Here is a 69655-nt window from a genome sequence, read left to right on the forward strand (position 1 = left end):
TCCAAAGAGCAAACTTTCAGACTTCCCATGACAAGACGTGTTTCAACTCTAGGTCTTTGGTGTAAATGAACAAAAGCCATTTTTAGAGGTTCACATTCCAAAAGAAGCCAAATGATTCCCAACCCGATTTTGCAAGGCATCATGGAAAATTATTTATTTATTTGGAGCTTTCCAGGTGGCACTAGTGGTAAAGAACCTGCCTGCCAATGCAGGAGATTAAGAGATGAGGATTTGATCCTTGGGTGGGGAAGATCCCCAAGAGAAGGAAATGGCAACCCACTCCAGTATTCTTGCCTGGAGTATCCCATGGACAGAGGAGCCAGTCCATAGAGTTGGAAAGAGTCAGACATGACTGAAGAAACTTAGCAAACAGTTGTTTGTTTATTTAGCTGCACCTAATGGCTTTTGGGATCTTCGACCTGTCAGTAGTGAAAGTGCCAAGTCTTAACCACTGAACGGCCAGGGAATTCTGGAAAATTATTTTTAAAATGATTTTTTCCTGGGAAGAGAGAAGCATTCCTGATAAAATACTTAAGCGAATTTTAAATAAACTTTAATTAGATAATATGTTGTTCTGGAACCAGGCACCCACCCAACAGCCCCTCAGGACACTAATGACATTGAACCAAACATTTTTTTTTTCTTCTAAAAATGAGTGTCTAACCGCCTGGTTTTCCTATAAAATGGCCCCAGAGCTATGAGTGTATTGGGGTCTCTTATTGGATCTCTACTTCTCCAGAGAAAGAAGTCTGTGCTTCTCCCAGTGTATTTCCCTTGACCTTTGAGTATCTCCCTGTGTTTTGTTTTTCTGATTTTTTAAAAAATTAAATTTAATTTTTATTTTATATTGGAGTATAGTTGATTTACAATGTTGTGTTAGTGGCAGGTGCACAGCAAAGTGATTCATTTATACGTATATACACATCCATTCTTTTCAGATTCTTCTCTTATATAGGTTATTACAGAATATTGAATAGAGTTCCCTGTGCTATACAGTAGGACCTTGTTGTTTATCTCTTTTATATGTTTATATGTAGTAGTGTGTGTATGTTAATCCCTAATTTATCCCTCCCCTCAACCTTTCCCCTTTGGTAAGCATACATTTGTTTTCAAAGTCTGTGAGTCTGTTTCTGTTTTGTAAATAAGTTCATTTGTATCATTTTTTAAGTCTGTATTGAATTTGTTACAATATTGCTTCTGTTGTTTCATGTTCTGTTCTTTCCGCCATGAGGCATGTGGGATCTTAGCTACCTAAGCAGGGATCCAACTCGCACCCACTGCATTGGAAGGTCAAGTCTTAACCACTGGACCAGCAGGGAAGTCCCCATTTGTATCATTTTTAAAGATTCCACATATAAGTGATAGCACGTGATATTTGTCTTTCTCTCTGACTTCATGTAGTACGATAATCTCTAGGTCTATTCATGTTGCTGCAAACTGCATTATTTCATTTTTTATGGTTGAGTTATATTCCATTTTATTTATGTACCACATTTTCTTTATCCATTCCCCCAGCTGATGGACGTTTAGATTACTTCCTGTCTTGGTTGTTGTAAATAGTGCTGCAGTGTACATCGGAGTGCATATATCTTTTCAAATTGTGGTTTTCTCTGGATATATGCCCCCGGAGGGGGACTGCTGGATCATATGGCGGTTCTATTTTTGTTTATTTATTTTTTTGAAGTGAAGAAGTGAAGTGAAGTCGCTCAGTCGTGTCCGACTCTTTGTGACCCCATGGACTGTAGCCTACCAGGCTCCTCGGTCCACGGGATTTTCCATGCAAGAGTACTGGAGTGGGTTGCCATTTCCTTCTCCAGGGGATCTTCCCAACCCAGGGATCGAATCCAGGTCTCCCGCACTGTAGGCAGACTTTTTTTTTTTTAAGGAACCTTTATCCTGTTCTCCACATAGTGGTTCTAACTCTTCCAACAGTGTAGGAGGGTTCCCTTTTCTCCCCACCTTCTCTATCATTTATTGTTCATAGACTTTTTGATGATGGCCATTAAGGCCAATGTGAGGTGACTGTTCTTTGTTTCTCTGGGTCTTACTGTCTCCTGTTTTCAGTCTTTCCAAACTCGCCAGCCTCGCTCTGCTCAGCCCCGCCCCCGGTCCCGGGCAGTCGCGGCTCCTTTAAGGCGGGCCCCGCCCCCGCCCTGCCCCTCCGGGGTCAGCCAGCGGAGCACCGGGCTTCCGCGGGCATTCGTCCTCCGCTCTGTCCCCATTCTGCCTCGGGCACGATGGCGGGGTCTGCACTGAGGGTCGCCGGCCGGCGGCTCAGTCAACACACAGGGTCTGGAGCCCCCGTGCTCCTACGGCAGGTTCGCTGTGGCTGGACCCGGGAGCGAGATTACTGGGTCCTGAGCGGGTGCAAGGGCGGAACTCCTGGGTCCTTTAAATCCGGAGAGATACCCTGGCCCTAATCCTGGATCTTTGAGGAAACGGTGTGGGGCTAGACTCTTGCGTCCTTTAAAGGGGGTGGGGGTGGGGGTCAATGGTGGTTCTGGAATCCCCCGGGGTTGGGGCCGGAATCCTGCTTCCATTTCAGAATGGGTGATGGGGACCCAGATTTGGGGACTGATGGATGTTGGGATTCATTGGTTTAGACAGAGTAACGTGCAGGGGTCCCAGACTCCTGACTCCTGGAGTAAAACGAGTCTGGAGTTTCTGGGCCGGGATCTTAGAAAGACAATCGAGTTGAGGCCTGGACTCCTGGGTCTGCAATGAGTGGAAGTCCGGTTCTGCACTCTCAGCTGTACCCGCCCCCGCTTCCCAGATGTTTGAGCCTAAGAGCTGCACCTACACGTATCTTCTGGGGGACCGAGAGTCCCGAGAGGCGGTTCTGATCGACCCGGTTCTGGAGACAGCGCAACGAGATGCCCAGTTGGTCAAGGAGCTGGGGCTGCGGCTGCTGTATGCGGGTCAGTGTGGAGCTCCTGGGGCCTGAGGGCGCGGGGCCGTAGCTTGGAGCTGGAAGCCGGAAACCCGGACTCCTGGGTCTCAGGGCGGGCGGGGACGGGGTAGGAGGCTGGGGGCTGGGGCTCCCGGGTCCTCTCTGTGCCCTCCCGGACCTGGCCCTCCTCTCTCTCCCAGTGAATACCCACTGCCATGCGGACCACATTACCGGCTCCGGGCTCCTCCGGTCCCTGCTTCCCGGCTGCCAGTCTGTCATCTCCCGCCTTAGCGGGGCCCAGGCTGACTGGCACATTGAGGATGGAGACTCCATCCAGTTCGGGCGCTTCGTGAGTTGGATGCTGGGTCTAAGAGGGAGGTGGCCTGGACTTCTTGGGCTAAAGGGAAGGGGAGGATGGAGGCCTGGGCTTCTGAGACCTGGGGTAGGAGGGGCCGCCAGGCCTGAGTTCCTGATCCCTGAGTTTCTGTCTCTGGGAGGAGGGCACCATAAACCCAAGTGGAAAAGTGGGCCAGGAGTCTCTGGCAGGTGTGTCTCTGACTGAGCCCCTTAAGTCAACAACACTTAATGAGTTTCCTGTAACCTTGAGGCAACTCCTTTGGCCTTCAGTTCAGTTCAGTCACTCAGTCGTGTCCAACTCTCTGCGACGCCATGGACTGCAGTACGCCAGGCCTCCCTATCCATCGCCAACTCCCAGAGTTTGGCCTTGGAGTTTCATAATATTTGACGGGGAGCTGGAATTTCAAGGTCACCGTTAAGGGAGAGACCCAGCCCTGTCTTCCTAGAATCACTGATGGAAGAAAGTGCATCCAGTAGCCCAGAGCAAGGACTAAGTAGGTTGAGGCAAGAGAGGTGCCTCCGGTGCAACACTTAAGGAGGCGCTTACTCTCACGGTTGTGCAACGACAGGGCTGGCACCTACGAGTGGGTGCCTCCTTAAATGTTGTGCCCCATAGGAGCCTGCTTGCCTCACCCTAACTCCAGCCCCACTATTGCCTCACACAACAGTGATCTGAAGGTTCCTACCTCCTTTCTTTGCTACCTGCAAAATCAGCAGGGTTCTGGCCAGAATTTTAACCCAGGGCAATATGGTGGGTGAGGGGGGTACTAGGGGGAGTTGCCCTCAGGGGGAAGGGGAAACAGCTGGCAGAACTCTTTTCTGATCAGAGTTGCTAAAGACTGAAGAGTTTGGCTGGCTTTGTAGACAGACTGTTAGGTGACAGAGTGAGGACTTTGCCTCCAGGTTTTGCTAAATGAGATCAGTTTATCTGAGTCAGAGCACTTTGAGGAAATGAGGTTTGTGTGTGGGATCGGAGGGTTTATTATTACTTTTTAAATTTAATTTTTATTTTATATTGGCGTTTAGTTGATTTACAGTGTTGTGTTAGTTTCAGGTGTACAGCAAAGTGAGATTCAGTTACCCATTCTTATTCAGATTCTTTTCCCTTATCGAGTTATGACAAAATATTGAGTAGGGTTCCCTGCGCTATACAGTAGGTCTTGGTTGGTAATCTATTTTCTATATAGTAGTTAATCCAAGACTCCTAATCTGGGATCAGAGGGTTTAGCTCCACTGGTTACAGCCTCTTTATTTCAAGTCTTTTCCTGGAAGGAAGTAAAAAGAAAATGCATTGGACATTTATGTACACTGTATTTAATAGGCAGGTGCTAACAAGCATTAGAGGTGTTAGAAACAGTTGGAGTTATGTGTCAAGGTGAGCCCTTTGCTATATTGGATGAGTGATGTTTTCAGTGACTCAGTGTGGAAGGGTTTAGCTATGGAAGATAGCTTTAGTGCTTTTCTTTTTTTGGTTGTGTGGACTAGCTTGCAAGATCTTAGTTCCCTGATCAGGGATTAAACCGGGGCCACAGCGCTGGGCTTGACTTGTGGCTCAGCTGGTACAGAACCTGCCTGAAATGCAGGAGACCTGGGTTCAATCCCTGAGTTGGGAAGATTCCCAGGAGAAGGGAAAGGCTACCCACTCCAGTATTCTGACCTGGAGAATTCCATGGGACTGTATAGTCCCATGGGGTCACAAAGAATCGGACATGACTGAGTCGCTTTCACTTTCCCTTTTCACAGCAGTGGAAGCGTGGAGTCCAAACCACTGGGCCACCAGGGAACGCTCAGTGCTTGGTTTTTTTAAACAGCTTTATTGATACAGTTCACATACCATCCAGTTCACCCATTTAAAATACATATTCAGTGACTTAGAATATTCGGAGTTGCACATCCTTCACCACAATTCATTTTAGAATATTTTCATCACTCCAGAAAGAAGATCCTACACCCCTTAGCTGTCACCTCAGTGTGACCTTCTTTCACTCCCACGCTGTAGGCAACCCCTAATCTGCTTTCCATCTCTATAGATTTGCTTATTCTGGATATTTCATAGAAATGGTATCATAAAATATGTGGTCTTTGTGACTGTAACACTTACCATAATTTTTCAAGGTTCATCCATGTTGTAACATGTGTACAGTGTTTCATTTCTTTTTGTTACTGAATAATATACCATTGTATGGATATATCGCATTTTATTTATTCGTCAGTCGATGGACAGTTAAACCGCTTCCACTTTGAGGGTATTATGAATAATGCTGCTATGAATATTCATGTACAAGTTTTGTGTGTGTGTATGTTTTCATCTCTGTTGGGTGTATACATGGGATGGAATTGCTGGATCATATGCTAACTCTGTTTAACAGTTTGAGAAATTGTTATAAGAAACTGTTACTCAGAGCTTCCCTGGTGGTCCACTGGCTAAGACTCTGCATTCCCAATGCAGAGGGCACAGTTTCGATCCCTAGTCAGGGGTCTAAATCCCACGTGCTGTAACTAAGAGTTCACATGCCTCAACCAAAATCCAGTGCAGCCAAAAAAAAAAACTGTTACCCAAAGTGTCTACACAATTTTACTTTTTTCAAATTTATCTTTTAAAAAAATGTGTGTGTGTGTTAGTTGCTCAGTCATGTCCAACTCTGCGACCCCATGGACTGCGTAGCCCACCCAGCTCCTCTGGCCATGGAATTCTTCAGGCAAGAATACTAGAGTGGGTTGCCATTCCCTTCTCCAGGGGATCTTCCCAACCCAGGGACTGAACCTGGGTCTCCTGCGTTGCAGGCAGATTCTTTGCCATCTGGGCTACCAGATGGCTGTGTTGGATCTTAGTTGAGGCATGTGGGATCTTTCATTATGGCCCCCATGCTTCTGTCTAGGTGTGGCGTGTGTGCTCTGGAGCTCGCAGGCTCGGTTGTGGTGGCACACGAGCGTAGCTGCCCTGAGGCCTATGGGAGCTTAGTTCCCTGACCAGGGATCAAACCCACATGCTCAGCATTGGCAGGCAGATTCTTAACCACTGGACCACCAGGGGAGTCCTGGCTGCACCATCTTATGTGGCCATCACCTGTGTGAAGGTTGCAGTTCCTCCACGTCCTCGCCAATACTTTTTATTATCTGTCTTTATGATTATTCAGCATTTTTATTTGGTTTTCATCTGAGTTCTTTATAAACCTTTGGAGATTGGCACTTTTCCTCCCCTCCCTCTTCCCTCCCCTTCACTTTAAAACTTTTAATTGTAGCATGCATATTATAGTAGCAAGGGCTCATATTATACACGTGCAGCCTAGTAATTTTTTACATATGTCTATACTGGAGTATCCACCGCCCAGATCCAAATTATGCCCACTGGCCCAAAAGTCTTCCATGTCCCCCTTCCTGGCCATTGACAGTCACATGAAGGGACCATTCTGACTTATTTAATCAGACTAGTTCTGTCTGTTCTGGACTTGATAAACAGGGATCCGTGTGTACCCTTTTGTATCTGTTTCCTTCACTCTACATATCCTTCGATATAACTGTAGTTCTTTCCTTTTGTGTTGTATAACAGTAGCTGGCACACTTTTTCTGCCCAAAACCAGATAGTAAAACTTTTTGGTTTTGCAGGGCACATGATCCCTGTTGTAACTACTTAATTCTCCTGCTGCCGTGAAAGCAGTCATAGACAGTGCAGGCATGAATGAATAGGCACAGCCGGGCTCCACTAAAACCTTATTTATGGCCCCTGAAAATTTGATTTCAATAAGTTCCAAGTGTCATGAAAAGCCATTCTTATTTTGATTTCTTTTTTTTCAACTATGAAAAAGAAAAATGATTCTTAGTTCCCAGGGCTTATAAAAGCAGGTGGCAGGCCAAACATGGTGCATAGTTTGCCAGCCCCTGCTGTAGAGCATTTTATCACGTGAACTGATGACAGTTTATATCTATTATCCTTTTGATGGTTGATTTCAGTTTTGGCCTATTATGTATAATACTGCTTTGAAGATTCTTGAATATCACCCTCAATAGTAATGGTGGGCATTACCCTCAATTCCAGGGAATGGACTTGCTGGGTCTTAGAACTGACACATATTTAACTTTGGTAGAAACCACCAGTTTTTTGAATTGGCTGTAGATTTTATATTCACAGTGGGCCCCATTTGGATGGTTTCATTGTAGAATGGACTTTCTGTTTTATTAAGCAATGACTGAGACTTAAACCTTCCAGCAGCTCCCATGAGGGGAGGCAGATTCCGAAAGTTAGTCTTTCCTGTTACATATATTGATGTAGCTTCCTTGATAGCTCAGTTGGTAAAGAGTCCGCCTGCAATGCAGGAGACCCCGGTCTGATTCCTGGGTCAGGAAGATCTGCTGGAGAAGGGGTAGGCTACCCACTCCAGTATTCTTAGGCTTTCCTGGTGGCTCAGCTGGTAAAGAATCTGCCTGCAATGTGGGAGACCTGGGTTCAATCCCTGAGTTGGGAAGATTCCCTGGAGAAGGGAAAGGCTACCCACTCCAGTATTCTGGCCTGAAGAAGTCCATGGGGTCAAAAAGAGTCAGACACGCCTGAGCGACTTTCACATATTGATGCAAAGGGTGCTGCTCAAGATACTAATCCTCAGGTCCCCACTTAAGAGGTTCTGATTAAATTGTTTGAGGCAGACACCAGAAACCAGTATATTTTAAAACCTCACAGGTGATTCTCATTTGGCCCACCTGAGGATTTCAGTGGTTCTTCCTATTTGGAATGAAATATTGTAGAACAAGTCTGTGTGCTGTGCTGTGCTGAGGATTTCAGTGGTTCTTCCTATTTGGAATGAAATATTGTAGAACAAGTCTGTGTGCTGTGCTGTGCTTAGTTGCTTAGTCGGGTCCGACTCTGCGATCTCATGGACTGTACCCCGCCAGGCTCCTCTGTCCATGGAATTCTCCAGGTAAGAATACTTCAGTGGGTTGCCATGCCCTCCTCCAGGGGAACTTCCCAACCCAGGGATCAAACCCAGGCCTCCCTCATTGCAGGCAGGTTCTTTACCATCTGAGCCATCAGGGAAGCCCAGTACTGGAGTGGGTATTCTCCAGGGGATTCTCCAGGGGATCTTCCCAACTCAGGTATCCAACCGGGGTCTCCTGTATTGCAGGTAGGTTCTTTACCGGCTGAGGTACCAGGAAGCCTCAGAACAAGTCTAACCCCCCCCCCACCAACATTTTTATGAAAAACTTGCAGCATACACAAAAGTTGGAAAAACATTTACAGCATACACCTCTATCTATCCATCACTTCATCTTATTTTTTAAAATTGAAGTATAGTTGGTTTACAGTATCTTGTTAGTTTCATGTGTACAACACAGGGTCCATCTTATTTTTTGATGCATTTTTAAGTACCTGGTCCCCTAAGCAGAACAAATAAACTTAATTTTTTTCGCAAAAGAAAGAAAGTTTAGCTGATGAAACTTCAGAGTACTTAGCTACAATGGAGAATGACACTTTAGATCTTCAAGTTTAGCAGGTATAGAATCAGCAGTTGGTTATACCATGACCAAGTGCTTTTTAAATAACGGAGCAGAGAAATGAACTTGGGAACCAAGGGGAAAAAGGCTAGCGCTTACCTGCCACCAGGGGGCAGTGCAGGCCATGGGAACTGCCAGGCGAAGGCGCCTCGTGCTTGCGTGCATCTCTTGTGTTGAGTTTCGCTGATGGGAGCAGGTTTTGTAAGCCACCACATCTGCAGGAAAGGCTTCCCAGGTGTGATCCTGCCTGACTTCAGAGGCTAGGTCATAACAGGCAGTTGGTGGCACAATGGTAAAGAACCTGCCTGCCAGTGCTGGAGGCATAAGAGATGTGTGTTCGATCCCTGGGTGGAGAAGGGCATGGCAACCCACTCCAGTTTTCTTGCCTGGAGAATCCCATGGACAGAGGAGCCTGGCAGCTGCAGTCCATAGGGTTGCAAAGAGTCAGACTTGACTGTAGCCAATTTAGCACGCACACTTCTGCAGGAAATAGGCGAAAGGGCAGCTGTGGAGCTGTATTACACCCTTGATGCATCATGAACGGGAAGAATAAATTTTTGAAAAGAATGTGGGGTTAGGCAGGTCCCACAGAATCCCTGCAGAGGATTACTCAGGTTTCAGGAACAGGCGAGGCTGGGCTAGGTCACCATGTTAGCTGCCCCCACCCACAACTTTTTATTTTTAGTATTTTCAAAACTGTAGTAAATCAAAAGAATAGTACAGTTAATAGTCTCATACCTTTTCTCTGATGTTTACCGGTTGCTGACATTTTTACTATGTTTGCTTTATTTCTCTCTCTTGTGTATATATTAATACTTTTTTCCTCCTTTTGTAGTCAAAAGCTAAGTTGCAGACTTTCCCCTGCCTAAAGACTTCTAAGATTGTTTTCTTATATCAGCGGTTCTCAAATTCAAACGTTTTGATCTGAGGATTCCTTAACCCTCTTAAAAGTTATAAAGGGCCTCCCTGGTGGCTCACATGGTAAAAAATCTGCCTGCATTGTGGGAGATAGGGGTTTTATCCCTAGGTTGGGAAGATCCCCTGGAGAAGGGAATGGCTACACACTCCAGTATTCTTCCCTGGGAAATCTCTCATGGACAGAGGAGACTGGTGGGCTACAGTTCATGGGGTTTATGGAGGGCCCTAAAAAGCTCGTGTTTACCTGGATCCTGTCTGTTAATATTTACTGTATTGGTTATATGTCAATCATATCTCAGTTTTAAAAAGAAAACATAAGTATTCTGATGTGCAAAAAGCATTTACTATATCAGAAGTTGAAACTGAGCCTTTTTTAAAAATACAAGAATATACAAGCACCCAGCTGTCAGAGTGATGACATCATCACAAGTCATGTAGCTTCTGGAAAACTCCACTGAACTCTCATGGGAGTGAAAAAGGACAGAAGACCTCTTCACACCATTATGAAAGTAGTTTAATAGTTTTGATCTTGCAGACCCTGAGGATTCCCTCTACGACACCACCTTAAGAACCATTCTTTTTAAAAAAACCTTTGTCATGTCTAACAACATAGACAATAATTCTTAAATAGTTCTGAAATCTAGCCCATGTTCAAATTTCCCCAGTTTCTCAGGAATTGTTTTTATCAGTTCAGTTCAGTCGTTCAGTCATGTCTGACTCTTTGCAACCCCATGAACTGCAGCACGCCAGGCCTCCCTGTCCATCACCAACTCCCAGAGTCCACCCAAACCCATGTCCATTGAGTCGGTGATGCCATCCAACTATCCCGCCCTCTGTTGTCCCCTTCTCCTCCTGCCCTCAATCTTTGCCAGCATCAGGGGCTTTTCAAATGAGTCAGCTCTTTGCAGCAGGTGGCCAAAGTATTGGAGTTTCAGCTTCAACATCAGTCCTTCCCATGAACACCCAGGACCGATCTCGTTTAGGATGGACTGGTTGGATCTCCTTGCAGTCCAAGGGACTCTCAAGAGTCTTCTCTAACACCACAGTTCAAAAGCATCATTTTTATAGCTATTCTTTTATTAAATAGGACCCAATTGAAGTTCATACATGGCATTTGGCTGATATGTGTATTTAGTCTCTTTTAGTCTAGAACTCAATGTACATGAGTTTGAGAAAACTCGATGAGATAGTGAAGGACAGGGAAGCCTGGTGTGCTGCAGTCCGTGGGGTCTCAAAGAGTTGGACACGACTAAGTGACTGAACAAGCCTAGAACAGTTTAATACCCTTTCTGTCCCATGACATTGACTTTTAAAAAAAAATTGATTAATTAGTTTTGGCTGCAATGGGTCTTCCTTGCTGGGCGTGGACTTTCTCTAGTTGCAGTGAGCAGGGGCTACTGTCTAGTTGTGAATCTTGGGCTTTAGAGTTTGGGCTCAGTAATTGTGGTTCACAGGCTTAACTAGCCCTCGGTATGTGGAATCTCCTCAGGGCAGGGATCGAACCTGTATCCCCTGCATTGACAGGTGAGTTCTTAACCACTAGACCACCAGAGAAGCCCAGGACATTGACTCTTGGAGCTCCCAGCCTGTTGTCTTGCAGAATATCCACTTTCTGGGTGTGTCCGGTTGTTTCTTCCTGGTGTCATTTAACTTGTTCTTCAACAACTTCCCCTTGCTATTAATTGAAGTAAAATGCAGATTATTTCTGTATTGGATGATATGAAGTGAAGTGAAAGTCGCTCAGTCGTGTTGGACTCTTTGCGACCCCATGGACTATACAGTCCATGGAATTCTCCAGGCCAGAATACTGGAGTGGGTAGCCTTTCCCTTCTCCAGGGGGTCTTCCCAACCCAGGGATCAAACCCAGGTCTCCCACATTGCAGGCAGATTCTTTACCAGCTGAGCCATCAAGGAAGTCCTATTGGATGATAATAATAATGAATAACTTAAAAACAGTTAATAAAGATCGAGTGTTTCTCACTTAGCATTGTGCTAAGTACATTTTCTCAGTGTGTAGCTCACAAGACTTTCAGAATCATATATTAACTTCCTGAAAGCAGGGAGAGGTGGGGCCATGGCCAGTGTTGGGGTGTGTGCTCTGTTTATGGAGAACACCCACTACATAATCAAGTTGATTATTCATGCTTCAGGCTGTGGTCTGTCTACTGTCAAGGCTTCTTTTTTAAAAAGTTGATTTATTTTTGGCTGTGCTGGGTCTTCGTTGCTGCATGGGCCACTATCTAGTTTCAGTGCTCGGGCTTCCCATTGCAGTGGCTTCTCTTGTTTGCAGCGCATGGGCTCTAGACGTGAGGGTTTCAGTAGTCGCTGCACATAGGCTCAATAGTTGCGACTCCCAGGCTCTGAGCGACTGATAGGCTCAGTAGTTGTGGCACAAGGGCTCCATGGCATGTGGGATCTTCCTGGATGAAGAATCGAACTCATGTCTCCTGCATTGGCAGGAGGATTCTTCAACACCGAGCCACCAGGGAAGCCCTTCTCCCAGTCTTTTTTTTTTAAATTAGAAGCTACCAATGTACATTTTTGAGAAATCCTCCAAATGATAAGGGTCAACAGCAAATTCAGAATTTTAATAACTACTGAGCAGTCCAGACAAAGCATTACTGTGGCTGAACCTGGTTCTTGACCCTCCGCTGTGTCTTTTCTGACAGATAAATCTCATTAAACCTTCTTAACCACATAGTAGGGATTCCCTGATGGCTCAGGGATAAAGAAGCCGCCTGCAATGCAGGAGACACAAGTTAGATCCCTGGGTCGGGAAGATCCCCTTGGAGCAGGAAATGGCAACCCACTTCAGTATTCTTGCCTGGGAAATCCCATGGACAGAGGAGCCTGGTGGGCTACAGTCCATGGGGTCACAAAGAGACGGACACGACTTTGTGACTAAACAACAACATCCGTGTAGTGAGATCAGAAGTATTTTCCCATTTTACAGAGAAGGGAGTACAGAGAGGAAAAGTGACTTGCCCAAAATTTATACTGAGAAAGTTGGCTGAGCCAGGATTTGAATCCAGGAGGCTTGGTGGTTCCACTAGATCAGTATTTTAGAATTTTAAAACATTATTATTATTTATAATATAGAAAGCATTGTATGTTGGGCATTTTTATTTTTTGGCTGTACCACTTGGCTTGTGGGATATTAGTTCCCTGACCAGGGATCAAACACCGGCCCTCGGCAGTGAGGGTGTGGAGTCCTAACCACCGGACTGTCAGGGAATTTCCTGAGCATTTTTAAAATGCTTTACACACGTGAAATAATTTAATCTTTATAATAGCCCTATGAAGTGGGGACAATTATTATCCCCATTTTACAAATGAGCAGAGAAGCCCAGAGAGGTGAAATAGCTTGCCCAAGGTCACACAGCTAGTAATAGCAGAGCCAAATTTAGAGCCCATGTCATCTGGCTCCAGGGATTGCTCTTAACCACTAATCCATGCACTTTCACTGAGAGAGAAGTTATTTTATATCTGGGGTCAGCACTGAAACCTCAGCTTCATGAAATACCACTTACCTTCCTGTTGTACCAGGCACTCTGAGATTTCCCACTGTATCCCACCCCTCTCCACTTCACTCTTTATGTCTTTTGTTTTTGCTCATGGTTATGTCTGTGAGATTCATCCATATCGTCATGTGTAGTTTGTTCATTCTCATCCCGTGCCTCAGTTTCCTCATCTGTAGAGTGGGGACAGGAATGATACTTACCTTGTGAGGTCTGAATGAATTCAGTCATGTCAAGCCCTTAGAAGAGAGCCTTGACAAAGGAAAAGGAGTCAATCAGGCTCGTAAAGAGTAGGTAGACCAGACTGATGGGAGAAGAGGGGATGGCAGGGGCAAAAAAGTGTGGCGAAGCCTGGTGTTTTCTGGAAATGACTCTGGGGTTCAAAGTAGCCGGGGAAAGGAGGATGTCATAGGATACGGGACTGGAAACGTGAGCAGGCACCAGAGCAGGAGCTCAAGCGCTGGAACTCTGTCCTGGGGCCACTGGGAGCCTGGGAAAGGTTTTTTGTTTTTTAATTGTTGAATTGAAAAACAATTATTTATTTTTAATTGGAGGATAATTGCTTTAACATATGGTATTGGTTTCTGCCATATATCAACATGAATCAGCCATAGGAATATATGTGTCCCCTCCCTCTTGAACCCCCCTCCCCCAGGAAGGGTTTTGAGCGGAGAGGAACAAAATTGGGTCTGGGTGGCAGAAAATCTCCCTCAAGTCATGTAGGAGATAGATTGGAGGCTGGTAGGCCAGGGAGGAGGCTGGTGGTTGGCCCAAGCAGGTGAGGCCTAGGATGGGCAGGATTATGGGGGTTGATAGAGATGGTAAATTCTAGATATTCCAGAGAAGGGAAAGATGAATAGGAAGGCTGACCATTAGCAAAGCCACCTGTGACACAAACTTGGTCATTAAGGGCCTAGGAGATTTTGATCCCTGTGGCAAGCAGGATTGTGTTCAATGTATATTAAAATTTTGTTTAATTTATACACATCACATAATTAATATGCCATATACTGTTGACCCTTGAACAAGTCAGGGAGTTAGGGGCACTGACCCTCCCCACAGTCAAAAATCAGGGTATATCTTAATATAGTCGGTCCTTCTGTCTGTGTTTTCTCCACATCCATGGATTCACTAAGCCAGATTGGGTAGTACCAACGTATTTACTACTGAAAAAAAATCCTCCTATATATGGACTTGCACAGTTCAAATCTGAGTTATTCAAGGGTCAACCGTATATGCTCTAACTGTGGTTTAGTTGCTCTGATTCTTTTGCAACCCTGTGGACCCAGCCAGGCTCCTCTGTCCATGGGGTTTCCCAGGCAAGAGTACTGGAGTGGGTTGCCATTTCCTTCTCCAGGGAATCTTCCCGACCCAGGGATTGAACCCAAGTCTCCTGCATTGCAGGCAGATTCGTTATGGCTGAGGCACCAGGGAAGCCCCTATATATTCTAATTACTGGTTGTTTACAACCGATGCCCTTCTGATTGGCCAATACCCATGTTATTTGTTGTTGTTGTTGTTCAGTTGCCAAGTTATGTCCAACTCTTCGTGGCCCCATGGATTGCAGCATGCCAGGCTTCCCTGTCCCTCACCATCTTCCAGAGTTTACCCAAGTTCATGTCCATTGAATCAGTGACACCATCTGACTATCTCATCCTCTGTTGCTCTCATCTCCTTCTGCCTTCAGTCTTTCCCAGCATCAGGGTCTTTTCAAATGAGTCAGCTGTTTGCATCAGGTGGACAAAGTATTGGAACTTCAGCTTCAGCATCAGACCTTCCAAAGAGCATTCAGGGTTGATTTCCTTTAAGATTGACTGGTTTGATCTCCTTGCTTTCCAAGGGACTCTCAAGAGTCTTCTCCAACACCACAGCTCAAAAACATCAATTCTTTGGTGCTCTTCCTTCTTTATTGTTCAGCTCCCACATCTGTACATGATTAATGGAAACACCATAGCCTTGACCATGTGGACCTTTGTCAGCAGAATGATGTCTTTGCTTTTTAAGACACTGTCTAGGTTTGTCATAGCTTTGTTATAACCAAAGTTAAATATTTTGAACATTTCTCCTGAATACCCATCCCCTTTTTTAGTTCAAAAGACTTCCATGCTTTTTGTTTAAAAAATTCAGAGAGTATGGAAACATACAAAATAAAAAGTGAAAGATTATCCCTCCACTACCAAAAAGCAATATTAATTTGAGGAACCAGAGGATGTGATTTTTCCCACAAGATTTTGAAAGATTTGTGATTTCAATTTGCACTTGTTTTGCATTCCCCATATACCCTAGTGCAGATGAGCTAAGAAGGTGTTTGGCAGATAGTAACTGAAAAACCCATACAGTGGCTTGAACAAACAGTTTCACTATTTCCTACAACAGGAAATTTTGAAGAAGGTAGTTACTCTTTGATTTGGCAGCACCATCATTTGTGGGATTGATTATCTTGGCTTTTTTTCCTTCGTGGTTGCAAGATAGCTGCTGCAACTCCAGCCATCACATCTTGTGTTCAGAGCCAGATGAAGTGGAAAGGGCAAGTACCAGTTCCTTTTTATCAGGAAGGGAAAAGCTTTCCTGGAATTGGTCAGGATACTTGCTGAGATCTTACTGGCCAGAGAACTGTGCCAGAGGCCACCCAAGCTGTCAGAGAGACTGGGAAAGTACTTCTGCTGGGCACACTGATGCCCCAAACCAAACTGGAGATCTGTGAGTGGGGAAGGTTAGAACAGATATCGGGTGTGGATATAGAGTCTGAACATAGTGTCCTTTGATAATTAGCAGATGACTGTCCTGGACAATGATGCTAACTGGTGGGAGGAGCCTCTATTAAGAGAGGAGGAGTGATATGTGAGTGGAAACTAATCTTATAAGTGATTGTTAGATCACTGGGGTAATAATTTGTTTTTTTTTTTCTGACAGTTGCTTTGCTGAACTGAGTGTGGGAATTTAGATAATCAGGGCTCCCTGGGTGGTGGTTTTGTGCTCATGTGTCGGTTGTTCTTAACAGTAGAGCCTTAGTAGTGGCTTTGAGAGGTCAGAAAATATGTGCATTTGAGATGTTGCTAGATGCTGCTTAGCTGCTGTCTGAAATGGCTATTCTGAGTTGTACTCACAACCCAGAGGATGAAAGGGTTTGTCTCAAACACCCTGAGCAACTCTAACAGTTGCCAATCTGATAAATGAAAAATAAAGGTTTTAAAATTTGGATCTCTCTCTCCCTGCCCTTTTTTAAAGGGAGATCAAACATGTTTTCAGATATTTTTTGACTGTTTGTTCCCTCTTCCCTGAACTGCCTGTTCTTTTATTTAGCCACTTTTCTTTGGGGGTTCTTATTGATGCTTAGGAGCTGTTCAGATATTCTGGTTTTATAACACTTTCTTGTATATACTGCTAATATTGTCTCTGAGTTTTTTTGTTTTGTCACTATGATTTTGTCCTTTTCTATAATGAAGTTAAACTATGCAGTCCCTGTTTTTCTTTGTGGCCTCAGGATTTCCTACTGTGCTTAGAAAAACCTTTTCTACCTCAAGATTTTATATATAATATAATATATATATAATGCATAATGTTATATAAACATTAACATAATATATCTATAAATATAGATCTATTCTTTTATATTTCCTTCTAGAATTTTTGGGTTTTTTTAGTGTTTATTTATTTTATCCTGAATTTTGTGTTTTATTTTTGATTACAAAATGGCATGTTCACTGCAAAACAAAAAGATAATATAGGAGGAGTCTAAAGAAAAAAATATTTTGAGTTAATTAATAATTTTTTTAAAATAAATGTTGTATAAGTTGCTTTGTAGCCTGTTTTTTTTGCACTTACTGGCTATTAAACATCTTTTCATGCTATTAAATATTAGTGTATAGCATCATTAAATTTTATTTCAATGATATAACTTTAAATGACTGTTTAGTATTTCATATTTATTAGTGTGCTTATCTTTTTCTTACTGATATGCAAGGTCTATTTGCACATAAAGTATCTTGACTACTGTCTGGTATATAAGTGCTATAAAAATATTTTGCCAGCGTGTTGATTTCCTTTAAATTTTGTTTATGATGTTGTTGCCATTCTGAAACCTCAGATTTATTAAAATTCAAACCACTGATCTTTCTCTTAATGATTTATACCTTTTAAGATGAGTGTTCTTCTCTAACCAGAGATCATGTATCAGGTTGGCTAAAAACTTCATGAATGAACTTCTTGGCCAACCTACTATTTCTTTGTATGTTTGTTGTCGTTCTAGTTTTATGATTTTATTTCCTTGTTTTAACTTTGTAATTCATTGGGGGTTTACTCTGGAGTGACGTTTGAGTCTAGGATCTAACTTACTTTTTTTTTTTAAATCAAAAAAAGGTTATCTAAATGTGACCCTGGGATGAGATGGGAGCATCTGAGGCCAGTTTTACCATGAGAGTAAAACCATAGGCTTATTGGTAACTCTGTACTTTCTTTCTCTGCCAGGCCTTGGAGACCCGGGCCAGCCCTGGCCACACCCCTGGCTGTGTCACCTTTGTCCTGAATGACCACAGCATGGCCTTCACTGGAGACGCCCTCCTTATCCGAGGGTGTGGGCGGACAGACTTCCAGCAAGGTCACAGGCCCTTTTCCCTGACCCAAGATTTTAGTATGGTTATGTGAATGCCAGGATTTTAAGTGTCCATTGTAAAAATGAATGAACGAATGTTAGATTTTTAGGGGATCAGGATTAGACTCAAGGAGTTTAGCTGCTAGGAGGTGGTTAGGTTCAGTGGTTTAATTGCTAGGGGGTGATGTTACATTGGGCTTCCCTGGTGGCTCAGCAGTAAAGAATCTTCCTGCCAATTCAGGAGACTCAGGAGATGCTGGTTTGATCCCTGAGTCGGGAAGATCCCCTGGAGGAGGAAATTGCAATCCACTCCAGTATTCTTGCCTGAAAAATCCCATAGGCAGAGGAACTTGACAGGCTACAGTCCATGGGGTTGCAGAGTTGGACACAACTGAGTGACTAAGCATGCGCGCACGATGTTACATTGGGGTTTAGCTGCTGGGGGCAATTACATTAAGGAGTTTCACTGTGGGAAGGGTGTTTAGTTTCACAGGGTCAGGGTTCAGCTGCCCTTTGAGTATGTGTGTGAATGGGGTGGACACAAGATTGGGAGGATCCAGCTACCTTGCAGGGTGAGGCTGGATGAGAGAAAAGAGACAGCCTTAGTGAGCTGGCTGTGGGTAGCCATGTCCCCAGGCTGCTTCTTGCTTCCTCTTTCCTTATCTTTCCATCTTGCTCTTTTTCTCTCTGAAGCTCCTAATCTTCCATTTATTCATCCCCAACACAGTCATGAGATCAAAGGCTGAAAGAAAAGATGGCAGAACATTCTGAGAGGTTAGCCCCTGTCCCAACTCAGGACTCAGAGCTTCTTGTCAAAACCATGGCTCTATCCTCCTCCTTGGCCTCATGTCTTCAATTTCTTACCTTCTAGTCCACTTTCCCCACCCAGAATCCTTTCTTAGCATCCTCAGAGTGAGGGGACTTGATGCTTCAGGGTCCTATCCCAACCTTCTTTACAGTCATGCTGAATTCTTACCATTCCTCAAGTCTTTGCATGTGCTGTTCCACTTGCCTAGAATTCCCTTCTGTCTCCTCCTCTACCCACGGCTGCTGCTAAGTCACTTCAGTTGTGTCCGACTCTGTGCGACCCCATAGACGGTAGCCCATCAGGCTCCACCGTCCCTGGGATTCTCCAGGCAAGAATACTGGAGTGGATTGCCATTTCCTTCTCCAGTGCATGAAAGGGAAAAGTGAAAGTGAAGTCGCTCAGTCGTGTCCGACTCTTAGCGACCCCATGGACTGTAGCCTACCAGGCTCCTCCGTCCATGGGATTTTCCAGGCAAGAGTACTGGAGTGGGGTGCCATACTGGCAGAAAATGAGGGAGAAGGTTTAGCTACAGTGATTTTTATCCTCCTGTCTTTTTCCTGAAGGGAAGGGGTTTGGGAGCTTCTCTCAACCTGTTGCTCCACTGACCTCTGACTTTTCCTTCCCCAGGCTGTGCTAAGACCTTGTACCACTCAGTTCATGAAAAGATCTTCACTCTTCCAGGAAACTGTTTGATCTACCCTGCTCATGATTACCATGGTGAGGGCTTGCTGGAGGAGGTGTGGGATTTCTGTAATTTAGCATTTGAGAGGGAGCACTGAAATGCTGTAATCCTCTTGTGGCTTGCAGACTACAATTCCCAGGAATTTCTCTGGCCAAAAAGATCAAGTGCTGAGGGTAGATGTAGAAAATATAATGCTTAGAATTCCGGAAGGCATAGGCTTTCTTGGGACTTCCTTATAGAACTGAAGGAACTAGGAAACTACATTTCCCATAGTGCCCATTGGTTAGGGGGAAAGCAATCTGTTAGTCCTGGGTCAGAAAGGTACCCTGAGTCCTCCTGGGAAATGTAGTTCTGGGAGGCCAGAGGCACTGGACAATTTGACATTCCTCCCCACACCCCTTGGCCATTAGGGCTCACAGTGTCCACTGTGGAGGAGGAGCGGACTCTGAACCCTCGGCTCACTCTCAGCTGTGAGGAGTTTGTCAAGGTCATGAACAAACTGAACCTGCCTAAACCTCAGCAGATAGGTGAGTGGCTGGGGATCTGGACTCCTGGATCTGAGGGAAGGAGCTGGGGGTCTGGACACCTGGGTCTGAGGGAGGAGAGAGCTGGGGGTCTGGACTCCTGGATCTGAGGGAAGGAGCTGGGGGTCTGGACACCTGGGTCTAAGGGAAGAGGTGCTGAGGGTCTTGACTCTTAGTTTCTCAAAGAAGAAGAGCTATTAGGATGTCTGGGTCCCCAGTGGGGCAGAGGGGAAGCCGGATGGTCTGCTTGGGTCCCTTTGTTTCACTCTTGGCTTCTTCGTTTCAGACATTGCTGTTCCAGCTAACATGCGCTGTGGGATCCAGACGCCCCCTTCCTGACCGACCCTGACTCTCAGGCGCTCACAACTCAAGCCTGTTAAGAATGTACTAGGTGGGGTGAGGGGAGCCGTGCCACCACTGGGGCCTCTCTCCTCTTCCCCTCCCTTACTAGCCCCCTCAAGCTTCTTAAATAAAAATCTTTTTTTTTTTTCCCCTCTGAACCTGACTTCTGTTTTCTGTGGGAACCAGTGGGTTTCTGGGCTGAGGTGCCTGCAGTTAGTTCTGGCCCCTGGAGAGGTCAGGGAGCAAGGCAGGATAAAGGTCCCAGGAGCCTGGAAGGAGGAGATTTTTGTAACTCATAAGAGAACAGCTAACAGATATGTGGGGCAGGGTTTCTCAGCTCCTTGGATTAGAACAGTCTTGAGTTTAAACCACTTGCCCCGTGAGGCCCAGAATAAAGTACTTCAATTCTCCCAGCCTCAGTTTCCTCATCTGTAAAATGGGAATAATAGAAATAATAATAGGGTGCTGTGATGATCCAATGAGTTCATATACATGAAGTGCTTGGCACACTGCCTACACAGCAGATTTCCTATCAGTGTTAACTATTATTGTTACTATCTTTCGGAATGATCTCTCAGGGGCTTCCTGGCTTGAGTGACAGTAAGCCTAATGGTAGACTATGGATTTTCCAGAGAACAGATATGGTGCTCACATTAACAACATGTGTAGACTCTGGGTACACTTGCCCCACTCAGCCTGTTTCCTGACTATAAAATGCAAATAGTAATTTCTCTGTAAGCTGCTGTAAAGATGAAACAAATTAATGTGCATAAAATGTTTATACTTTATATAGGCAGCTCCTGATATCCAAAAATCCTTTCTCACATAGCAGTTATTTTCCTGTTTTTGCCCAGAGAGGAAAGGGTCTGGCTGAGACCTTTAACCTCTGCCCTCCACCCATAGCAAGGTGGGGGGACCACACTTCCCGCTGTCTCTGGGCGGGCCTCTGACTCAGCTCAGGGCACCCCCTCCTCTTGTCCAGCTCCCCAGACCGGTTGGGGCCCTTCTAAAGTGCTCATTAGAGGGGAGAGGCCCCTACCTCCATTCCCCTCTTCCTCTCAGGATTCTCAGGGTCTGGGCATTAGGGAGGCGCTTTTACACAGGTGACCAAGGCGCCTGGCCCCCCGGGGGCAGGACTGGGGGCGCTGGAGGCAGAGCTGGGGGGTCGTCATGCCGGGTTTTCCTAGGGTGGGGCCGGTGGGGCCGGGATGGCCCGATACCGCAGCTGCGGGCGGGGCAAGCTGGTCACTCCCTCCTCCCTCGAGAGCTGTTGGACCTGTTGTCCCCCCCCTCCACTTCCGGGCTGCTGGGGAGGGGGACCGAGCAGCCTGTCTCTCCTCCCTCTTCCCCAGCCACCTGTCCAGTGGGCAGAAACTGCTGCGCCAGAGCGCAGAACGGAGCGCGCCGAAGCCTGAGCCGGTGAGGGGGCCGGGGCTGTGGGGGTCGCGGGGGCTAGAGTTCTGGAATCTTGCTCCCGAGGAGCCGAGGACTCAAGTCTCCAGGTTTGTCCAGAGAGAGGGAGACCAGGAGACCCGACTCTCCGATCCCTGGGTGAGGCGGCAGGGGCACGGCTCCCTTGCACAACGAGGTCAGAGCTGAGACTACGGGGCTCCAGAGAGGACAGGGCGGAACCCAACTCCTGAGTCCGCGAAGCAGATGGTGATGGGGTCGCTCTAAAGTGGTCCAAGGGGACAGTCTGGGACGGGTGGGAAAGTATAAGGCTCGACACCTAGATAGCAGGGAGACACCGGTAGGGGGCGTACTAGGACCCGGACTCAAATTCCGGTCCCGCCTCTTGGGGCGTGACGCCCCAGGAGCCACGAACCCCGCCCCTAGAAGCTCCAGGCCCCGCCTCTGGAATGTTCAGTCCCATCCTTTGAACTCTCAGGCCCCGCCTCTGGAGCGCTCTCCAGAGCTTTCGGGCGGGACGACCCGGCCCCCTGGGCCACGCCCCCAACGCCTCCGGACCCTCAGGCCCCGCCCACCCGACGGGAGTTCTCAGCGGCCATGGGGACGCGGAGCAGCCCGGACCTGGGGGCTTCGCCGGCGTCGGTCCCGGAGTGCGACACAGAGGTCCGATCTCAAGCGGCCGCCAAGCCCCGGGGGCACCCCAAAGACTCCCGCGGGCGGGAGGCGCCCGAGGCCCCGGCAGAGCTTCCAAGCGGCCAAGGAGCTGAGCAGCAGGCGAAGGAAGAGGAAGAAGTGGGAGAAGGCAGCAGCACCGAGAGCAGCCACGATGCGGTGAGGTACCCGGGGGGCGAGAGTCACGGGGTCGGGGGGACCCAGAGGAGCGGACCCAAGCGGGTGACAGAGACACAGAGTGACAGGTATAGAGAGACCAGATAGAGACCCAGAGACAGGGAAACTGGGAGACAAAGATCCAAAGGAGTCAAGGGACACTGCGAGACCAGAGACAAGAGACTCAGAGTTGAGGATAGACACAGACAGAAACCCAGAAGCAAAGATGCTCAGAGAAACAGAAAGACAGAGAAACCTTGAGACAGGGAGATACTCCGAGGGAGAAAGAAAAATAGCGATTCAGAGACAGAAGACATACTGAATCAGGAAGACGAAGCCCAGAGAAAAGGGAGAAAGACTCAGAGACCCTGGGAGAGAGAAAGAGATGCAGGACCTGCGAAGACGTGAGGCCAAGAGAATGGGAAACAGCATCCTTGAGTCGGCTCTGTGCCCCCTCCCCGGACTGTGAGCCCCTGAGCCACCTCCTGGGGCCGAGTGGTCATCGGACCTGCACCCTCCCCGCCTCGTATAAAAGAAGCTTGGTGGCTGAGGGTCGCTAACTCAGACTCCCACCCCCACCCCCCGCCCCAGGGACCTATTTAGTGACTGCAGGGGGCGAGTCCTCCCCAACTGACTAGCCCTCTCCAACCTCAGGCGGAGGCTACGTCTCCAGTTCAGACCCCGGCCACGCCCCCCGCACCCGCTCCGTCTGGAGAAGGGGTGCGAGGGGCGGCCCGGCGGCTTCGCGCGCAGCAGCTGGAGGCACTAACTCGCGTGGCTTTGATGGAACAGCGAGTGAAGGAGCTACAGCGTCAGAGGAAGGAATTGAGGATCGAGGTGAGGCTGCAGACCCCTTGGGAAGTCTGGCCCCAACTCGTGAGGAACCCCGTCAGGCCAGGCTCCCAGTCCTTTACAACCATGCGAGCCGACTCTCTGGCCTCTAGCTCCATACTCTCTCCGAATCCAGGAGTTTGAATTCCCAGGTCCTTCGCTCAGACCCAGGCGTCCGCGCGCCACCGCCCCTTCCGTACTCTCAGACCCAGGCCTCTGGGTCCCAGCTCTTGCCTTCTCTCTACAGATGGAAGTGGAGGTGGCCCTGCTGCGGGGTGAGCTGGCGGGGGAGCGAGTGGCCGCTCGGCGGGAAGAGGAGCAGCTTCGCGAGCTGCTAGGGCAGCAGGTGGACTCAGAAAAGGGCGGCCAGGAGCAGCGGGAACAGGTGTGTTTGCCCTGCTGGATCTTCATCGTCGGTTCTCTTCCTTGTTGGACAGACATTCCTGTGATGCTCCTGGGACCTGGGGCCGGGGTTACACCCCCGCTCCCCAAGCCATGATACTGGGGCTGGTGGTTAGGGGGCGGGCAGTGATGAGGACTTGTGCCTCTCTCTGTTTCCCTCCTCCCTCCCTGTCTATGACTTTGGGGCCTGACTCACAGGGGCGTGTTCCTTTGCCCCATCTCTCTTTGCTCTTTAAATGTCATTTTGTGAAAAATGTCAAACCAACAAAAAATAGACAGTTGCCATGTGGTGTACTCCCCAGTTCAGCCGGGATTAATCCTCCATTCCTGTTTCATGTCCTCCAGTTGGCTTCCCTATCCCTAGATTTGAAATCCAGTACCAGACATCATGTTGACAGTAAATACTTGAGTTCTTTAAGAACTCTTTTAAGAAAACATTACCCCTCTGTCATTATCACATCTGAAGAATTACTATCTCATCTCCAGTCAGTTTCCATGGGTCCCAGACTGTCTCAAAAACAACGGTTAACAATTGGCTGTTTGAATCGGGTTCCCCAAAGGCCAGGATATTGCAACTGGTTGCAATGCCTTGTGTATGTTCTTTCTCCTCTAATGGTCCCTGCCTACTGTTTTTCTCCCCATACTCTTTGTTGAAGAAACCAAGCCCTCTGTTCCATGGTCAGTATGTGACCAGTTGCACGCCGGGGGTGTCCTTTATCTTGTTTCGCTTCCTGGAAGCAGGTGGTTGATGAAATGTAGAAGATGGAGCAGATTCAGATGTGCTGTGGTGCTTCTTGGGCACTGGGCCAGGGGGACGTTGTCTCTGATTCTCCAGACCCCAGTGAGGTCACTCTGATCCCTTCCTAATAGTTATTTACCTAAAGGCTTTAACATCCATTGGTGGTCATTGCTTGACCGGAGAGTGCTGTAGGTTGGAAAATGGTAACTTTGTAATTCTATCAGTCTCTCTCTTTGCCCTTATCTTATATATTGGAATTTCCTGGGGTTGGATCCTGGGTCTTCAGTTACTTCAAAGAGCCTGTATTTCTCCCAGCTCTGATTTTTCTCTCAAAATCTAGACCTATGTGTCCCGATTTCTAGGACATTGGTTCCTAGATGCTCCTTCTTCCCCTAGGACCTGGGTTTCCAGACCCCAGCCCCTCCTCCCTCAGACCCAGGGGTCCAGGTCCCCAACCCCTCCTGCCTTAGATCCAGGAGTCTGGCCCCTTCTCATTCACCATATCCAGTGCTGACCTCAGCAACTCCCTTTTCCACACCATCCCTGTCTCACTGTCCCTTTGGTCACCAGGCCAGAGTCCTGAGCCTTGCTCTGTATGCCTCTTTATCTCTCAACCCAAGCCCGTCAGTCACCATGTCCTGTTCTTTGTGCTCCCTGAATCTCTCTTGCTAGTCTATCTCCTTTATGTCTGCCCTGCCTAGACCTCGGGCAATGTCACATTCTTTTTTTAGAAAAAATTTCATTATTTATTAATTTTTGGTTGGACTCGGTCTTCGTTGCTGTGTGCAGGCTCTTTCTCTAATTGCGGTGAGCGGGGGCTATGCTCTGGTTGCAGAGCTGGGGCTTCTCTTTGCTGTGGCTTCTCTTGTTGCGTCACTTGGGCTCTAGAGTTCAGGCTTCAGTGGTTGGCCTGCGGCATGTGGGATCTTCCCGGACCAGGGATCGAACCCATGTCCCCTGCGTTGGCAGGCGGATTCTTAACCACTGGACCACCAGGGAAGTCTAAGGAGGACTCAGCAAGGAGCTGGTCTCAACCCTTCGAACCTATCTCCCAAAGGGATGATTCCACACCCAGATCCTACTCCAGCCTTTCAATCTTTCCATGACTCCCCACTGCCCCCGGATAAGGGTTCCTCATCCTGGTGGGCCAAACCACACCTGAGCTCCATCTTGTCTGCCTTTCCACTGTCATCTCTCACCTGTGTTCCCCATCTCTTCCCTCCATCCCACCTTCTTTCTTCTTGACCACAGTCTGCCCCCTACACTTCCTTTACTTTTCTTTTCTCTTTTATTAAGTATTTATTTTTATTTATTTATTTGGCTCTGCTGAGTCTTAGTTGGGGCATGTGGGATTGTCGATCTTCATTGTGACATGCGGAACCTTTTAGTTGTGGCATGCAAACTCTTGGGCTTCCCTAGTGGCTCAAGTGGTAAAGAATCTGCCTGCAATAAAGGAGCTACAGGAGACACTGGTTTGATCCCTGGGTCGAGAAGATCTCCTGGAGAAGGAAATGGCAACCTACTCCAATATTCTTACCTGGGAAATCCCATGGACAGAGGAGCCTGGCGGGCTAGAGTCCATGAGGTTGCAAAGAGTCGGACACAACAAGCAATTTAGCACACAGCACACCTGGGAACTCTTCCTTGTGGCATGTGGGATCTAGTTCCCTGAGCAGGAATCGAACCTGGGCCCCCTGCATTGGGAGCATGGAGTCTTAGCCACTGGACCACCGGGGAAATCCCTCCTGTACTGTTCAACTTCCATTCATTTGTGCCATGCTGTTTCATCAGTCCAGAATGCCCTTCCAGCCCTCTCTAGCTCCCCAGGTCTAAATGCTCCCTGGGTTTTGTGGCTCATCTTAAAATCTCCACAATCAGGGAGGCTAGGTTTACCTTGGTAGAAATTACCCTAGTAGAAATCCCCCTATTCTAGGTTCCCACAGAATCTGTGTTTCACTGCCCTGATTGTCCCAGGCTATAACTGGCTGTGTCCCCTGTGGGAGTACAGGGCCCAGGTCCGACCCCCTTTTGGGTCCCCAGTATTAATCACCTAGTCTGGATATGTTTTGCATTCATTCCCTCATTTGTTTCTTTTTTAAAAGTTTATTGAAGAATAGTTGATCTACAATGTTGTGTTAACTTCTGCTGTACAGCAAAGTGATTCAGATATATATAGATATATAGATATAGATATAGATATATTTTTTTTGCCATGTTGCTTAGCATGTGGGATCTTAGTTCCCTGACCAGGGATCTAACCTATGCCCTCTGCAATGGAAGTATACTGTCTTAACCACTGGACCAAGGGGAAGACCCCTCATATTCTTTTCCATTATAATTTATCACAGGATATTGAATACAGTTCCCTGTGCTATACAGTAGGACCTTGTTGTTGATCTATTCCCTATATAATAGTTTGCATCTGCTAATCTCAAACTCCCAATCTGTCCCTCCCCCACCCTACCCCAGGCAACCACAAGTCTGTTCTCTATGACTGTGAGTTTGTTTGTTACGTAGATTAGTTAATTTGTGTCAAATTTTAGATGCCAAATATGATTATTATTCTACAGTATTTATCTTTCTCCTTCTGACTTAGTTCACTTGGTATGCTAATCTCTAATTCCATACATGTTGCTGCAAATGACATTATTTCATTCTTTTTCATGGCTGAGTAATATTCCATTATATATGTGTACCACATCTTATCCATTCATCTGTCCCCGCCTTCATTTCTTAAAAAGCTGTTTACTTGGTCTGCTCTGGGTGGGCCTGTACAGCATGAACCAGAGATACAGGGTCCCTGCCCTCATGGAGCCAACACCCCAGACTTGGAGGGGGGGACACCCCAGGGGAGGAGGAGCTTGAGATCTGGCTGCCCTGGCCCCGGCTGGCCTCTTTTTCCCTCCCTGTGCTCAGTCTAAGGCTAAGAGCCTGGTTGCTATTGGTGCAGGAACAGAGGCGGCTGAGCCAGGAGCGGGATCGTGTGGAGGGTCTTCGCCAAAGACTCCAAGAGGCCCAGGAGCAGCTCGACTCGCAGCCCGAAGACCAGCATGAGCGGCTTCTGCAGGGAATGCAGGAGGTAAGGGGACCCGGTATCCAGACCACTCAGGACCCAGCCACCCGGGCCCTCAGTCCCCTCCTCCCCCACCCACCTAGGAGCTCAGGCCCCAACCCCCTAACCCGTAGGACTCCGGAGTCTAGATCCTCAGCCCCTCCTCCCTCCTTGCCCAGAAGTCGTGGCTCCAGCCCAGGACTAAGGGTCCAGGCCTCCAGTCCTTTTGTGTTGCCTCCACAGATGAGGGAACAGCTGGACGTGGCCCAGCGTGCCTACGAGGACCTGGAGTTCCAGCAGCTGGAGCGCGAGAGCCGGCGGGAGGAAGAAGATCGGGACAGCCCTGGGGCTGGGGCGCTAGACCCCAAGGTCCAGGAACTCCAGGCCAGTGTGGCGCAGCACAGGGTGAGTCGGGCTGGGCTCGCCCTGCCTCCCTCGCCATTGCCCTCCGTCCCTTCTCTGTCCTGGCGTCCTCCCTGTGTCATGTTCTTCAAAACAGCCATGATGGTCGCTGATGTTTATTGAGCATTGACCATGGGCCAGGCACGATCCTAAACATTTCATGAGTATGAAGTCATCGAATCCTTACAACAGTCCTTGGAGACAAGTCTTCACATCTTTTTCCCCATTTTCTAAATGAAGAAACTCAAGGTCAAGGTGCTCAAGTTATCTTTTCCAAGGTCACTTAGTTCCCAAAGGACAGAACTGGGATCTGAACCCGCTAGGTCTTCACCACTACACTCCCCATGTCTCAGCCCTCATCTCAAATGATGCTCACACCAGTCCTTTCTGGGACCTTCACTTTCAAGGGTCTGAAAAGTCCTGCTGGAAAAAGCCACAAGTCTGACTGTATTTTGGAGAAGGAAATGGTAACCCACTCCAGTACTCTTGCCTGGAGAATTCCATGGACAGAGGACCTGGCGGGCTACAGTCCATGAGATCACAGAGTCGGACATAAATGTGTGACTAACTTTCAACTTTTGCCTGTATTTAATACAAAGTTTCCCAGAGTTTCAGATTAGAAAGTTCTGATAGGCATCTCCTTTCCCCACCTGTATTTCTGGACATTTCCCTGCCACTCTTTTCCCACTCCTGTCTCACAGACTCTGTTTCTGTTCTCTCTCTGTCTTGGCTCTTCTATTCTGTATCTTCTCCGGTTTGTCTCTTGTCTTTCCCTTTCTCTCTGCTTTTTTTTTTTTAATATTTATTATTTAGTTGGCTATGCCGGGTCTTGGTGGGGGCATGCAGGATCTTCGATCTTTATTGAAGCATGTAAGATCTTTCTAGCTCTGGCATGTGGGATCTAGTTCCCTGACCAAGGATCAAACTCGGGCCCCCTGCATTGCAAATCGAGCGTCTTAGCCATTCTACCACCAGGAAAGTCCCTCTCTCTCTCTCTCTTCTTGGCAATGTCGACTTTCTCTGGGTCTCCGTCTTCCTCAGCCTCTGGATATGGGAACCTCCACCCCTCCAGCTCACCCCAGGTCTCTTCTGGGCCCTCAAAGGGGAGAAGGGCACTAGCAAAGGTTAATTCTGAGTCCCCCATGCCCTCCCAGGCTTCCAGATCCCAGGGTCTCTGTTATGGGGTGGAGCAAACCCCAGGCTCTCAAGGAGGGCCTGGTTCTGTACCAGCCTGGGACCCGGGGGCAGCTGAGTAACCCGGGCTCTGGCGGGTGCCCCGCAGCGCCGGATCCAGGTCTTGGAGGAGCAGCTCAAGTCGCTGGGGGAGCAGATGGCTGCTGAGAGCCGGGGGCTGAGCCGGAAGAAGGAGGAGGCCCTTCAGGCTCTGACGCAGGTCAGTTCACCGCAGACACCTGTCTTACATCCCCACTTCCTGCTGGGGCATACCCTCGCCTCGTCTGCACCCCACATGTTCCCTGAGGTGTAGGAATTGCTCATGTCTTGCCCTCCCCAGGAACGAAGCCGACTGCTCGAGCTTAACTGCCTTCAGGGAACCCCTGGCAGGGACTTCTCTGAACCCAACCAGGCCCTCACCAAGGTATGGAGATTTCATGTGCCTTTCAGCCCCCTCCTCCCTCAGACCCAGGAATCTAGGCCCCCCCCACCTCCATTCTCCCTTGGGATCCACCATTCTCAACCCCTAATCCCTTTTATCCCTGGGCCTCAGGAGTGCAGACCTCCAGTACCTCCTCCCCAGAGAACCAGTAGTCTCTGCCCACAAGTCTTCCCTCCCCGAGACCGCATTCCCGCTCTCTTGGGACCTGGAGCCTTTCCTTTTCCATCCAAGAAATGGGCTGGCTCTGGAGGCCTGGGCCAGAGCATCCTTGCAGTGGCCCTCCACCCCACCCCTTCTCCTGCAGCTCCTCTTCACCCAGAAGACAGACCGCCAGTTGCTGGTTCTCCAGGATCCCACTGCCCACACGGCCGCCGCCACCTCTTCCTGCCTCTTCTCTGTTCACAGCTCCCTCCAGGTGCCCCTCCAAATACCTCATCACCCGGGGTCACCGTGGCTTTCTCTGCTGTGTGCCTGGGGGAGAGAGGGAGGGAGAGGGGAGGCTGATCAAGCCGTATTTTTAACTTTCACCAAGCTCCAGCTTTATTATTCTTTTTCTTTCTTCTGCCTAACATCCTACCTCTCGTCCCCTGGAGAAAAGGGACCAGGTCCACCCAGGTGTAAATTTTTTTAACTTAGTTTTAAAAAGATTTATTTGTTTATTAATATTTGGCTGTGCTGAGTCTTCGTGGTGGCACTCGGGCTTTCCTCTAGTTGCGGCGAGCGGGGGCTACCCTTCATTTTAGTGCCTGGGCTTCTCATCGCGGTGGCTTCTCTTGTTGCAGACCACGGGCTCTAGGGTGCATGGGCTTCGGTAGTTGTGGCACGTGGGCTTAGCTGCTCCTCGGCATGTGGGATCTTCCCGGACCAGGGAACGAACATGTGTCTCCTGCATTGGCGGGTGGATTCTTAACCACTAGATCACCAGGGAGGCCCCCAGGATGTAAATTTTAAAAGCCACCCAACAGAGTATATTGATAAGCAGTCCTCCTCTCCCCAGCCCAATGAGCCCTGGCCCTCCGCCTCAGAACTGGGCAGCTATTTGTTTCTTTTTCTTTTTTAGTATTTGTATTTATTTATTTGACTACACCTGGTCTTAGTTGCAGCATGTGAGATCTTGTTCCCCAACCAGGGATCAAACCCGGGGCCCCCTGCATTGGGAGCGCCGAGGCTTAGCCAGTGGACCACCAGGGAGGTCCTGGTAGCTACTTGTTTCTTTCTTCCAGATTTTCTGAAAAATGGGGGTTCCAACTTATGAATGGGTTAAAACATTTATTGAATATGTTGCTACCTACTTTAAATGAAATAGAGTAGACAGTGGCAGAGTGCTGTGCCTGGAGGTAGGGCTGAATATTCAATGAAAGCTGTTTTGTTTCAATTGTATGGCTGTGGGGTCAGCGCTTAGAAAGGGTGAGCGCTTGTTCTATCATGTAAATTTTTCTTTTCAAAAACAAATGTATTAGCTACTAGTTGGCTTTTTTTTCTAGCTCAAGACTGGTGGAGATTTTTTCTTTTGGTACATTTAGGGGTGCCTCTTCCTTTTCAATGGCTATGTAATAATGATATGAACAGTAACAATCATAAAGGCAGCTAAAATTTGTTAAGCCTTTTTTTTTTTTTTTTTGTGGAGTCTTTATAGTGTGCCAAGCACTGTTTTATTTTATTTTATGAATTAAAAAAAATTTTTTTTTCTTTTGGCTGTGCTGGATCTTCCTTGTGGCCCACAGGCTCAGTAGTTGCTGGGTGTGGGCTTAGTTGCCCCAAGGCTGTGGGATCTTAGTTCCCCCTGTCCCCTGCATTGGAAGGTGGATTCTTTTTTTTTTTTGGAAGGTGGAGTCTTAACCACTGGACCACCTGGGAAGTCCCCAGGCAGTTTTAAATGTTTATGTGGATTCACTCATTTAGTCGTTGCAACAACTCTACAAGCTGGGTTCTTCTTATCATTTTATAGGGAAGAAACTGAGGCAGCTGAGGTTTCTTAATCAGCTAGTATATGGCAAGGCTGGGATTTGAACTCAGCACTCTGCTTTCAGAGCCCACAGTCTGAACCACTCTGAGCTTCTGTGCACACACAATTCTGTGTGGGCGCCTGGAGCTCCTCTCTCTGAGGATGGCAGATGGAGTTTTGTGCAGTTTAAGCAATGATGTTATGAAGATCCATGTCTGTCTGTCTTTGTACCCACAATAATAACATAATATTGTTGCTGTTGTTAGTTGCTCAGTCGTATCCAACCCTTTGTGACCCATGGACTGTAGCCTGCCAGGCTCCTCTGTCCATGGGATTTCCCAGGCAAGAATACTGGAGTGGGTTGCCATTTACTTCTCCAGGAGATCTTCCCAATCCAGGGATTGAACAATCTTGGGCCTCCTGCATTGCAGGCAGATTCTTTACTATCTGAGCCACCAGAGAAACTCAAAAGTTAATAAATTAATTATATTGTAGATTGTAATATTTACTTGTTGATTATATTATCTTATATGCAACATATTTTAATAGTAACAATATAATATTAATATATTATTAACTATTGCTAAAATAGTAATTGATATTAATATTTAAGAGCTTAATGTAGGCCAGGGTCTGCTCAAAGACATCTTATCACTTTGAACCACACGGAATTGCTATTATTTGAGGGTGAAAGTCGGTCAGTTGTTTCCAATTCTTTTCGACCCCATGGACTGTAGCCCACCAGGCTCCTCTGTCCATGGAATTCTCCAGGCAAGGATACTGGAGTGGGTTACCATTCCCTTCTCCAGGGGATCTTCCTGACCCAGGGATCAAACCCCAGTCTCCCACACTTCAGGCAGGTTCTTTACCATCTGTGTCACCAGGGAAGCCCATTTGAAGGTGAGAAACAGTCAAATACTGACAGTTTGACATGCTTCAACTTAATATATTTTATATTAAAATTGTATGTTTCATGAATATATAATTCAATAATATATGTTATATATGTATGAAATTGTATATGCACCTAATATAAAATTTTATTTTTTGGTCAGAAGGAACTGTAGCAGTGGGTCCTATTATTGTCCAGGTAAAGGGTTAGCAAAGCTTTTGTAACTTTCTAGCTGGAAGCCTGATAAAGGTGGATTGTCATCTCTGTTGCCAGGCAACGCGCCTTAGGGTAAATATGACCCTTGTAAGTAAACTGCATATCTGTAAAGACTTGGTGGGAAGCCCGGTCCATTCCTATGGAGTCCTTACCTGAGTTAGTGGCTTCTGTGGACGTGGAGCCTCTAAGGCCAGGTGGACCCTGTATCCACCGGCATGGATCCCACACCCACCTTGCATGTGGGTGTCACCAAGTGTCTGGCCTTGGACACTGGTGGCCGTGCCAGGCACTCTTCTGTGTGTTTCGCGTGAGGTCAGTGTATGAATCTTTGCATCAGCTACGGCAGGGCGGTGGGACCTTGCTCACTTTACAGAGGGGGAGTTGCCCTGAGAAGAGACATGACTTGCCAAAGTCACACCCAACTAAGCGGCAGAGCTCTGTGTGAACCAAAGCTGCCTGAATCCTAAGCCTGTGCCTTTCAGAGACAAGGGTTTCTCAAGGAAACTTCAGAACCCAGATGGGCACCTGGTTAACATGAGCTCATAGGCAGGGACGAGGGACCTCAGGGATGACGAAGAGCTTGTGTGTGCGTGCTTGCTAAGGTCGCTTCAGTTGTGTCCGACTTTGTTCAACCCTATGAACTGTAGCCCACCAGGCTCCTCAGTCCATGGGATTCTCCAGGCAGAAATACTGGAGTGGGTTGCTATAGCCTCCTCCAGGGGATCAAACCTGCATCTCCTGAGTCTCCTACATTGCAGGTGATTCTTTAACCACTGAGCCACTGGGGGAATCCCCACAAAGAGCACAGGGAGTGTTTGTTTACTCAGCCAGAGAAACAGTATACAAGCAGATAAACTGCAGGGATTAACAAATCACTCCTCCTTGCCCCTGCCCCTCTCCCCCTCCAAGTCCTATTAAATCCTTCTCAAATTCCACCGCTTCTTTACAGGATCATGTGATGCCTAAGAGTACTGACTCTGCTCGAATTCCAGTATCTGTTGTGCCATTTCCTAGCTGGCAGACCTGAGATACGGCTCTGTGCCTCAGTTTACTTAGCTGCAAAATGGGAATAACAACAGCATTCATTGGCTAATGCATTAAAGTACTTGGTGTGATGCCTGGCACATAGCAGGTGCTTAGTAAATGTGGGCACCTGTTACTCTGGTTATATAATGATTGATATTATTATACTTTTTAATGAAGGAAGACCAGCTTTTTTAAAAAAAAAATTATTTTTGGCTGCATCAGGCTAGTTAGTTGAAAGCTTCTCTCTAGTTGTGGCTTAAGAGCTTAGTTGCCCCGCAGCATGTGGGATCTTAGCTCTCCAACCAGGGATCGAATCCATGTCCCCCGTATTGGAAGGTAGATTCTTAACCACTGGACCACCAGGGCGATCCTTGATTGGTATTGTTATAATTATTATAATTCTTATTCCACCCACTGCCACCCTCATTTCTGGTTTCTGTGACCTTCTACCAGCCTCCTCACTGATTTTCTCCACCTTAGTTTTCGGCTCCAAACAACAGCCAGAGTGATCTTCATCCCTCCTACTTCAGCCCTTCCCCCCAAAAGCCTTCCATGGTTCCCCGAGGCTCCTTGGTGTGGCCCACAAGTCCTTGTGTGGTCTGACACCTGCCCACCTCTCACCATCCCCCTCCCTGTACTGACTCTGTTCAGCTGCAGGGTCACTGACCCCCCAGCACGCCACATTTGTTCCTGCCTCAGGGCCTTTGCACTTGCTGATCCTGCCACCTGGAACACCCTTCACCTCAGTCAACCCTGGCCAACTCTCATCCTTTGGGTCTCAGGGTCAGTGTCCAGAAGGCTGTTCCTGGTCTTCCAGTTGCAGGTGATCCTTTTTTATATTACCCTTTTATAACACTCTTTTGTAACACTCTTCACTCACAGCAATGTCAGATGATATGCATCTTGTATGATGACTCATTCAGTTCCTTGGGGCTTCCCAGGTGGTGCAGTGGTAAAGAATCTGCCTGCCAGTGCAGGAGATGCAAGAGACTTGGGTTCAACTCCTGGGTTGGGAAGATCCCCTGGAGTAGGAAATGGCAACCCACTCCAATATTCTTGCCTGGAAAATTCCACAGACAGAGGAGCCTGGCAGGCTACAGTCCATGGAGTTGCAAAGAGTCTGACACGACTGAACACACACACATATATATACACGTCACTCACTTCCTACAGCGTCAGCTCCATGCAGACAGGACTTGGATCTCTCTCGCCAGTGTGTGTTAGTAGCCTGCTAGGCTCCTCTGTCCATGGAATTCTCCCAGGTAAGAATATTGGAGTGGGTTGCCATTCCCTTCTCCAGGGAACCTTCCCAACCCAGGGATGGAACTCTGGTCTCCTGCATTGGCAGGCAGATTCTTTATAGTCTGAGCCACCAGGGAAGACCGAGTCTCTCTCACCTACATGCTTCCTCAGTCCAACGATCTGAGTTCTCTTACCTGGGAAGTGCTGGGAATATCAGTTGAGGGAAGGGAAAAGTGAAGAGCCACAGGAACTTGGGGCTCATTTTCATCTTTTTGAAGTGGTTTGACCCTTTCTTGACTCCCAGGGCTTCTAAAAGCTTAAATGGGTCTGTGGTGTGCCACAGACACTCTTAGGCAAAGACTGAGCACTTGATAAATACTGGTTATTATTTTCATTTTTTTTTAAAATCTTTTGAACGAAGCTGCGTGGCATGTAGAATCTTATTCTCAAACCAGGGATTAACGCTGCACCCGCTGTAGTGGAAGTGCCGAGTCTTAACCACTAGACCACCAGGGGAGTCCCATGGTTTTGTGTTTGTGTGTGTGTGTGTGTGTGTGTGTGTGTGTGTGTGTGTCTGTGTGCTCAGCTGTGCCCGACTCTTTGCGACCCCATGGACTGTAGCCCGCCACGCTCCTCTGTTCATAGAATTTTCCAGGTAAGAATACTGGAATAGGTTGCCCTTTGCTACTCCAGGCGGTCTTCTGGACTCAGGGATCAAACCCACGTCTCCTGCATTAACAGGCAGATTCTTAACCACTGAGCCACCTGGGAAGCCCAGTAGTCCCATGCTTACTATTTTAAAAAACGTTTAAAAATAATACAGACATAGAGAATCACATCGAGCACACGCACAGATTAATGATTGTTAATGGGAACACTCGGGTGACGGCCCCAGATGTCAGGTCACGACGTACCCCAGCTCAATGGTGACCCCTATCGGTCTCCCGGAGAATAACCACTAGCCTGACGTTTATCCTAGTCTTCTTACATTGAAAGTTCCATCAGTTCAGTGCCTATCGCTAAACGCTATAGTTGTTTAACTTTTTGTGTGTGTGGCTATGGGCTTCCCTGGTGGCTCAGACGGTAAAGAATCCGCCTGCAGTGCGGGAGACCTGGGTCCGATACCTGGGTTGAGAAAATCCCCTGAAGGAGGGCATGGAAACCCACTCCGGTATTCTTGCCTGGAGAAGCCCCACGGACAGAAGAGCCTGGCGGGCTACAGTCCATGGGGTCTCAACGAGTCGAATAAGACTGAGCGACTAAGCACAGTGCATCTCTTTCAAATCTCCTAGAATCCACAGACTCCCATTTCTTTTCTTGTCCCTCTTGAAATTTGTTTGGTGAAGAAACCAGGTGGTTGCTCTGTAGAGTTTCACAGGCAAGGTTTGCTGATTGCATCTGTGGGAGTGAACACCACCTGGCTCTGCCTCTTTATTTCCTGTAAAGCTGGATGCGGGGGGCTGAGCAGTTGAACAACTGGCATTTTGGCAACTCATCCTGGGAGCATGTGTCTCTTTTTTTGTGGCATCCATTGATTGATTCCCTGGAGGTCATGAGTGGGAAAATTCCATCTGTCATTACTTCTTCATTTATTTTTATTTTTTTTAATTTAGATAAAAAAATCTTAAAAACAAACAAACAAACAATTATTATTTTTTGGCTGCCCGCTCAGCATGTGGGATCTTAGTTCCCTGACCAGAGATGGAACCTGCACCCCCTGTATTGGAAGTGCAGAGTTTTGACCACTGGATTGCCAGGGAAGTCCTCCTTCTTTGTTTATTGATTGACAATTTTTTCTAAAGAGGGACTTGCCTTTATTGATTATTTGGTTACCCAGGGATATGGTTTATGTAGGAAAATAAAGTTCTTGACGATTTCATTTCATTCACCTACCTTCAAAATAAAGAGTTGGTTCTTTTGGTGACCAATTCAATTTTTCTTTTAGTATTAACTCATGAATTACATATATTTGATGAGTAAAGATCTTTAGCAGTGAGCATACATATTGTGGGCTTCCCTGATTGCTCCTTGGTAAAGAATCTGCCCGCAGTGTTGGAGATGCAGGAGACTTGGGTTTGATCCCTGGGCCAGGAGGAGGGCCTGGCAACTCATTCTAGTATTCTTGCCTGGAGAATCTCATGGGCAGAGGAGCTGGTGGCCACAGACCATGAGATTGCAAAAGAGTCTTATTCGACTGAAGCAACTTGGCATGCACGGTATGTGTCGGTGCTCAAATTATACAACTTGTTTATTCTTATTATTTTTTGTTATCCAAGCAGAGTTTTTGCTGTTTTTTTTTTTTTTTAAGAAATGATTTCAGTTTTCTTTCTTTGTTACTCTCAAATAAGTTTATTTTCATTTGGGGGGTAGTTTTTTACTATTTTATTTTGAAATGATTAAAGATTTACAGGAAAATTGCAGGAAGAGTAGAAAGAATTCCTGTATACCTGTCACCCAGATTCTGTGACTAACATTTTACAACATTTAGCATTTGCTTTATCATTCTCTGTCTGTACACACACACCCACACGCACACACACAGCTTATTCTTCTTTTCTGAAGCATGATTCCCCTTTACCCCTAAATGCTTCTACTTTTTATTATCTGAGGTCAAGGCCATTCCCATACACAACCACAGTACACCGATCACATTCAGGAAGCTAACATTGAGACAATATTATTCAAGTCCACAAATGTTATTCATATATTTTTTTAATTATTTAATTTTGGCTGTGCTGGTCTTCATTGCTGCTCTTGGTTTTCCCTAGTTGTGGTGAGTAGGGTTGCTCTGGGGTTGCAGTCTTCTCATTGTAGTGGCTTCTCTTGTGGCAGAGCACGGGCTCTAGGGCGCATGGGCTTCAGCAGTTGTGGCAGGAGGGCTCGGTAGTTGTAGCTCCTGGGCTCTAGATCTCAATAATTGTGGCACACAGGCTTAGTTGCTCCCTGGCATGTGGGGTCTTCCTGGACCAGGGATGGAACCCATGTCTCCTGCATTATTAGCAGGCGGATTCTTTACCACTGAGCCACCAGGGAAGCCCTTGTTATTCATATTTTTGTCAGTTGTCCCACAAATGATTTTTGTTAACAAAAGTTAAAAAAAAAATTTTTTTCTGGTCCAGGAACACAGGTTGCACTTGGTTGTCATGTTTATTTTATTGTTTTTAAAAAGAATATTCCTCTTGTTCTGAGTTCAAAGGGAGGATACTCAGAGAAAAAATCTTTCTTGCCACTGTTTCCATCCACTCAATTCACCTCCCAGGGGTAGCCAGGGTTACCAGTGTCTCCTGTCTTCCCAGAGATACACTGTTTTTTTTTTTAAGTATTTATTTTTACTTATTTACATATTTGGGCTTCCCTGATAACTCAGTTGGTAAAGAATCTGCCTGCAATGCAGGAGACCCTGGTTCAATTCCTGGATCAGGAAGACCCGCTGGAGAAGGGATAGGCTACCCACTCCAGTATTCTTGGGCTTCCCTGGTGGCTCAGCTGGTAAAGAATCTGCCTGCAATGTGGGTTCGATCCCTGGGTTGGGAAGATCCCCTGGAGAAGGGAAAGGCTACCCACTCTGGTATTATGGCCTGGAGAATTCAATGGACTGTATAGTCCATGGGGTGGCAAAGAGTTGGACACGACTGAGCGACTTTCATTGTACATTGGATATTTACTTATTTGGCTGTGCTGATCTTATTGCTGCACTCGGGGTCTAGTTCCTTGACCAGGGATGGAACCCGGGCCCCCTCCATTGGGAGGTCAGAGTCTTAGCCACTGGACCACCAAGGAAGTCCCAATACTCTGTACTGAAACGGTCAGGCATGTATACACTCTCCCCCTCTTTTTATGTGTAGGTGGTATCCTCTTTGCACTCTCTGTACTTGCTTTTACCTTGAACATTCTTTTCTAGCTGATATAAACAGCATCCTTTGCCTTTTATCTGCTTTGGGATTTTCCTCCATGTGGATGATCTCAGGTTTATCGAGCCTGTCTCCTTTTGATGGGCACTTAGGTGATCTCCTAAGTGGTCTCCTAGGTGATCTCTTCCTTACTTAGGTAAGGAATCTGCCTGCAATGCAGGAGATGCAAGAGACTCGGGTTTGACCTCTGGATAGGGAAGATACCCTGGAGAAGGGAATGGCTACACACTCCAGGATTCTTGCTTGGATAATCCCATGGACAGAGGAGCCTGAGTGACTAACTAACTAGGTGGTCTCCAGGCATCTGTGGGAATCAACCTTGAACTCAGGTCATTTTGCACATGTCTGAGTGTACCCACAAGATACAGTCCTAGAAGTGGAGTTGGGGCTCAAAAGTTTTATACATTTGTCATTTTGATTTTATTTCCTTTCTTTTTTTTAATTTATTTTATTTTTCTTTTTTCCCATTTTTATTTTTTAAAAAGAGCCAAACGGACCTCCATAAAGTTTGTTCCAATAAAACAGCCCTCAGCTTTGTGGGAGATCATCTGGGTTTCCCACAGCTTCACCAATACAGTGGGCTTTACAAAAAAAAAAAGTTTTATGTAGATCTATAATTCACCTACCCTACAATTCACCCATTAAAAGTGTTTTTCAGTGGTTTTCAGTGTAGTCATAGAGTTTTGCAAACATTACCATCAGCAGTTTTAGAGAATATTTGGGAGGAAATGATCACCCACTCCAGTGTTCTCGCCTGGAGAGAATCCCCATGGACAGAGGAGCCTGGCGGGCAACAGTCCATGAGGTCACAAAGAGTTGGATACGACTGAAGTGACTTAGCACCACACACAAAGAAACCCTGTACCCTTTAGCCATCACCCTTCAATTCCCCTCTCCTCCCAGCCCCTGGCAACCACTGTCTCTCTGGATTTGCCCATTCTGAGCAGTATACTGTGTGGTCCCTTGTGACTACTGCATTCACTCAGCACTGTGTTTACAGTGGCTTTCTGATCCGTGCCAATGAGATGGTGGTTTCTTTTTTTTAAAAAAAAGTATTTATTTATTTGGCTATGCCGGGTCACTCGCGGATCTTCGATCATCACTGGGGGCATGCAGGATCTTTAGTTGCCACCTGCAAACTCTTAGTTGCAGCATGTGGGACCTAGTTCCCTGACCAGGGATCGAACCCAGGCCCCTTGCGTGGGGAGCTCGTAGTCTTCACCCTTGGACCACCCAGGAAGTCTCAGGAAGGTGGTTTTCCTTGGCGGTTCTCCGACCTAATGGTGGAGACTGAGCATCTTTTCCTGTGTGCCTGGGCTTTGTGTGTTTTCAGGGCTCCATTGGCCTCCAGAGGACTGGAAGCCTGTCCCGGAAGAGGGGGGAGAGAGCCAGTCAGAGAGGATGCCCCCGGCCTCTGTCACTCCATTGTACTGGTGAGTACCAACTTCACCCCACGTACCCTCTTCGCCCATCACCACCCTCCCTGTGCACAGGATGGAGAAACTTGGATGCCTCTGTTGGGGGAGAGAGGGAGAGGCTTAGACCAGGAAGCATCCCAGCCCCTTCTCCCCCCAGGATCCCTGGAGGCCTCGGCCCTCCCGCCTGAAACTGGCGACTCCGGGAGACACCCTCTCTATCAGCTGCTGAACTGCGGCCCCAGGAATAGGTGAGACGTCAGGGAGAAGGTGGGGAGATGGAGGGAAGGGTCTGGGCTCCTCTCACCAGCCCCGTCTCTGTTCCCTGCTCCCAGCTGCAGGGCCCTCTACCCAGACATCGCCCGAATGGAGCAGCTCCTGCAGCAGGCCGTGGCAGAGAGGGAGCGGCTGCTCCAGGCCAGGGTGAGACCCAGCCCCTCCTCCCTCAGACCCAGGAGTCTAGACCCCAGCCCCTCCAGCCTCAGACCCAGGAGTCCAGATTGCCAGCCTCTCCTTCCTCAGACCAGGAGTCCAGGCCCCTAACCCCTCCTCCTTCAGGACCCAGGAACGCAGTACATTTCCCCCACTTCTTATTGGTTTGCAGTCTCGCTGACACTTTCTTTCTGCACCCACAGGAAGGGACAAGAAGAAGCAAGGAAGGTTCCTCAGGCCCCCCTGTACCTGCCATCATGGTGAGTCTCGCCCTTGCCTCCACTTCCCCTGGCCTCCGCCCTTTGACATCTCACCCTCTCCTGTCCTCCAAAAAGTGTCCTGGGCTTGGCAAGGACCAAGCCTCTAAAGACCTAGTTTCTGTTCCCATCAGGGTCATCTGAATCCATGGTATGTGACATCCTCAATTCTCTGTGCCTCAGTTTCCTCTTCTGTAAGCGGGTGCTGGTATGAGGGTGACCACAGACTGGGACTTGTAAATAGTATTTAAAATTTTGTTTTATTTGTTTGGTTCTTAAAAAACAAACCAAAAAACCCTCACCTTTTTACTTAAGAAATATTCACGCATATTATTCAAAGTTTGACTAGATTAATAACCCTCCATGTGCCCACCATGCAGCTCATGACCATTGTTTAGTCAGTCAGTCCTGTCTGGCTCTTTCATGACCCCATGGACTGTAGCCCGCCAGGCTTCTCCATCCATGGGATTCTCCAGGCAAGAATACTGGAGTGGGTTGCCATTTCCTTCTCCAGGGGATCTTCCCGACCCAGGGATTGGACCTGCGACTCTTGCATTGGCAGGCAGTTTCTTTACCACCGAGCCACCAGGGAAGCCCTCCATGTCGCTCCAGTGATTATCAATATTGAATCTTATTTTACTTACTGACTTTGTTGTACTGGACCCACACCTACTTCCCACTCTGCAGTAGAATATTTTAAACCCAATTCCACATATTTTATCATCCCCTCCATATATCACTATATACCTACTATATATATATATATAACGTTAAGTTCCACTGTCATAGCTTATGAAATTATTATGAAATTTATTACTAATTCTGTAACATTCTAATACATGGTCCATGTTAATATTTAGTGAGTCACTTCCTCTCTAGAAGCCTCAGTTTCCTCCTCTGTGAAATGGGGACAGTAATAGGTTGTTTTGGAGAGGCAGTGAGGTGATCACTTAGCACAGTGCTGGCCACAGAGCAGACCTTCAGTACATGGTGGTCACTTAGTGTTACTGTGTGGAGTTGGCAGGATGACCCAGCAGGTGCCCTTTTAACCACCCCTTCCCCTCCTGTGCATTCCCCAGCTCCTCCCCCCACCCCCTCCTCCTCACTCTCCCTTGTCTCCATGCAATTCGTCTCACCTCTACTTTTCATCCTTTCTCGCTTCGGCCTTCAATGTTTTCAGCCCTCAATACTCAGAGTGGTCCATGGACCAGCAGCATCAGCATCCCTGAACTTCATTCCCCTCCAGACCCCCACCCTGGAATGACTGAATCCCAGTCTGCATTTTAACAAAATCCCTAATTGTCTCCAAATTGTTTCCAAAATATATTTTGATAGTTGGTTATTCAAATCTGGATCCAAACAAAGCACACACAGTGCCTTTAGTAAAAATGTCTTAAATCTCTGAGATTGAGTCCTCCCTCCCTGCTTTTAAAAAAAAAAAAAGCCATTTATTGGGGGGAAATGTCATTTATCTTGCGGAATTTCTCACATTCTGAATTTAGCTGACAGCTCCTCATTAAGCTTTTATTTCTACCTATACTAAGAATATGAATACATACTTTTTTGTTACAACATACACTTTATTTATTTATTTTTTTGGCCTCCCCGTGTGGCATGTGGGATTTTAGTTCCCCAACCAGGGATCGAACCCGTGCCCCCTGCAGAGGGAGTGCAGAGTGCCAGCCACTGGACCACCAGGGAAGCCCCTACAGCAAACACTTTAGAATCTGGGGAAGTGAAGTTCTCCTCACCTGGAGGTGCAAGTGTTTTCTGTCTTGGAGGAGACTACAAATCTGTGTTTATACGCATCCACGTACACTGATCAAACTGCATTTGGTGAATTTATGTTCCTCACAAACACGTACACCGTTCCCAACCCGTTCCTGGTCCTCTCAAACGTTAGGCCTTTCCTTATTCATCCAGTATTCATGGAGTGATTTATGGTGGCCTTCCCAAGTGGCTCAGTGGTAAGGAATCGGCCTGTCAATGCAGAAGATGCAGGAGATTTGGGTTCCATCACTGGGTGGGGAAGATCCCCTGGAGGAGGGCATGGCAACCCACTGCAGCATTCTTGCCTGGAGAATCCCACGGACAGAGGAGCCTGTCGGGCTACAGTCCTTGAGGTCGCAAGGAGTCAGACGTGACTGAGTGACTGAGCGGGCACTGTGTGGTAGACCCTGGGCGACAGCAGAGTGACAATCCCCGCCTTTTGGAAGCTGGCATTTAGCAGTGGAGAGAGACAGAAAGCAACATCAATAAGTAAAATAAGTAGCATGTCAGGTGCTGATAAGAGCCGGGAATAAAATAAAGCAGGAAGGCTGGTGGAGCCTTCCGGGTTGTCAGGCATAAGCTCTGACTCATTAAAAATGAAACACTCCTGCTGTGTAGCACCATCATTTATTAACCAGTCCCCTGCTGACTGCATTGTCCCCCATCCCCACCCCCTCACACCTCAAGCTGCCTTCTCGTGTCCATGAGCAAGCGTGTCTCTGGGGTTCACGCCTGGGGGTGGAGTCACTAGGTGACAGCAGCGAGCTCATCCATGAAGCAGCCCCGTGAGGCTGGTGCTTGGATAACCGCTGAGTTGCAGTAGAGAGAAACCGAGACTCGGAGAGGGGAAGGCGTTCCCTGGAGGTGACACGGGTGGGCAGTGGGGGAGTTGCCAGTCCCAAGCCCATCCCTGCTCTCCTCGCCTGGAGCCCGGCTCCACCCATGTCCTACCTGGGCGACCTTGGTGAGTCATTTCCTCTTTAAGATCCTCAGTTTCCTCCTCTGTGAAATGGGGACAATAATGGGTTGTTTTGGAGAAGCAGTGAGGTGATCACTTGGCACAGTGCTGGCCACAGAGCAGACCTTTAATACATGGTGATCACTTAGTGTTACTGTGTGGAGTTGGCAGAATGACCCAGAGGGTGCCCTTTTAACCACCCCTTCCACTCCTGTGCATTCCCCAGCTCCCCGCCTCCCGCCTTCTCCTCACTCTCCCTTGTCTCCTTGCAATTCGTCTCACCTCTATTTCTCATCTTTTCTTGCTTTGGCCTTACTTCAGTGTTTTCAACCCTCAATACTCATAGAGTGATCCATGGACCAAGAGCATCGGTATCCCTGAACTTCATTCCCCTCCAGACCCCCACCCTGGAATGACTGAATCCCAGTCTGCATTTTAACAAAATCCCTTGGGGTCTGCTTGCATGCTTGAGTCTGAGGCCTAAGTGTGACCATGGGGATCATATACCATTCTTTGCAGGAAGCATTCGGGAAGAATAGGTTTGATCAGGCTAGACCTTGTAACAGTAGACACTTTGATTGCCTTCATTCTGCTCCACTTTATGGCCACCTGAGATGATCACTCTGCTTGGGGAGTCCTGGCTCGTCAGCTGTGGCTGTGTGACTTGGGCCTGTAACTTAGCTCTCTGAATCTTGGTTTCCACATCTGTAAAATGGGGACAATGACGTACCTACCTCCTGAGGAGAAGGAGGGCAAAGAGGTTATAAGGTGGTTTTTTTTTAGCACAGATAATAATCACCAATTTCATCACAGCAAGAATGCTATCTACAACAACAATAATAATGAAATCAGCGCTGCTTATTATTAATCACTCACTGTTTTACAGATACAGTAGATGAGGGCTTACTGGGGTTTATCACTTCCCTAACACATCTCTGATGTTTCAAGGTGAGCGCTAAGGTCAGGAAGGCCTGGCTTCGCATCCCTGCTCTGCCACTTAGAAGCTCCATGTGACCTCAGGTGGATTATTTCTCTCTGTACCTCAGTGTGCTCATCTGCAGAATGGGACTCATAGTAGCCTTGACCCAAGAGTGGCCATGGGGAGTTGAGGAATGGATGCTGGTAAAGCCCTGGGCAGTGTGTCAGTCAATCGGAGTAGCTGTCAGAAATCCCATCTTAATCGTCATTGCCAAAGTTAAAGGCTGTGCTGGTCCTTACACTTGAGCTACTCCGACGGGCTCCCCTTGCGGGTCCAGGCTGCAGACTTCCCTCCCAGCTCTTGACCCTGTGACGTCACAGCCCCCTTCTCTTCCCTCCCCAGGCCCCGCCCGCACCCCCAACCAGCCCTGCTGGCCCTCGGGTCTTGGATCTCCGGCAGCACCTGGAGCGCTGGGGCCACAATCCGGAAAACTGCCCGCACTTACGGGTCTCCGGGGGCTGCTGCCGCGGACCCCTGGTGAAGATGGGTGGCCGTATCAAAACATGGAGGAAGCGATGGTTCTGCTTTGACCGCCAGGCCCGCCGCCTGGCCTACTACGCGGGTAAGCCCAGTCCCGCTGCCTTAGGTGCCTGGGCCCCCAGGACTGTGAAAGAGACCACTCCAGACCTTCACCCCAGAGACTAGCAGCCCCACCCCCAGGTCTCTTCTCTCTTAGGTCCATGTATGTGTCTGGACCCCCCAGTCGCTTCCTCCTTTAGCGACCCAGCCCTCATTGGGTATCACTTGTGTACCACTCTAGCTCTCCAGACCCCAGTTTCCCCATGCCCAGGAGGAGCATTATCAGTGCCCAGCCCCCAGATCTAGGGTTCCAAGCCTCTCCTCCTTCCTCTCTAGGGTAATCGATGATTCTGAACCTCTCCTTGAGTCTCTGCCATTCTCAGGGGCCAAGGGACTTGGGGACCTAGGATTCCAGCTCCCCAGGCCCCACCTCCCAGCCTTATCCAGTCACCACACCAGTCTCCCATCGACATTCGCTCACCTCCTAACCACAGCGCTTTAGGGATCTTCAGATTCTACCAGCATGCTCCTCATCCCAACCCCAGTCTCCGGACTTGGGCTCAGAGACTCCTCTCCCCCTTGGGACCCTCCCCCCCAACCCCAACCCATCTCTCACTGGCTGTTTCTCCCTCACCCCTCTCCATCAGACAAGGAAGAGACCAAGCTCAAAGGTGTCATCTACTTCCAGGCCATCGAGGAAGTCTACTACGACCACTTACGCTGTGCCTTCAAGGTGAAGCCCCTGTTTGGCGCTGACCTGCCCTCATGGTCGGAGCCCCGCTGGTCAAATCTTAGCTTATCCCCTGGGGAAGGGCCACCCACAGTCCCTATTGTCAGGGTACTCCATCCAGCACAGGAAACCAAACAGGTCATTTCACTGCAGGGACTGAAAATTAAGAGCTCAGTCTCTGGCTCTCAGCCACAGTTATTTTTCTTGGAACAAAAGTTTGAGAGCAGAAATTTGGCAAACTCACATGCCAAGTCAAGAATGAATGACTGAATTAGGCAAGGTGAGGACTGAGGCCGCCTGGGAGCATCGAAAGGAGAGGATCATTTCTTAGCATCTTCTGACAATTGCCAAATGGGAATGGGTCCTGTGGTGTCATATCAGATTTATTTTTCCCCAGAGAATTCTGGAATCGGAACGTTTATAAAAGCTCAGTGCCAGAAACTGATACAATGTTTAGAAAGCTCTGGAGAGTAACTGTGGTTTTTTAGAGCTTCGGTTGGAATCCCAGCTGTGGGATATCAGAAATGTGACTTCCATTCTCCAGCCTCAGTGTTTTCACCTGCAGAATGGGCACTCTTCAACCCATGTCTCCAGAGTTGAGGTTAAAGACAGATAATGGACATAAAGGGTTTGCTTAATTTGGGGTTGGCAAGTAGGTACTCAGTAAATAGGTTGTAGACTAAATTTTTCCCAGTTAAAAACCAGGGAGCCCTAGATTTGGAAGAGAGGAAATTTGAATGCTTGTATTTCTAATATATGGACTTCCTAGGGGTCTCAGTAGGGTTTCCCTGGTGGCTCAGGTGGTAAAGAATCGGCCTGCAATGCAGGAGACCTGGGTTTGATCCATGGGTCGGGAAGATCCCCTGGAGGAGGGCATGGCCACCCACTCTAGTATTCTTGCCTGGAGAATCCCCATGGACAGAGGAGCCTGGCAGGCTACAGTTCATGGCTCGCAAAGAGTTGGACACCACTTAGCGACTAAGCCCAGCACAGGGGGCTCAGTGGTAAAGGATCCACCTGCAGTGCAGGAGACGCAGGAGACACAAGTTCCGATTCCTGGGTCGGGAAGACCCCCTGGAGGAGGAAATGGCAACCCACTCCAGTATTCTTGCTTGGGAAATCCCTAGACAGAGGAGCCGGGCCTGGCAGGCTACAGTCCTTGGGATCACAGAAGGGTCGGACGTGACTTAGCGACTGAACAACAACAATTTCTAATATAGGAGAAGGTAGAGCTGGGGGATTGGGACATAGGTCCTTCCTTTAAATTCCTCTTGCTCCCATAATTCTCAGCGCCTTCCTGTGTTAATTCATTTAACCCTCATAACCCAACAAAGTAGGTAGCATCATTTAGGAGGACAGATCCGCACACATTCAGGGAGTTTAAATTATTTGCCCAACTCTACACAGCCTATAAATAGCAAGGCTGGAATTTGAACTAGGGTGGTCATATCTGTTCTCTTAACCACCTCCACTCCACTACTTATTCCAGAGCCCTAACCCTCGCCTAACGTTCTGTGTCAAAACCTACGAACGCCTTTTCTACATGGTGGCTCCCAGCCCGGAGGCGGTGCGCATTTGGATGGACGTCATCGTTACAGCGGCTGATGAGAACCACGCCCCCTGATTCACCACACCCTCTGGGGGGACGTCTCAGTGAAGCTCCGCCCCCACTCGCTGCCGGGAAGCCTGGGCCCGCCTCTTCGTAACTCTCCAGGGAGTTTTGTGGGGTTGATGGCTCAGCCGGTCTGAGCCTCGATTTTTCCCGACTTTTCCGGGCTGTAGTTGCCTTCTCTGGACAGGAAGCCAGCTCCTCGGGCTCTGCCCCGGGCTGGAGGAAGATTGCGGGGGTGGGAAGAAACTATTTATTGTTGCTCCTGTGATACTGAATTAAACATGGAAGAAAACAGTTTTGCTGAGGTTCCTAGCACAGACATACGGGACCCCTCGACCCCTAGGCAAGGCACCTGAGTTACGGGTACCCAAGACAACCAACCATCCCTCAGCTGGCTCTACCCTTAAGGAATGGAGGTCTTCTTCAACTCCATGGTCTTGGATGGGAGCAGGGGGTGGGTGTAGAGAAGCGTGTGGCAATTTTGTTTTTTTAGTTTGTGGGTCCGCCTGCTTCCACCCTTTTGGACTTGTCTGGGCTATTAGCAATTTCTAGGAACTCCTAGGCTCCTGCCTTCCAGGCCTTGGCACATGTTATTCCCTCTGCCCTTCCCTTAACCAGCTAGCTCCTTGTTCTTAGCATCTTAATTGGATTGTCGTCTCCTACAGGAAACCCTTCCTGACTCCCCAACCTGCATCAAACACACCGTCTCCTTTGAGCTCCCCTGGGCTACGGTCCATTGGGTCACAAAGAGTCGGACTGAAGCAACTTAGTAGGCGCGCTTGCACAGTCCATTCCTGAACATCCTGGGTCATCATTGGTGATGGATCTATGTCCCGATAGATTGGGAGCTCCAAGAAGGCAGAGCCAGGGCTGTCCTGGTCATAGCTGTATTCCCAGCACCATAGGGCACATTTCATTCCATGAAAGGGAAAAAAAAAGTTATCCTTTCATCTCTCAGTCTTGGTAAATAATATACCCAATGTTCCCTTTGCTAAGTCACCTTTCTCCACTCCACCCTACTTCTCATCATTTAGGTCATAACTCAGATGGTTCCTTCTCCGGGAAGCCTTCCTTGATTCTTCTGACTGAGTCAGATGTTTCCTCAGGGCTTCCCGTCTCAGCCCTCATCATTCTGGCTGCACCTTCCCCACTGGAGCCTTGACTACTCTGGGTCATCCGTACTGATGAGTGTGTTTCATGTGCTTGGCGGGGGCTCCAGGAGGCAGGGGTTGGACTGTTTCCATCACTACTGAGTCCTTGGCACACAACAAAGGGCCTTTATGCAAACTAGGTGTTGAGGGAATGTCTGATGGTTGAACAAATTGATGAGAGAGGTGCTGAGGATGGGGCGGTGGTGAACAGGACAGACAGAACTTTTCACCCTTTAGGTCTCACCCAAGGTGTCCCCTTGGAAAAGACCCTGATGTTGGGAAAGATTGAGGGCAGGAGGAGGAGAGGGCAACAGAGGATGAGATGGTTGGATGGCATCACTGACTCCATAGACATGAATCTGAGCAAACTCGGGAGATAGTGAAGGACAGGGAAGCCTGGTGTGCTGCAGTTCATGGTTCGCAAAGAGTTGGACATGACTGAGTGACTAAACAACTACAATAGCAACAAGGTGTCCCCTCCTTCAGGAAGCTCTCCTTGATCCTTGATGGGCTTCCATAACCCCTTGGGCTCCTCAAGTATAACCTTGACCCCCTTAGGCTGTCCCTTTGTGGAACAGATCTTTTCCTCCCTTAAACTTCTCTGGAACTAGGCATTCAGTTCCTCTGGTTCCCATCGCCTCAGGCCCTGGGTGTCCTGTCCCATGATTCCTTAAGGATCCAGTTGTCCTCCTGAAGCCCCAGAATGCAAACAATCCAAACCCCAGGCACTTGGGGACCCCAGCTGTTCCTTGGCCTCTACGTCCAGGTGTGAGATATCTGGATTTTTGGATAATTTCATCCCTCAGACTCTCTGCAAACTGGGTCTCCTTACAGGGGCCAGCTTCCCAGGCATGTGACTCATGGGATTGAAAGGTCCCTGCGTTCAGAAGAGCCCTCTTGGATTTAATCATCTGCGATTGCCATCTGGAAATTCTTAATTTTGCATTTGAATTTGCATTTTGGAAGTGAAGTCTGAAGGGACATGAAGCTTGATCTGGGGGGATTGGGGCCTCAGCTCAAACAAAGTCCCACACCTGTCATCTCCCACCTCCCTGGGATAGGTTCTGTCTGCCTTCCCCTCCCTGCTCCTGCCCTGTGACCTCTGCCATCCACCAACCCTGGCAGGGGCCTGGGAGCCCATGGGAGAGTCAGACATGTGTGATTCCTGGCATCTCAGATGGGGCACAGCAGTAGGCAACTAGCGGAAGGAAAACCTAGCAACCAGAATGCTTTAGTTGTGGGGCAGGGTCTCTAGACACCTGTGAGGGTCTGTGCTTGTCCCATGAGTATCCCTGTACTCCAGGGAACATGACATTAAACATTAGACCAAGGGAACATGACATATGGGGTTGGGAGAGACAGAGAAAGAAAGGAAAGTAGCATTTATTTAAAATTTTTTTTCTTTGGCCATGCAGTGCGACATGTGGGATCTTAGTTCCCAGATCAAGGATGGAACCCACGACACCCCCTGCAGTAGAAGCTCAGGGTCTGGACTGGACTGCCAGGGAAGTCCCAGCATTTCTACTTTAATACTTTTCATTACACTCTTTCCTGCCCTTTAAACCAGGTCCCCATATTTTCATTTTGCACCGAGCCCCGCAAATTATGTAGCCGGCCCTGGCTCTGACCCCACCCCTTCTCTGACACATCCCAGAGGGAGTGGGTCTGAGGGAGGTTGGGAACATCACTGGGGCCAGAGCCTACCCTTCCCCAGGGGACAGGAAACCCATAGTGCAGATGGCCCCAGGCTTGTCTGACGCCCTGGCATGACCTCCAGGGCTGAGGACCTGGTGCCTCCACACTGACCCCTCTGTTCATCTCTCTGGGGAACAGATTCTAAATCTGTTTGCATTGACCCCTGTGGAGGAGAGCAGGGGAGAGTCATAGAGTAGTTATAAGTATAGACCCTGCATTTAAACCTCCCTCTGTTCTCTGGTCACAGGCCATGTTGCGGGGGGTGGGAGGGGGCAGGCTGTAAGCACCCAGGATGCGGGCAGGCCTGAGCAAGAGGAGACTCCCCACCCTGGGTCCCACTCCCTCCCAAGACGCCAGCTCTTCTGGTCTGGCCAGTTGGGGTTCCTCCCTGAAACTCTCCCACGCAGCTGGAGCCTGCAGGGCCTCCTGCTCTGGGGTGCACAATAATAATAGTATTGTCACCCTGCCTCACTCCATCCCTCAGGAGATAGGGGGTTTCAGACCCATTTGGCAAAGGAGGCAGCTGAAATTCAGAGAGGGAGATGGTGCGGCTGGAGGTCGCAGAGTGAGAAGATGGCAGAGGCAGGGGTAAAATTTTAGTCTGTCCGACTCCAGACTCAAAATTTTGTCCACTGCCTCACTCCACCACAAAAGACTCTCATCTCTTTATTATGACACCTCAGAGGCTCAGAGAGGTGAAGACACTTAGGTAGGGTCACACAGCAAACCATAAGTGGGGCTGAGATTCCAAGGCTGGGAGGCAGGGAGGTAGGGGGCAGTGCTGAATGACTTCACAGTCACTCACTTTCTCTGAGCTGCGGCATGATGCCAAGTGACCCAGCCTAGGTGACTGAGGTGCTAGTCATTGTTGGCGGTGTGTGGAGGGGTACCCCATGTGGTCCAGGGAACGGATAAAATCTTTATGAACACAGCCGCTATTTTTCCTGCCACAAGTAATCCTCATCATCTGTCAAGAGAAACAAAGTAAGATTAAAGTTGTAGCTTTAAATAATAATAGAATATAAATAATATATAATATGCATAGTCATTTATATTAGTTTATATATGGGGATGTTTAGTCATTTTGTGGTTTGCCCAGAGTTCTTGTTTGTTTCTGTGTTCAGACATGGGAGGCAGTGGTCCTGACTGTCTCACTCCATCATGATCACAGTTCGGGCCTCATCTGTGGTGGTGCAGGGATGGAACAGAGCACTCAGGCCTCCAACTCCCAGTCATCAGGGTTGTTGCTGTCTTTCTTACCCGGGAGACTGCCCTGCTCCCTCCCTGGTCTTCTGCCCTCCTTTTCTCGCCCCTACTATAGTCTTTTCCATTTTTGACAGAGGCCACAGTGGCATTCCATCCCACCTTTATCCCTTTCTTTTTTTTAAATACAGTTCTTTTTAAAGATTTTTTCGATATGGACCATTTTAAAGTCTTTATTGAATTTGTTACAATATTGTTTCTGTTTTCTGCTTTAGTGTTTTGGCCATGAGACGTGTGAGATCTTAGCTCCTCAATCAGGGATCAAACCCACACTCTTTGCTTTGGAAGGCAGAGTCTTAACCACTGGACTGTCAAGGAAGACCCTCCCCTTTCTTTTTGTAAGAATAGTGTACATACAGTAAAGTGCATAAATATACAACATATGGTTTAGTGATTCTTTACACATTTGTTGTTACATGTGTAACCGCCACCCAGATGAACACAGTAGGGGCTTCTTATTATTACTCTTTTGGGGCAATGCTTTCCTAAAATAACCCCGATTTCTATCACCACTGATTAGCTTTGCCGGTTCCAGAACTTCCATAGAGATGGAGTCACATGGTATCTTTTATTTGTTTAAGGCTTCTTGAGCTCAGAATAAAGTTTTTGAGATTCACATTGCTGCTCAGGCCAGTAGTTGGCCCAGTTTCATTGCTGGGTAATTCCCTGGGTTTAGTGAATTCATTTCTTGAGAAGTTTTTGCATCATGTGCCAGACTGACAGATCAAAAAGCAAATCTGATTGTGTCCCCCAGATGTAGACCCCAAGAAACATTCTCCATCTTTCTCAAAATTAATTCAGATCTCTCTGCAGGGCTTGGCATGCCTGGAACAGTCTGACCCCTGCCTGGCTCTTGTGCCTCTCATTGCCCTCACCTTCTGAGCTCCAGAGGCTCTGCTCTCCTCTCTGTGTTTGAATGGTCCATGTTGCTTCCCATCGAGGGCTTTGCACTTGCTGCTCTCTCTGCTTTGCCATGTGCTCTGTCTCCATCCCGACATGCTTCACTGTTTAAACCTCCAAGTCTTTAAGATTATCAGGCGACTCAGTGATTTACATCTCCAGGGATGCTTCACTGATCAGCCCCCTACTTCTAGACTCCACACCTCCTTTTAGCTCCCTCCATTTCTTCCTTCATTGTCTTGGCTGGAAATAACAATTTGGATGATTGTTTAATTCATATCACATCAGAAAGTGACCTCTGGGAGGACCAGCACTGGTTCTGTTTAGTCTCCAGCATCACCCGACCCCAAACCTGCACTCATTCAATATTTACTGGATGCTGAGTGTTGAGTAGACCCCTTCTGTGAGCCTCAGTCTTCTCCTCTCTCCCCTCACCCTCCCAACCCAAACACATAGACTTTCTCCTGGGAACTGCCAGGGAACCATGACTCCCGCCCTTTCCCTCCTTGGCAGCTGTGGGTGACGACGCACCCAGGGGCGGTGTCACGCCCCACAGCGGACGCTGATTTGGCCTGGTTGGGCAAGGCCAGGATTGCCTGGGGGGAGGTTACTCATCCAGGGCTCAGGTAAGAGGGCCTGGGTTGGGAGGCGGCACACCTAGGGGGGAAGCCGAGAGAGCAGGACGGAACCATGGACCCCACGAGGAGAGCAGGCTCCTGGGCAGTGATCTGGACTACTGGCTGGCTGCTCCTGCTGTCGCTGCTGCTTCCAGAAGGTGAGTCTGTTGCCAGAAGGGGGCGGAGGGGGCACAGTGGGAGCTCTAAGGAAGAGTCTCCCCCCACCGCACCCCCCAATGGAGAGGGCTGTGGGAAGACTCTCCTGTCCTGAGCAGAAGGAGCTGTGGGGAAATTTCTTCCACCTGGAACAGAGGGGTTGTGGGAAGGATCATCTGCCTCTGTGGGGGAGGGGGTGCTGTAGGAAAGATTTGCTACCCTGGGCAGAAGGGACTGTGGAAACTTTCTTCCATCCTGAGTAGACGTCGGGGCGGGGGTGGGGGGTGGGGGGGTGGGGGGGTGGGGGGGTGGGAAGGGATGTCTCACCGAATGACTTAACTGTGGGTAAAATTCTCCCATCCTAAGTGGAGAGCTGAAGGAAGGAGTCCCATTTATGTCAGGGAACCCCTACCTTGGGCATAAGGGGCTGTGAAAAAGATACTCCCACTGTAGGCATGAAAGGGACACAGTGTATCTCCTGGTCTCAGATTTATGGCTAAGTTTTCCTTATCCCTGAGGAGGGCATGCAATCCACTCCAGTATTCTTACTTGGAGAATCCCTTGGCTAGAGGAGCCTGGCGGGCTACAGTCCAAAGGGTAGCAAAGAGTTGGACATGACTGAAGCAACTTAGCACGCACGCATTTCCTTATCCCTGACCTGGAAAAGGATGTGCGGTACAGTTGCACAAGGGCGGAGGGAGTGGAAAGGACTATTTCTTCTTTGGGGAGGAGACTTCAGTTGGGATCGCTCAGTTCTACTTGCCTCTGCACCCCCAGGAGCGAAGGCCCTGGAGTGTTACAGCTGCGTGCAGAACGCAGATGACGGGTGCTCGCCTCAGAAGATGAAGACGGTGAAGTGTGCACCAGGCGTGGAAGTCTGCACAGAGGCTGTGGGGGCCGTGGAGACTAGTGAGTGGGACCTCCTGGTCCTTGCCTACCAGCTTCCAGCTCCTCCATCCGGGCCCCCCTCCTTGTAGTCCCGCCCCTCCTTCTGACTTTGGCCACACCCACTCGAGCGCATCGCCATTGTTCCCTTTCAGTCTGCAAGGGCCTGGGCCTTTCAACACAACCATGCCTTTAGGGCTTAGAAAGGTGAGAAGACTGAGTGTTGCGCAGGGGTGAGGTGACCTGGGAGAATCCAGATCTGGGACCTAGTCTCCTTGAAGGAGGCTCACTGAGATCTTGCTATCGCCTTCTGACCCTTGCAAAATCCTCTCCACCCCAACCAAGCCTCTCCCATCCAATGGAGCCCTTGGTGATGGATACTAGATACTCTCCTAGGGTCCCAAGGCTGAGGTTCCGGGTCCCTCTGACCCGCCCTTGTCTGAGGTCACAGCTCCTAGGAGGCTCCATCTATCTCCGATCCTGTTCCTTTTTCGTCAGTCTCAGTTCTTTCTGAGAACTGATGTTGCTTTCTGCGGGTCAGACTCCCTGGGGTCGTGCCCCTTCTTAGTTCCACTCTTACCCCATCCCAGCTTTTGTGTACAGTATCTGTCAGCTTCTCTGTCCCCTCATACTCAGATCTCTCAAATCTGTTGTTCTTTCCCCTCGGATCTGCTCTTTCTCCCCGCTGCTCCCACCTTGGCCTGCCTATCTTCTGGGGCCGATCTATTCGAGGCCCCGCCCATAGGCCACGCCCCCTCTGACCCCCCTAACCCCGCTGCCTCTTCGCAGTCCACGGGCAATTCTCGGTGGCAGTGCGGGGCTGCGGTTCGGGACTCCCCGGCAAGAATGACCGCGGACTGGACCTTTATGGGATTCTGGCCTTCATCCAGCTGCAGCAGTGTCCCCAGGACCGCTGCAACGCGAAACTCAACCTCACCTCGCGAGCGCTCAACCCTGCAGGTCGGTGGGGGCGGAGCCACAGGCCCGGGGGCGGAGCCACGCCTGGGCCTAGAGGCTGGGGGCGGTGGCAAGCTGGAGGCGGGAAAACTCCGCAAGGGCTGGGGGCGGGGTCACGCCCTGGGGGCGGGGTTAGAGGCAGAGCTGTGTGCCCGTCGAGGGGCGGAGACGTGGACTTGAGGGACGCCGCCGAGCAGGTCAGTGCTTCCTGAACCCCCTGGACCGCTTCCTTCCTCCTCGCCCCCGTCGCAGGCAATGAGAGTGCCTACCAGCCCAACGGCGTCGAGTGCTACAGCTGCGTGGGGCTGAGCCGCAAGGAGTGCCAGGGTAGGGCGCCGCCCGTCGTGAGCTGCTACAACGCCAGCGACCGTTTCTACAAGGGCTGTTTCGACGGCAATGTCACCTTGACAGCAGGTGAGCGGAGCTCCGAAGCACCTGACCTGCATGGGTCGTGGTAGCCCTTTCTGAGGCCTTATGGGTGGTAGGTAATAGCACCCTTTTACCCAAAGGGTTCCCCCACCTTCCAGTGCCTTCTGGGAACCGTAGGCCTAAGTTGGTGGCTTGTCCTAGAGCATCATGAGAATTGCAGTCCTATTCCCAGGATAGCACGGGAACAGGAATACTTTTGTCCCAGAGTTTTGGAGAAAATATATTTTCACAGAGGCTTACCAGGTGCCACAATGGGAGGACGTGCAATGGGAAATGTATTTAAGTCTCCAAACTTCTGCCCAGGCATCGTGGGGAATCTAGTCCTTAAAACTCAAGGGTTAGTGTCTCGTAATATTTTGTCCCACCCCGAAGTATTAGGAGAGATGTGATTCACCCTCCAGGTCTCTGCCTCAGGGAAACATGGGAGTTCTTCAAATCCCATTCTCTGCAAGATGTATTATGGGAGATGAAGACCCTGATGCTGGGAAAGATTGAAGGTGGGAGGAGAAGGGGACGACAGAGGATGAGATGGTTGGATGGCATCACTGACTCAATGGACATGAGTTTGCGTAAACTCTGGGAGTTGGTGATGATGGTCAGGGAGCCCTGGCATGCTGCAGTCCATGGGGTCGCAAAGAGTCAGACACCACTGAGCGACTGAACTGAACTGCGTTCTGACTCTAAGACTGAATTTTGGCAAGGGTGGAGTCAGGGGAGGAAGAGGGAGGCAATGCTCTTCTCTTTCGTCCTGTTGAGAGGTGTTGTATCCCAGTTCAAAACTTTCTTCCAAGGCATTGTGGGACTTGTAGTTCATTCTATGCATTTTTCCTCTTAAGGCCTATGGGAAGTGTGGTCTACTGAATACAAAAGACATTGGGACAGTGTTTCTCAAAGTGAGGCCCAAATGGAGACACAAGGATTAATGGTTGCAGAGCCCTTCCGTCCCCTGTTTTGGATGTTCTTGATCTTGTGTTGCCCCTAAGTTTCGTTCTGGCTGTGCCTAACCCCTACCCCCAACCATGGACCTACCCGTGTCTCTCTCCTGCAGCTAATGTGACCGTGTCCTTGCCTGTCCGGGGCTGCGTCCAGGATGAGTTCTGCACACGGGATTCGGCGACAGGCCCAGGGTTCACACTCAGTGGCTCCTGCTGCCACGGGTCCCGCTGTAACTCGGACCTCCGCAACAAGACCTACTTCTCCCCTCAATTCCCACCTCTCGTCTTGCTGCCCCCACCTCGGTCCACCACCCTGGCCCCAACCAAATCTGTCAGTACTTCCACCTCAGCCCCATCCTCCACCGTCATCACCAAAGCTACCCCGGTCCCCACCACCACCCGGGCCACCACCAAACCCATCACCCCAGCTCGGACCAACCAGACTTCTCCAAAAGAGGTGGGACGTGAGACCTTCCAGGAAGAGGAAGCTAGCTTGGCTGGAGGTGCTAGTGGCCACCAGGACCGCAGAAATATGGGGCAGTACCCCGGTACCACAGTACCCCATAGTAAAGGCTCTGCAGCTCTTTGGGCAGGATGGGTGACTCTTCTGTTGGCTGTGGCTGCTGGCGCCCTACTGTGAGCTTCTCCACCTCTTGCCTTACTTCCTGGGCCCTGGATACCTCCCTTTCTGTTACTTCTTTTCCCACTCCCTGGACTGGGCTGGCCCAGCCCCTGTTCTCCCCAGCTTTTGCTGCACTGGTTTGCGGCTTTGGGACACAAAGTTGCCGTTGTATATATATATATATATATATCCTGCCGGGATGTTCTAGCTTTTTGAGGGCAGCAGCTGTATCCCCAGCATCTTTGTCTCTCCCTGGTGTCCTCCTGATGCTTATGACAGTGGGAAGTCAGAGCTGTCCCAGGGAAGGAGGGAGAGATGATGATAAGCTCTCTGTTCTCTGTTCTAGCCAACCTGGAATAGGACAGGCGGGGGGCTGATGGCTCTGCCCCCCCACCCCCCACCATGCCCCTCCATCTTTGTGGGAATCACTTTTTTGGCATCTTCTCTTTTCTAGACTGTGAGTTCCTCAAGAGCAGGGCCTGTGCCTTATGTCTCTGTGTTGTCGATGTCTGGCACATAAAGGCTTCAATAAAAGTTTGGTTACTTTGTATAGTGTTTTATTTGTTTTAAAATTTTAAAAAACATTTATTTCTTTATTTGACCGTGCCTGGTCTTAGTTGTGAGAGATCTTTGAATTTCGGCACGTGGGATCTAGTTTCCCGACCAAGGATCAAACCTGGGCCCTCTGCCTTGAAGGGGTCTAAGCATGCGGAGTCTTAGCCACTGGACCACCAGGGAAGTCCTGTGTAGTGTTTTATAGGAGTTATTCCTAGTTCACTGCTGACACCAAACTTGTGGGACGTTGAGCTCGGGTGGGAATGCCAAGACCAAGATAGAGAAACTGAGATCCAGAGTTACCGCTCCCGGGGGAAGTCGCGTTCGAACACCTTTCACCTCCTGAGTTGAGCGGTGCACATGGGCTGTCCCATCTGGTGAGAAGGAGACCAGGCGAGACCATTGAGCAGTGTGGAGTGAATGGGACTGTTAGCAATGCTTGGGAGCAGAGGGGAGTCTTGTTTCATGGGTTTACCTACCTTGCTATCTATCTGGTTTCTTAAGAATCACTGTACAACACGAGAAATATAGCCAATGTTTTTTTAATAACTGTCAATGGAAAGTAACCTTTAAAAATTATATAGGAAAAAACAGCCTAGCTTCATGATGAAAAGAAAAAAAGAATCAGTCAGTGGCTCGGTCATGGCATCCCACCTGTCCGAAGGGCTGCCAGGTGCTGTTGGGAACTTTGGGCCTAAGCCTCACCACCGCCTGCAGTCAGATGAAGGGTTGGGGGGCCAGCGAGGAAAAGCTTGGCTTGGGAAGGAGAAACCCTGGCAGGCTTCCAGACTGCCTGACAGAGGGGGACCAGATGTGTGGAACAGTGAGATAGTAATACTGGGAATTCGATGGCAGTCCTGTGGTTAGGACTCCATGCTTTCTTTCTTTCTTTTTTTGACTGCACCGCATGGCATGTGGGATCTTAGTTCCCCAACCGGGGATTGAACCTATGCCCTCTCATTGGGAGTGCGGAGTCTTAATCACTGGACCACCAAGGAAGTCCTAAGGACTCCCTGCCTTCACTGCAGAGGGCCGGGGTTCAATCCCTGGTGGGGGAACTAAGATCCCATAAGCGGTTTGGGGCAGCTAAAAAAAAAAAAGTAATATTGCTGATATTACTATTCATAATAGGGAGTGTGTGAGTTAATAACAGTAGTAAATAGTGATTATTGTAACGAAATAGGGAATAAGAGCCTGAGCAAAAAATAATACAAGTATCAGTCATGGTAACTATAGTTACGGGAATATTTGTCCTTTAAAAGAGTCTTACCAGGTGCCAGGCTTGGGCTAAGGTTGTGTGCATCCATCTTCTCATTTAATTTTCCATATAATTCTTAGATGGCATGATTTGGGGAAATGCAGGCTAAGAACAGTAAAATAATTTAACCCACAGCAAGTCATATATTTATTATGTACCAGGTAGTGGTTTAAGGGCTGTACTTGGATTAACATATTTAATCTAACCAACCATTTTGTGAATTAAATATTGTTGTCATTCAGTTGATAAGTCATGTCCAACTCTTTGTGAACCCATGGATTGCAGCACACCAGGCTTCCCTGTCCCTCACCATCTCCTGGTGCTTGCTCAAACTCATGTCCGTTGAGTCAGTGACACCATCTAAACATCTCGTCCTCTGTCATCCCCTTCTCCTCCTGCCTTCAATCTTCCCTATCATCATGGCCATTTCCAATGAGCCGGCTCTTCGCATCAGATGGACAAAGTATTGGAGCTTCAGCTTCAACATCAGTCCTTCCAGTGAATATTCAGGGTTGATTTCCTTTAGGATTGACTGGTTTGATCTCCTTGCAGTCCAAGGGACTCTCAAGGGTCTTCTCCAGCACCATAATTTGAAAGCATCAGTTCACTGATGCTCAACCTTCTTTATGGTTCAACTCTCACATCTGTACATGACTACTGGAAAAACCATAGCTTTAACTATATGGACCTTCGTTGGCAAAGTGATGTCTCTGCTTTTTGAATTAAATATTAATGAATTAAGTAGTAATCATCTGCTTTTTATAAGATGAGGAAACTAGGCCAGAGAGATCGAGTAACTTACCTCATGTCACCCAGCTAATAAGCAGTGGAGTTCAAGTTTGAATCCAGGCTGACCAGCTTTATAGAGCATGATCACAAGCACTGTAACTTTCCCCTCGCTTAACTAAACTTTAGATAGATTCTTCCTGCCTCTAAACCACTGTACTCCCTCTCACCTTAATCCCTTCCAGAATCCAGACAGCCTAACCACAGATGCCCCAACCTCCTGTTTCTTAGAGCATGTACTTTAGAAGCCTTGTCGTCATAAATTCTTTGCCCCTTTGAGATGTATGCGTGTGTGCTAAGTCACTTCAGTCACGTCTGACTGTTTGCGACCCTACGGACTGTAGCCTGCCAGTCTCCTCTGTCCATGGGATTCTCTAGTCAAGAATACTGGAGTGGGTTGCATATAAATCTCTAAAAGCCTCTTGCTAGTTTTGCAACCCAGGAACTGTCATTCGAAAGGACCTGGGATCTATCTCTTTGAAATATAAACATCAAAGGAGACAGTGCATCTGTCTCCCAGTTTCCTGACTTCAGTGGGGACCTTTCTCCAAGTGTAACACTGCTCCTTGTCCTGAAGATGCAAGACAGTTTCCTTTTCCCTTGGGTGAAGACAATTAGCAAACAGATGACCTGCCACCCCTACTTCCCACCCCAGTTCTTAAAAACTCAACTGCCTGTGTTTCAGCCAAGTTGAGTTCAGACTGAATTCTAGCCTCTGTCTCTTAATCGGAATGCCTTTGTTTCCCCCTCTATTTTTTGGCCATGCTGTGAGGTATGTGGGATCTTTGTTCCCTGACCAGGACTTAAACTGTGTTCCTTGGAGTGGAAGCACTGTGTCTTAACCACTGGACCACCAGGGAAGTCCGCCTTATTGGAACGTCTTTTTTTTCTTACTATTATCTGATTTTATTTATTTACGTATTTATTTGGCTGCATTGGGTCTCTGTTGCTGCTTGTCAGCTTTCTCTAGTTGCAGTGAGTGGGGGCTGCTTCTCATGTGGTGGCTTCTCTCTGTATCCAGGCCCTGGGCTCTAGGCGTATGGGCGCAGTAGTTATGGTGTACAGGCTTAGCAGCCTCGAGGCATGTTCGATCCCAGCTTTTGAATTAACTATACTCCTTGCGTTTAAATCTCAGCTCTGTTACTACTCTATACCAATCTTATCATTTGTAATGTTAATATCTAAACTTCACAGAATTTGGGCCCTAAGCAATAATAAATAAGAAGACATATCCCTATTACCCACAGAGACTCAGATAATCCCTGTGTGGGTCTGTTATATGTGGTTCCCCTTTTATCTTATTTCTAAGTTTTAGACCATCATGGCCCAACAGAAGTATATTGCAAAATACACTTAAATTACATATGTAAATAACAATTTTCTAGTATTCATGTTAAACAGGTAAAAAGAGAAAATCCAATTCATTTTTATATGATCTTTCTAGTTAAAAAATATTTTACAGTGCATACATATTTAATGTTATCACAACAAAACAGTAGCTCTTCTTATACCATATTCTGAACAGCAACAAAAAAATGAAAACTTAAATCCAGTCTTTTGAACCAAATCTAAGGTTTCAAAATGCTTTTTCCTCATAGTCTTATGTGCACACTATTTAATACATAATAGAAATTCTATTATAACAAAAACAAGAGTGAACATGAAGTGTATTTGTTGAGTTCTCTCTTACCTGCGGCTGGCTTCTCAGGTGGCGCTGGTGGTTAAGAGCTTGCGTGCCAATGAAGGTGACTCGGGTTCAATCCCTGGGTTGAGAAAAATTCCCTGGAGAAGGGCATGGCAACCCACTCCAATATACTTGCCTGGGAAATCCCATGGACAGAGGAGCCTGGCATGCTACAGTCCATGGAGATCTCAAAGAGTCAGACCAGGACTGAGCAACCAACACCTTCACTTTTCATTATCATTTAAATATATAGTCAATATGAAAGCATTATTCATAAGATATTTTGGGGGCGGTTGTACTAAGTCTTTGGAGTCCCATGTATATTTTATGCTTATGTACATTTCAGTTCCCACTAGCCACGTTTTAAGTGCTCAATATCTAAAGCTTTAGAGCTTTGTATAAATGAAGATATATTGCGTATCCTTTTTGGGGTAAGGCTTCTTTCACTCAGTGAAATGTGGTATTGTCACGGTTTGTTTATTCATTCTTCTATTGCTGGACACCTGTTTCCAGTTTGGGGCTATTATGTAGAAAGCTGGTGTGAGTGTTCTTGTATATTTGTTTTTATGAACACAGGCTTTCATTTCTCTGGCATAAATATTGAATGGAATTGCTGTGTCAAAGGATGGGGGTATATTAAGTGTAATAAGAAACTAGCAGACCCTTTTCAAAATCGGTTATCCACCCCCTGCAGTGGAAGTGTGGAGTCTTTTAACCATTGGACTGCCAGAAAGTGAAAGTGAAAGTCTCTCAGTTGCGTCCGACTCTTTGCAACCCCATGGACTATACAGTCAGTCTATGGCATTCTCCAGGCCAGAGTACAGAATACTTTCCCTTCTCCAGGGGACCTTCCCAACCCAGGGATCGAACCCAGGTCTCCCTATTGCTGGCGGATTCTTTATCTGCTGAGCCACCAGGGAAGCCCTAGTCCTTAATCATTCTGAGTAACTTTTCACTAGTGTGGTATCTAAGAGGACAATGGGAGGAGCTTCGTGGAATGTTGAGAAAGAATAAAATAGGAGAGCATGCAAGTATATGGGACCAGAAAAGTCTAGGCTGATTTCTAGGCAGAATTAAGGGCCCACTGAAGGTTATATATCACAGATTTAAAGTCAAAATTTTCAACAGGGTCGAGTGATTTTCTTCTAGTTTGAGAGAAAGGTAAAAATGGAGTTGGTCTTATGGTTTTCTGGGGGAAGGATGGGGAGAAGGGAGTTAGGGAGTTTGGAATATAGTACAGTACAGACTGCTATATTTAAAATGGACTTACTATTTAACAAGGACCTACTGTATAGCAAATGGAACTCTGCTCATTGTTTTGTGCAGCCTGGATGGGAGAGGAGTTGGGGGAGAAGGGATACATGTGTATTGTATGGCTGAATCCCTTCGCTGTTCACCTGAAACTATCACAATGTTGTTCATTGGCTATGCCCCAATACAAATAAAAAGTTTTTATAAAATGGAGTTGGTATTGCTAAGCGAGGACTCTGAAATGAAACCAGGAGGCCAGTAAGGAAGTGTGACTTCTGCACGCTCAGCCTGGGTGGAATCTGATCTTTTGATCAGATCACCTGCCAGAAATTCAATATACTTATCACACACTGCCCTAAAATGACTCATGACCATCTGTCTATTTGTTGGACTTCTACCCTAAAACAACTTGTGATTCCCTAAGGACAAATATTTTCTGACTCTTGTTGGAGTCAATCACAATTCTCGCCGGGCAACTTTTAACAACCTTGTGGCTTTTTGTCTTTATGAGCCCCTAACTTTTTCTCTTCCTTGGAACACTCTTTTGCCTTTACCTGATCCGTGTCTCCCAAATTGCAATTCGTAAAACCACCAACAAACTCTTTTTTTTTATTTGCAGCCTCCTGCATTCTTTTTTGGGGGTTGACACCAGCTCTGGTCACTTACATCACTCTGGTACAAGCACTGAGTTGGATAAGTTGGATATTGGCAGATTGCCTTACAAACAAGATCAAGTCAGGGACTTGAGAATATATGCAAAAATGCGATTCTAAGGCTGAAGAGAGGAATTTAAGGTTGAAAGGGAGGGACTTTGGGACCTGAGGGGTATGACAGACTATCCATTCATTTGTTTAACATATTTATATTTAATACTTACCATGGGTGAGGCATCAGGCTGAGTGGTGGGGATATAGCTTTGAACAAGGTCATGGTTTATCTGAAAAAGAATATATAGAGAGATAAAGATATTGTGTATCTGAATCACATCACTGCACACTTGAAACCGTCATAACCTTGTAAATCAGCTATGCTTCAGTTAAAAAAAAGAATGCCAGAATAAATCCAAGCATGTATACTTAACATATATGTGCATGTATGTGCTCGGTTGCTCAATCGTGTCTGACTCTTTGCGACCGCATGGACTGTAGCCCGCCAAGCTCCTCTCTCCATGGGATTTTTTTCTCTAGCAAGAATACTGGAGCAGGTTGCCATTTCTTCCTTCAGGGTATCTTCCTGACCCAGGGATCAAACCTGCATCTCCTGCATTGGCAGGTGGATTCTTTACCACAGAGCCACCTGGGAAGCCCACTTTATATATATATTAAGGGGAATTCCCTGGCTGTCCCGTGGTTAGGGCGCCACATTCTCACTGCTGGCATCCAGGGTTCAATCCCTGGTCAGGGAACCAGCTACCAAGAAAAAGTCACAATTCCTGCCCCTGTGAGGTGGAATATGGTTGAGTGGTTAAGAGCTTAGATTCTGGAACCACACTGCTTGCGTTCAAATCTTGGTCCTATCAACTCACATCAGGACCACTTGGGCAAGTTATTCAACTTCCCTGTGCCTCAGTTTCTCCATCTTTAAAAGAAAAGCAATCTAGAAATAAGGAAATACTCAAAGAATGATGAGGATGTCAGAAGGATGCAGGAAGACATCTTAAAGAGGCTTCTTATGACCAAATCTGGAAGAAATTGAACCTCAGATTAAATAAAGATAGTAAAGGATTATCGGGCTTCCCTGGTGGCATGGTGGCAAAGAATCCACCTGCCAATGAAGGAGACTTGAGTTCGATCCCTGGGTTGGGAAGCTTCCCCTGGAGAAGGAAATGGCAACCTACTCCAGTATTCTTGCCTGGGAAATCCCATGGACAGAGGAGCCTGGCAGGTTCCAGTCCATGGGGTCACAAAAGAGTTGGACACAACTTAGCCACTAAACAACAGCAACAAAAAAGGATTATAATCCACTGAATAAACAAGAATTCATGACTACAGACTGATTTAAAATAAATAAAAAGGAGCAAAAGCACATTCTTAGAGTTACAAATTAAAGAATGATGTAGAAGGAATAATTATCATTATAAAGGTCACTATTTGACAACCTTTATAATGACAATTCAAGCAAGATTCGACCATAGATACTGTGATGTTGTTTTATAATAAGAAACCTGTATTTGTCTTCATCCTGGTTTCTGACGCAGAGCTCTTAAAACGCTTGGAAATTCCTAAGTGCTAAGAGTCTTGATATTTATAATAAACCCCTTTCAACCACACTTGACTTTATGTTTACGAGGTGACTTTTGGAAGGCACCTAAAGATGGGGTCTGGTTACCTGGGGAATCAACCATGTCATTAGAGAGGTTGGAATTTTCAGGCCCTCCCAACTCCCACCTCCCAGGAAGAGAGAAGGGCTGGAGGTTGCATTCAATCACCAATGGCCAATGATTTAATCAATCATGTCTGTGTAATGAAGCCTCCACCCAAAACCCCAAAAGCCTTCACCAAAACCCCCAAAAAGATGGGATTCAGAGAGCTTCCGGGTCGATGAATTGTGGAGGTGGTAGGAGGATGGCCCCCCTCCTGGTCCCTTGCCTTGTGCATCTCCTACTTCTGGCTGTTTCTGAGTTACATCTTTTTGTAATAAACCAGTAATCCAGTAAGTAAAATGTCTTTCTGAGTCCTTTATTAAAATTTTTTTTTAAAGTTGAATATGTTGTATTTTCATTTTATTCAGTTCAGGACATTATCTTTTTTTCCCCCCTTCTTCTATTTTAGCAACACAGCATGCAGGATCTTTGTTCCCTGACCAGGGAGCAAACCCAGGCTCCCTGCATGGGGAGCGAGGAGTCTTAACCATGGACCACCAGGGAAGTCCCTCTCTGAGTTCTTTGAGTTGCTTGAGCAAATTAACCAACACCAAGGAGAGGGTTGTGGGAACCTCTGAACTACAGCCTGTCGGTCAGAAGCACAGATGACAACCTGGACTTGTGATTGACATCTGTAGTTGGTGGCGGGAGGGCTGGACTGAGCTTTTAACCTGTGGAATCTGATGCTATCTCTCAGTAGATAGTGTCAGAATTGAGTTACTTGCTTGCCGTGTTGGAAAAAAAATACAGGTTTAAACTAGTGGATTTAACCCTCCTACACCGTTGGTGGGACTCTAAACTGGTACGGCCATTGTGGAGGACCGCACGGAGGTTCCTTAAAGAACTAAAAATAGAAATATCATATAACCCAGCAATCTCACTCCTGGGCATATATCTGGAAAAAAATCATAATTCAAAAAGATAACATGCACCCCGATATTCACTGGGGCTATTTACAATAGCCAGAATATGATATCATATGATATTTGTCTTTCTCTGACTTACTTCACTTAATATGATAATTTCTAGGTCCATCCACGTTGCTGCAAATGGCATTATTTCATTCTTTTTATGGCTGAGTAATACTCCATTATATATATATATGTACATTTATATATATACATATATATGTTACAGATGCAAACAGTGAGGTACAAATAAGATTAAGTGCTTCCTCAAAGTTTCCCAGAACAGAGATTTGGACCCAGGGAGTCTGATCTCAGACAGTGCCCCTTAAAACAACTAGTTCACACGTTAGGTTTTGGGGGACACAGATGGGAAAGCCCTGCCCTAACTTCTGCATCTTACTGTTTAGTGCTGTGCTGTTCAATACGGTAGCCACTAGCCACATGTGGCTACATATATCTAACTTTTTTTTAGATTCCACTTCCTGTTTATTTATTATTTTGGCTGTGCTAGGTCTTCATTGCTGCCAGTAGGCGTTCTCTAGTTGCGGCTTCTGATTGCGGCAGCTTCTCTCGTTGCAGAGCACGGGCCCAGTAGTTGTGGCGCTTGGGCTTAGTTGCGGTGAGACCTGTGGGATCTTCCTGGACCAGGGGTCGAACCCGTGACCCACGAATTGGCAGGCAGATTCTTAACCACTGGACCACCAGGGGAGTCCTGTCCCTACATTTAACTTTAAATCATTAAAATTAAATAAAAAATTTAAATTCAATTTCTCAGTGCTTTTTGAGTGCTCAGATAACCACCTGTGGCCGTTGTATGAACAGTTTCAGACATAAAACTTCCCATTATCACAGCTGTCAAAGGACATAAGCAATAAACAAAGTGTAATAGGAATAGAAAATTTGAGTTTTTGTTTGAGCCAAACAGAGCAATAGCCCAGGAGACACGGATTCAAGAAGCACTTGAATTGTGTTCCGCTAGACTACAAAACGAGGGAGGCTTGTAAAAGCAAAAACCACAAAATTGCATAAATTGTTTGTCAAGAGTCAGGACTGGAGCTGGCGAGAAGTAAGGGTGCTGTTTAAGCAAGGATTGGTTGGGATCCAAAGTGGGTTGCTTAGTTACAACGGGAGTTCTAGAGACCATAAGGTTGCAGCTGGCAGCTGCGAGCGGATATTGTTTTGAAAATGGCTGGTGGTATCCTCAAATCCAGTACAGTTCAGAAAATGCAAGTTCTCAAGTGATGCAGGAATGTGTCTGAAACCACATCCGCGGTGGCCACTCAGCTCCATTTTGAATGACTGAACCACAGTTACCCCATTTGAATTTTTAAATGCATTGTCTTTCATAGTTAAAGCAGATGAACTTCTTCTGATATGCCACAAAACTTGCTGTTCTAATTAGCATAAAATTAAGTTAGCTTGGGAATTCCCTGGTGGTCCAGTGGTTAGGACTCTGCGCTTTCACTGCTGAGGGTCTGGGTTCAATACCTGGTGAGGGAACTAATATCCCACAAGTTGAGCATCGAGGCCAAAAAAAGAGAAAGTTTGTTAGCTCATATATAAGCCAGAATGAGTTTCCTGAATCTCAATGTGTGAAAATTTCTTCCATCACGGCACTGGACCCTAGTGGGTAAGATGGAAAAGGTGTATAATTTCAATCCCCATGGCAGAGGTGATGTTGATGAGCTCTGGGGCCTGGTTAGAGGGTGTGTCAGCAACAGACTGGGGAAAAATTTAGCCAGCTGGACATTTCCTCTCCTCACTCTTAGCTTTAATCTTTATTATTTTTTTTTTGCAGTCTTTTTTCATCTGCCCCCATACGCCTGTTATTTTTTCCTACTCTCCACCCTCCCTCTGACATGTCTATCATCAGCATAAATTCTGTTGTTAGTCTATTGTAATCCTAATTGCTTTGATCCATATCATGATGAATTTCCAGTGGGCTGAATCAGAATTATTTTTGTGCTAGAATCGTGTCTCTCCTTGGTTTGCTTTAGGTTGCGTGCGTGCTAAGTCGCTTCATTTGTGTCCATCTCTGTGCGACCTTAGGGTGCTCTGTTTATGGAATTCTCCAGGCAAGAATACTGGAGTGGGTTGCCATTTCCTCCTCTAAGGGACCTTCCTGACCCAGGGATCCAACCTGGGTCTCTTGCATTATAGGCAGATTTTTTACTATCGGAGCCACCAGGGAAGCCTGTGACTTCAGTAAAAACACACTTACATGTGGTTGTTAGGAAAAAATCTGATAGGAAGTGCTCTAGCATATAATGAAAGAAAATCCAGAATATCCCAGTCCCCGCTTTTGAAAAAGCAATTGTCAAGCCCTTGCAAGGCAATCTCTGGATTCCACCCTGTCCAACAGAACCTTCAGTGACCATGGAAATGCTCTGTAGCCTATGTTGTGCCTTGTGGTAACGATGAGCTCATGAGTGCATGTTTAAAGGTGGTGAGTGAGAGACATCAAAGTTTTAATTTTGTTTAATTTGAATTAAATTTAACCAGACACTTGTGGCTTGTGACTACCATGTTGGACAGCGAAGCTCTCGTTCGACAGCCTGAGTGCTGGTGAAAGTAGGAGGCTTGTTCATGTAACTGGGTTGGATGAGCAAACAGTGGTTCCTGGTTTGGGATCTAAGCATTGATATAGTTTCTCCCTGATTATGCAAGTCTGTTCTTGAGGAGTAGTCTCTGCTTTCAGAATCAGCCTGGCCACGGACTGGCCATTTAGTTTCTCTGAGCCTTGGTTACCCAATCTGTCAAATGAGGGATAATCATATTCCTTTTGCAAGGCCTTTTGTGAAGGCAGCCTAAAATTCTAAGCCAGCCCCACCTTTTCTTGGCTGCGTGATCTTGGGCACATTACTTAACCTTTTTCGGCTTCAGTATCATTACCTTTAAGATGGGAGTGAATGTTATCTTTCTCCTAAGATTGTTGTGAGGATTAAGCAGTATTTGTCAAGTAGTTAGAACAGTGCCCAGGGCATGATACAACCTATACATGTATTTGCTCTTATATTAATAATATGCTTGTGGACAAAATTTGTAGGTCAGGAAATCAATTTAGTAAGCCTCCACCAGTGCTTTTGGAGTCTGTTTCTTTTCTGTGTCTCTTAGAATTTCTTTTTCCTGTGTTATGTTAACCATTTATAAAACCATATTTGATATTACCTTTTTTAAAAAACAGAAGTTGATAAACAACGTTTCAGGTGTACATTCTTGTTTTCAGATTATTTTCCACTATAGGTTATTACAAGATAGTGAATATAGTTCCCTATGCTATACAGTAGGTCCTTGTTGTTTATATTTTATATATAGTAGTGTGTACCTGTTCATCCCAAATTCCCAATTTATCCCTCCCCCCTTCCCCCTTTGGTAACCATAAGTTTGTTTCCTGTGTCTGTATGTCTGTTTCTGTTTTATAAATTTATCTGTATTAGTTTTTAGATTCCACATATAAATGATATCATATAATATTTGTCTTTGGCTTACTTCACTTAATATGATAATCCATTTGCTATTATATTTTTTAAAAATTTATTTTATTGAAGTATATTTGATTTATGTATTATGATCTTTTTAAGCAAGGCTATGCTTTGTTTCATGATGCATTTATTTCAGTTTCACAAATATGTTTTGTACTGTTTTTGGTGTCAAATACATTTCTTACCCCAATGTGTTCAAACAAATTTCAAAAGCACTGCTTTAATATTTTTAAATTGGGAAGATCTCAAAGTTGCTGAAAAGTTGCAAGTACAGTACAAAGAAAGTATTTTTCCTAAACCATATAAGAATGAGTTGCCAAACTTATGCTCCAACACTTACAGATATTTAATGTATTTCCGACAAACAGGATCATCTCTTACATAACCAAAGTATAACCTCAGAAATAAAAATGTATTAGCAGTGATGAATTACTACCATCTAATCTTCATGCTGGGACT

The 69655-nt window shown here is 47.4% G+C and overlaps 3 protein-coding genes across 9 annotated transcripts; all 3 read left to right on the forward strand.

The window, feature by feature from the left end:
• Positions 1-2163: 2163 nt before the first annotated feature.
• On the forward strand, positions 2164-20275 carry ETHE1 (ETHE1 persulfide dioxygenase). 3 transcript variants are annotated; one of them, XM_081516011.1, is made up of 7 exons: positions 2164-2318; positions 2774-2918; positions 3091-3239; positions 17638-17767; positions 19197-19286; positions 19662-19778; positions 20062-20275. In XM_081516011.1, exons 1-7 carry the CDS (start codon positions 2238-2240, stop codon positions 20112-20114), a joined length of 765 nt encoding a protein of 254 aa, XP_081372137.1. In that variant the 5' UTR covers positions 2164-2237; the 3' UTR covers positions 20115-20275. The 3 variants fall into 3 exon arrangements, with proteins under 3 accessions (XP_081372137.1, XP_081372138.1, XP_081372139.1); XM_081516012.1 differs by having other exon boundaries at positions 2774-2915; positions 3121-3239; XM_081516013.1 differs by lacking the exons at positions 2774-2918; positions 3091-3239.
• Positions 20276-22100: 1825 nt separating this feature from the next.
• Positions 22101-47594, forward strand: PHLDB3 (pleckstrin homology like domain family B member 3). Of its 5 annotated transcripts, none has more exons than XM_081516025.1 (15): positions 22101-22358; positions 23010-23192; positions 23434-23571; positions 27278-27406; positions 27623-27788; positions 29035-29174; positions 29295-29378; positions 29701-29811; positions 39962-40061; positions 40204-40294; positions 40379-40466; positions 40679-40735; positions 44782-45001; positions 45606-45691; positions 47178-47594. In XM_081516025.1, exons 1-15 carry the CDS (start codon positions 22125-22127, stop codon positions 47310-47312), a joined length of 1962 nt encoding a protein of 653 aa, XP_081372151.1. In that variant the 5' UTR covers positions 22101-22124; the 3' UTR covers positions 47313-47594. The 5 variants fall into 5 exon arrangements, with proteins under 5 accessions (XP_081372151.1, XP_081372152.1, XP_081372153.1 ...); XM_081516026.1 differs by having other exon boundaries at positions 27623-27784; positions 29064-29174; XM_081516027.1 differs by having other exon boundaries at positions 27623-27784; positions 29064-29174; positions 40385-40466.
• A 3404-nt stretch (positions 47595-50998) lies between these two features.
• LYPD3 (LY6/PLAUR domain containing 3) lies at positions 50999-57457 on the forward strand. The gene is made up of 6 exons (XM_081516030.1): positions 50999-51130; positions 52823-53084; positions 53860-53991; positions 54757-54927; positions 55177-55338; positions 56402-57457. The coding sequence occupies exons 2-6, from the start codon at positions 53000-53002 to the stop codon at positions 56926-56928; spliced, it is 1077 nt and encodes a 358-aa protein (XP_081372156.1). The 5' UTR covers positions 50999-51130; positions 52823-52999; the 3' UTR covers positions 56929-57457.
• The last annotated feature ends 12198 nt before the right edge of the window (positions 57458-69655 follow it).

The sequence above is a fragment of the Giraffa tippelskirchi genome, chromosome 7 (genome assembly GCF_054371585.1).
Source record: "Giraffa tippelskirchi isolate mGirTip1 chromosome 7, T2T-mGirTip1v1.2.pri, whole genome shotgun sequence".
Taxonomy (NCBI): domain Eukaryota; kingdom Metazoa; phylum Chordata; class Mammalia; order Artiodactyla; family Giraffidae; genus Giraffa; species Giraffa tippelskirchi.

Bases quoted from the DNA above. Each gene is read 5' to 3' on its own strand.
- ETHE1 (XM_081516011.1), top strand. From the start codon at position 2,238: ATGGCGGGGTCTGCACTGAGGGTCGCCGGCCGGCGGCTCAGTCAACAC. The intron at 3,240-17,637 runs GTGAGTTGGATG...TTTCTCTGCCAG, and splicing joins CCATCCAGTTCGGGCGCTTC to GCCTTGGAGACCCGGGCCAG. The intron at 17,768-19,196 runs GTCACAGGCCCT...TTCCTTCCCCAG, and splicing joins GCGGACAGACTTCCAGCAAG to GCTGTGCTAAGACCTTGTAC.
- PHLDB3 (XM_081516025.1), top strand. From the start codon at position 22,125: ATGGGGACGCGGAGCAGCCCGGACCTGGGGGCTTCGCCGGCGTCGGTC. The intron at 27,789-29,034 runs GTCGGGCTGGGC...GGGGCAGCTGAG, and splicing joins TGTGGCGCAGCACAGGGTGA to TAACCCGGGCTCTGGCGGGT. The intron at 45,692-47,177 runs GTGAAGCCCCTG...TACTTATTCCAG, and splicing joins ACTTACGCTGTGCCTTCAAG to AGCCCTAACCCTCGCCTAAC.
- LYPD3 (XM_081516030.1), top strand. From the start codon at position 53,000: ATGGACCCCACGAGGAGAGCAGGCTCCTGGGCAGTGATCTGGACTACT. The intron at 53,085-53,859 runs GTGAGTCTGTTG...CTGCACCCCCAG, and splicing joins GTCGCTGCTGCTTCCAGAAG to GAGCGAAGGCCCTGGAGTGT. The intron at 55,339-56,401 runs GTGAGCGGAGCT...TCTCTCCTGCAG, and splicing joins CAATGTCACCTTGACAGCAG to CTAATGTGACCGTGTCCTTG.